Here is a 72,089-nt window from a genome sequence, read left to right on the forward strand (position 1 = left end):
CACTTGCATGACACATGGAATGACACTCGCATGTTACTCGCATCTCAAGATGGTTCATTAGCAAGAAAGAAATCATATTTCATACACAGATGTGAGTGAACCATAATGGTGATGATCTTCCTATGCATTCACAGCAGTACAAACTGCAAACCAGCAGCAGAAAGATATGTTTCAGCCTAGAATTTCAGCAATAGAGTTTCTTTTAAGGATTTTTCAATATTTTGTCAATTAGGGCTTAGTTCCACTTGTGATTAACATGAAGGAGTAAAATCCAATAGAACAGTGGATTGCGCTTGCATCAGTGTTAAATGATGAGGCATTGTCCATCTGCTATTTTTTCCTCAGATCTAACCGTGCTGAGGATAAAATTGCAGAATGCTGCATATGGCTACTAGAGATGAGCAATCCTGATCGGCAAAGATCAGAAAATGTTACCATCGTATGATCTTTGGCTGGATCGGGATCAGATATCTGATCATTTTCTGCAAAAGTGATTGGTAAATGATCAGATGACAAATACCATCATCTCTCTGCCCATCACAGCCATGTCAAGCAATGGCATGGCTGTGATTGGCCGCCCACTGTAAAAAAAGGAAGCAAAAGGGCTAAATCAGTACTTACCGAATACACAGCCATGATAAGCGCATAGCTGGGGGCTGCAGCCTCTAGCCATGGCTTCATCTGTGCTGGTATCAATACAAGGGGAACCCTATGCCAGTTGTTTTATTTATTTATCACCATTATAAGAACACAGACAGCGTGTGATACCAACCAATCACAGATGATGTCTCAGAAAGTGGGGCTGCGGTCTGACTGCAACCAATCAAAGCCACCGGTGGACGGAGAAAGCAGTGAATGGGTATTAGGGATAATTATCGGACCCCGAAGTAGCGCTGCAAATGCAGGATACTCGATAATCTTGCACTGCTTTAACCCTTTTTTATTTTCTTTCTTTTACAGCTGCCTACACCATTTTTCAACACATGACTTTTGCCTCCCATTGAATTTAATGAGTTCGGCTAGGATTGATGATCCAATCGGCGATCTCAGGCGGGATCGGCAATCCTAAACTGATCTGATCCTTTGCAGGATTGCTCATCTCTAATGACTATGTGGCTACATAGATCGCACCAGAGTTGCCAATGCTAGTCTATGGGTGCAAGAAAAATATCACACAACATTACATATGCATGTCACATGGATGTCATAAACATGTCAAATGGATGGCAGGAAAGAATAACCTGCACACTCGCATAGCACTAGCATGGCACTCGCATATCATATGAATGCTAGGCGAGAAAAAAAACAAGCATTCACATGACATACGCAAGACCATATGCATGACACTCATCCCACTTTTCAGGATGAGTATCAGAGCGATTATTTGTACATAAGTGGAACCGAGGCCTAAAGAACATTGATAAAACACTTTGATGGCCCTATGGTGTTTTAGTAATTAGCACTGCAGCCTTCCAACATTGGGGTCCTGGATTCAAATCATACCAAATGACAATATCTGTAAGGAATTTGTATGTTCTACCCATGTATGTATGGGTTTCCTCTGGGTGCTTTGGTTTCCTCCCACACTCCAAAGATATACTCCTAGGGAATTTAGATTGTGAGCCCCAATGAGGACAGCGATGATGTGTGTTAAGCACTATGGAAAGTAGTGTTTAAACTAATTAATTCGTATTTAGATCATAGCACTGTAATGAATCATAAATATTTTGTCCTTTAAAATATCATATATTCCTTTATTTGAAATAATACAGGGTCAGAATACTAAGTTTAGAAGAACTGAGAGGACTGACTGCAGTCACCTCCCCCAAGACATTCATATATGCTTATGTCACTAAAATACATTTACAGTGCCTATGCTTTAGGTTGAGTTTTTCTAAAACTGCATCACAAGCATTTATACATTTCAAGCTCCAAGATTTCTAATGGAGCAAAATTGTCTGGAGAACAAGTTCAGCTCACAGGCTCACAGTTAATAGAAATGCAAGAGCAAAAATCTGCATATCGCCACAAAGTATATGCCAGAACGTTCCAGTATGTCTCTGCAGAACTGCAGACATCACGATGCAGCTAAAATCCTACACCTTAAGATAACCAACCTGCTCATGCAATAATATATCATTATGATAATTTACCCAAGTAATAGCAGTACCCTCTGTTGTACCATCTGGGCTGATTACCCCGACCACTTATCTATTGCTGTTCTATTTGCAGTATCTAGGCTAAGACCAGAGGGAAAGAACCGAATCTCCAGATATAAATGAAGTCTTAGTAAAGAGACTTGTCTGAACGAGGTCACCGTGAAGTTGGTTAAAGGGCTCGCACGATTTCAGCATAATATTCACTTTTTCATGAAGTGCCTAATTATTTCATAAATTATAGTTGGTGGTAATGGAGGGAACATATGGGAAGTTACAATTAAACGTAATTGGCATTCTTTAATTAGCATTTAGTTCCTTTAAAAAGATGTACTTCCCCTAAATTCATGTAATTTACGGGGGAGGGGGATATTAATTAATTAGATATATTTAACTGAACTGACAATCTGTATGTGCAGCATATGTGCTGCGTGTGACCCGGTATACTGACATTACCGTAACTTTATTATGGCTGATTGATTAGGATCTCATTGCTTGGACTCGTGTTGGTTCTCAGACAAACCCTATAAAGAATACGCTTCCATTACATCATATATATATATATTGTCCGTTGTTTTCTCCTTAGCGGTATATATAAGCAGATCTGCTGTTCAAAAGACTTAGAAAATTGGCTAACAACCTGTATAAGATCAAAAGCGGTTGTGACAGAAAACAGAAGGAGGAAACAAATTTCCTAAAATGTCTGAATAGCATTTCAGAAGTTTGACAGAGTAAGGCAATTCAAGAACATTGAGGGCCCGAATCATCAGTTTTCAACTGAGTTTTGGCTAAAACAGTTTGAAAAGTTGAAAACTTTTTCCTGTGGCTCACAGCAGCTGAGCGGAATATCAGACTCATTAAATTCTACATAAATGTGCGCATTTTGTGCCAGTGCACCGCTCATTAAGACTGGATTGCAAAACACCGATCTTGATGATTCGGGCCAAAGTTGCAAAAAAATATCTGATTTAGGTGAATTTCAGAAATCATATCAGCCTTAAAGGGACTCTGTCAGCAGGTTTTTGCCATGTAATCTAAAGACAGCATGCTGTAAGAGTTCAACATTCAGATTACAGCCCTGTGTCTCTTATCTCAAAGTGTGTTTTTGTTTACCTGCAATATTAGCATAAGACTCCTGGCTTTATCATTAGTTTGACTGAGGAGCGACTCCTAAGGCTGGGTTCACACATAGCGACAGAGATAACGACGTCGCTGTTACGTCACCATTTTCTGTGACGTAACAGCGACCTAGTAAGTCGCTGTTATGATCACTGCTTAGCTGTCAAACACAGCGATGCAGCAGCGATCATAACGTCACTACATGTGCAGAGAGCAGGGAGCCGCGCACACTGCTTAGCGCTGGCTCCCTGCTCTCCTAGCTACAGTACACATCGGGTTAATTAACCCGATGTGTACTGTAGCTACATGTGCAGAGAGCAGCGCACACTGCTTAGCGCTGGCTCCCTGCTCTCCTAGCTACAGTACACATCGGGTTAATTAACCCAATGTGTACTGCAGCTACATGTGCAGAGAGCAGGAGCCGGCACTGGCAGCGAGAGCGGCGGAGGCTGGTAACGAAGGTAAATATCGGATAACCACCTTGGTTACCCGATGTTTACCCTGGTTACAGCTTACCGCAGCTGCCAGATGCCGGCTCCTGCTCTCTGCTCGCTTCATTTCGTCGCTCTCTCGCTGTCACACACAGCAATCTGTGCGTCACAGCGGGAGAGCAACAATAAAAAAAGGAACCAGGGCTGTGTGTAACGAGCAGCGATCTCACAGCAGGGGCCACTTCAGTGAGGTTTCCCTTACTTACATGCACATTGTATTTTTTAAGATCTGCTGCAGGTCTACCAGGTCTGTGAATGCTGAGCAATTTATAACCCTACCCACCCCACTGATTGGCTGCTTTCTGTGTACTCTGTGCATAGACAGAAAACTGACAATCATTGGTGGGGGCGGCCAATTACTGAGCTCATTATTGAGCACTACATGACAGCAGGTTTACTAGTCCTCCAATGATATTCTCCTTCTGATAAAAAAGTAAATTTATCAAAGCAGTAGTAAACAGATCAGTATGCTCACATCACTGGAATCAGGGTCTCTGTCTCTACAGTATGTTGCTATCAGATTATATGGCATAATACATAACGCTTTACTGCCTTTGTATTTTCAAAATGTAATGTTTGTTATGTAGCTACTACACAAGCTTCCAGTATGGAAATGCATGTTTGGATATCACAAAGATTTCATTTACACATATAGCACAGTGTGAGAATCTTCTATGACAATTAAAATGACGATTATTGTATTGATTATACGTATTCATGTGATTCTACAGTTAAGTCTAATTATATCTAGGGAACATCATGTAAATGTTATGGCAACAACAGAGTTAACAAAGGCACCTTGAGGATAAATCATCTAGAAACGGGCAATATTAATAGCCATAAGAAACTGATGAGAAGAGAAAAGCTTCCTGACATAATAGGCATTTTGGGTGGTGTGTCCGGTTCCCGCCTCCCATCTGCGACTATTGTTTGCAGGGACGTCAGCATGAAGCTAAATCATCATCTCAAGGAGGCAGCTGGAATGAAAATGTTCAGAGGGAGGACTGCAGCCAGGGGTGCAAGGAACACATGCGGAGGGGAGCCAGGCAAGACACTGAGGGGCTTGCATCACATTGACATGTTCTTTGGAATGATTCGGAAGCATGAGTTTTTCATTTTCATTAAATGGGTTTAGTGCTATATGTTTCTTTGTAGCCATGTAGATAATGATATCACTATGCAAAACATTGCAGTATAAACCATGCATTGCACACAAGATCTTATGGAACTGCACTAACAATAAATAAGTTACACATATATGAGACAGGAAAAACTAACTTCATTGAAATGTTAAATGCAGCATGTTAAAATTTAGAGGCAATGTTAGCTATTACTGCCACAATATCCTATCATCACACATGGAGAGTCACATATTCATAATACACTTTCTAATTCTTAGTTTCAAGATGCCAAACAACTTATATTGTTTCTGAAAGTAAAGGGGGTGTTACACGCAGCGATATCACTGGTGTAAGCACCCACCCCCGTCGTTTGTATGTCACGGGCAAATCACTGCCCGTGGCGCACAAAATCGTTAGGAGCCATCACACGGGACTTACCTGCCTAGCGACATCGCTGTTGCCGGCGAACCGCCTCCTTTCTAAGGGGGGCGGTCCGTGCGGCGTCACATCGACGTCACTACGCGGCCGCCCAATATAAGCAGAGGGGCGGAGATGAGCGGGACGAACATCCCGCCCACGTCCTTACTTCCGCATTGCCGGCAGCCGCAGGTAGGCTGTAGTTCGTCGTTCCCAAGGTGTCACACGTAGCAATGTGTGCTGCCTCGGGAACGACGAACAACCTGCGACCTTAACAATCAACGATTTTTTAAAAAGGAACGACATGTCAATGTCGCGGGCAGGGAGGAGGGTGTCAGCACACTACGCTCACCCCCTTCTGCTTGGGTCCGGCGGCCGCTGCCCAGTGGTGGCTCGAGCTGTAGGCCGGATCCCGTAGGTTCTCGAGCGGCACTCCTCGCCTGTGAGTGAAAGGGGTTGGTTGGGTGTGGGGATTGTTTATTGTCTGTGACGCCACCCATGGTTGTGGTGATTTCACCACCGCTGCTCAATATGGGGATCCTGGGGATGGTGATGCGGAGCAGCCAGGTGTTATGTTGCCCCTCCGTGGGTAGGGGTTGGTGATCCCGGGGCCCAGTGATGGGATGGGAGATGCAGGGCCTGGTGGGCGCAGGGACGCGGGGGCAGCGCTGTGCCTTGCGGCACGGAGGTACTCACTCAGCCTGAGACACTGACACAGTTCTTAGTAAAACACTCGGCTGGATGGACGGGTACCCTCAGACGGCTGCGGTTGTTGTTTCTCCCCTGACCCAGTTTGGTGGTGTAAGTCCTTTCTTCTACTTCCGTGCACCCTTCTCCTGCACTCCGGCTTCCAGCTGGCTCCCCGACTCTGTACCGGGGGGCCACTGCCCAGCCCCGGCTACCTGCGGTTCCACCAGCTGTCTCCCCGGCTCCCTGCAGACGGCACCTAGCGTCTGCCGGACTCTCTCTACGAGGCCCTAGGCTCCAACCTAGGCCCCTGGCTCTGTCTGCCTCTCTGCAGACCTTCACTCTTCCTCTCCTAGGACTAGACTGGGCTTGTTTCCTGTCTCAGGTCAGCTCACTCCAGGGTGGGCGTCCCCATCTCCTCACTCCGCCCACCTGGTGTGTCAGCCCGAGGCAGAAAGCAGGTCACTTTGGGGATGTCTGCTGTGAACTGCTGGGGGTGGGGGTGTGTGTGTGTTGTTACCTGTGTCCCCTGGCTTGTCCAGGGCGACACATCAACGATGGACGATAAGGTGAGTATTTTCCATCGTTAACAGTCGTTCCTTGCTGTCACACGCAGTGACATCGCTAACGATGCTGGATGTGAGTCACGGAATCCGTGACCCTGGCAATATATCGTTAACACATCGCTGCATGTAACGCCGGCTTAACATGCAATGCATAATAATAATAATAATTAATAATAATGATAATAAATATATTAGGAAGGTTGAACTAGATGGGCTTAGGTCTTTTTCAACCTATCTAACTATGTAACTATGTATTTAACCCATCAACCCCGTCACCACCTTGTGATTTTCTACTTTTGCACTTTAGTTTTTTTTCCTCCCCTTTTTCCAAGAGTTATAACTAGTTTACATTTTTATAAATATAGCCATATGAGGGCTCGTTTTTTTGTGGCACGAACTGTACCTTGGAATTCATTTTACTATATATTGTACAGGAAAACGTGAAAAAAGTGCACTGAAATTGCAAAAATAGTGCAATTTTGCAATTGTTTTAGGGTATATTTATTTACCATGTTCATGGTAAAAAATGACCTGGCATTATGATTAAAAAAACAACACCTATAACTAGTGACGGGCAGGCGGACCTGGGCTGTAAAAGTCAAGATCTGTGCGGTTTCTAAGGCACCCAGATGGACCCGAGCTTGCGATTCCGGGTATTAATCCAGATCCAGCACTGGGGAAATTAAAAAAAAAAGGAAATAAATGGAAAATAAAGAAAACAAGAATGAAGCAAGCTCTTCATACCTACAAAGGCTCCCACGCAGCTGTACACTGCTCCCATGGCCTCTCCTTTACTTCCTGGGCTGCTAATTATTGCTCATCCATATACACTGCTTTTCCCGCCCATTGGCCGTCCTGGCTTCTGTGATTGGTTGCAGTCAGATGCACCCCCAGCCTGTGTGACAGTGCTCTGACTGTAATCAGTCACACAAACTGTCTGCAGGTCAGTATCGTGGTATAAAAATAAATAAATAAAATATTTGGCTTAGGGTCCCTCCAAATTATGAACGCAAGCACAGATAAAGCCTATGGCTACAGGTTGCAGCCCGCAGCTGCGCACTTATCTTGGCTGTGAATCAAAATAAGAGAAACCACTTGTGGCTTTCATTTTTTAATAATTTAAATAAATCATTTTAAAAAATGACGTGCAGTCCCCCCCAATTTTGAAACCCAGCCATGATAAAGCCTAACAGCAAGAGGCTGGTATTCTCAGGCTGGGGAGACCCAGCCTAAAAATAGCAGCCTGTAGCCATGCAGAATTGTTGCATTAATTAGATGCGACAAGCCCGGCGCTTTACTCAGCCCTTCACAATTGCCCTGGTGCAGTGGCAATTGGGGAAATATAAGGGGATAATAACAGCCCACAGCTGTCACTAAGCACTGGGTTAGTAATGGCAGGCATCTATGAGACCCCCTATCACTAATCTGTAAGTGAAAGTAAATAAACACAAACACTACAAAAATCCTTTATTTGGAGTAAAAGACAAAAAATCACCACTTTATTAACCCCCAAAACATCCCTGCAGGCCCGACGCAATCCATACGAGATCCCACAATGCTTCCAGCACTGCTACATGTGAACTCATAGTATGCAGTCATAGATCAATGATCTTCTTCTGTGAGTTTCTGGCTGGCTGTGAGCTTCCGACAGAGCATGAGCCATGTGATCAGCATTGATGTCACTCAGGTGATTTGCGGTCCCATCACATCCTTTACCTGTGAGCGCAAATAAAGTGGCCTGAGTGACATCATTGCTGATTACTACTCTGTCTCTGCTTCTGCAGTTACAGCATGTGGTCATTGTTCTTTCGTTGTGTCCTATAATTTCAGTTATAGTAGAGCTGAATCGTCGTGGGACCTCATTTGCATTACGGAAGACCTGCAGGGGTGTTTTGGGGTTAATAAAATGGTGAAAATGGGTGTTTTTTTGTCTTTTATTCCAAATAAAGGATTTTTTGGGGTCTGTGTTTATTTACTTTCACTTGCAGATTAATGATGGGGGGTGTCTCATAGACCCTCCCCATTACTAATCTAGAGCTTAGTGGCAGCTGTGGGCTGCCATTAACCTTTTACATTACCCCGATTTCCACTACACCAGGGTAATCGGGAAGAGCTAGGTAAAGTGCCGAACTTGTCGCATCTATTGGATGCAACAATCTCAGGCAGATGAAGGCTGCTATTTTTAGGTTGGTTCTCCCCAGCCTGAGAATGGCATCCGAAAGCTTTAGGGCTTTACCTTGACAAGGTCACAAAATTGGGGGGACCGCACATCGTTTAAAATTATTTCTTTAAATGTTTGTTTTAAAAAAAAAACGCATGGGGTTCCTCCGATTTTGATACATAGCCAAGATAGTCGCACGGCTGGGGGCTGCAGCCTGTAGCCTTGGGCTTTATCTGTGCTGGTATCATAATATGGGGGGACCCTACGCCAAATGTTTTACTTATTTCTATACCACGATAGATGCAGAAAGCGCCTGTGATTGGAAGCATCAAACACGCTATCATTCAGGGTGTGGGCGCATCTGACTACAACCAATCACAGACACCAGTGGGTGGGGAAAGCAGTGCATATTCAATGACCCTAATGAGTGGCACCAGAAGTAAATGGATGGCCTGGGAGTAGTGTTCAGCCCTGCCGGAGCCTTGGTAAGTACAGCACTCTTGCTCCCATCCCCCTATGCCTTCTACCACCATTTTTAATTGCCGGATTCTGATCCCCATAGACTTACATGGGGACTGAAATCCATCCCAGAATCGGCTTTTAGAAACTGGATCATCCGGTCCCAGTTATCTGCGAGTCCGCTCATCACAACCTATAACCCCTTAAAATCAATTTTTATTAGAAAAATTATTAAAAACACTATCAACCACCTGTACAGTCACAGCAAAACAACAAAGTTACACAAAAGAGGGGAGGGGCCCGGGATAAAAACCCTAACACTTGCCCTTCCTAGCCGCAGAGGTTAACACCCCAATAAATGCGTAATGGAGGCCCCGCTCAACGGTGGCTTACCCTCTAAAGCCCTACACTAAGCATCTAGAAGTGCAGCTATGCTTGATGAGGGGGCATACTATAATTACACAATGTGAGCCATCACTAAATAAATTACGTCTATCAAAGGTCACTACCTGATTTTAAGAAAAATAAATTTTCTTTAGACTATATTACACAATGTCCCAAAATGAGAGCTATTTCTCAGGGAACATATGATACCCTAGGTTGAAATAGCTAATTAAAGATCACTCCGCATCAGCATATAGGGTTCATATAGTCAAGTGCTCGTATCTGAGAGAAATGTAGTTTATAAAAATATCAGCCCAAAGGGATAATTTGCATCAAACATCAAATCAAACTATCATCTCTATAATAGATCACTGTCTCTAACATATATAGTATGGCACAGTGGCTCAGTGGTTAACACTGCAGCCTTGCAGCACTGGGGTCCTGGGTTCAATTCCCACCAAAGGACACCATCTGCTAGGATTTTGTATGTTCTCCCCGTGTTTGCGTGGGTTTCCTCTGGGTTCTCTGGTTTTCTTCCCACACTCCAAAATCATTTTGATAGGGAATTTAGATTGTGAGCCCCAAAGGGGACTGTGTCGCCAATGTATGTAAAGCGCTGTGGAATTAATAGCGCTATATAAATATTATTATTATAGCACGTAGAGCTAATCAATCTGCCATTCATGTATTAGATCACATTCTATAGCATATAAAGCACCTATAGCACATAGAGTCTATCAGGCTCACTCTGAAATTATATGCTAGCTATGGGGTTTCTATGCCCGACGCGTTTATAGCTGGATCCTTTCTGCCCAGACATGTAGGTTTTTAACCCAGATAGAGGCATTTAAGTTAGGGTCCCGATATACTAGAAATCACCTTGCCATTGACTACCTGGCTCTCATGCATTGGCCAATACATAAGCATGTATGTATGTATCTCTTTTTTTTTTTTTTCAAATATTCCTATAGCAGTAATGCAATACAAGAGTTCCTTTATTCATTTTTAGCATTCTAAAGTGCAGCTGTTTGTATTTTGTAGTTATATTGTGTTTTCAGCTGCCACCTGTTCACACCTCTTGGATGTGCACTCAGACTTTTTTTATATATTTGTAGTGCATTTCTTTCTGACTGAGCACTCCGCCCTATAACCAGGCTGTGTCCATCCTCCTTTATAGATAGATCCTTTCTGCCCAGACATGTAGATTTTTAACCCAGATAGAAGCATTTAAGTTAAGCTACCAGTATATTAGAGATCACCTTGCCGCTGGGTACCGGGCTCACATGCACTGGCTAATACATAAGCTAAGTGTCTCTTTTTTAAAAATATTCCTATAGCAGTAATGCAATACCAGAGTTCCCTTATTCATTGTTAGCATTCGAGAGTGCAGCTGTATGTATTTTGAGGTTACATTATGTTTTCAGCTGGCAACTGTTCACACTTGTTAGATGTGCGGGTCAGTCTTTTTGACATATGTGTAGTGCATTTCTTTCTGACTAAGCACTCTGCCCTATAACAAGGATTTGTCCATTCCCTTCCTGCCCAGACATGTAGGTTTTAACCCAGATAGAGGTATTTAAGGTAGGGTCCTGTTATATTAGAGATCACTTCGCCGTTGGTTACGGAGCTCAGAGACATAAGCTAAGTATCTCTTTTTTCAAATATTCCTATAGCAGTAATGCAATACCAGAGCTCCCTTATTCATTGTTAGCATTCTAGAGTGCAGCTGTATGTGTTTTGTAATTACATTGTGTTTTCAGCTGGCACCTGTCCACACCTGTTGGATGCGTGGGGTCAGTCTTTTTATACTTGGGGTTATTGACACCTCAGAAATCTGACCACTACTATATCTGCAGCAGAGAAAACTGTGATTCTATAACAATTTCTGCACCCAGTAAACTAAGTAATACACTGCTGGAATCAGGGTCTCTACCCCTACATCATGCTCCGTAAGATTAATTAGCAAAGGCCTGCTGACAAATTCTCTTTAATGAAAGTAAAGATGGTAGTTTTTCCAAATCCCATCCAATCACTTTAAAGCTGTCCATAGATTTATGACAACTGCAATACAAAACATATCCTAATTGCCTATTAGCTCCTTTGGCCATGCCAATAACATGCAGATATTCGTAATGTCAATAGAAATTGTAGGGCTGAGTGGTAAAAGCTACTGGAAACACCTCTACTGAGCATAGAAGAGAAGGAGTCGATACAATGGAAATGTTTCATACTGTAAAGACACTATTTCTCGAGAATTGCTTCAAGGGTTGTTTTTTTTCCTGAATGTTTGCTGCAGCCACAAATCTATGTATTAAATGTTTCTGGCACCACTCATTTCAGGATGAAAATATTAGAATCGGAGCTTTCAGAGCAATCGTTCCCCAAGAACAGATACTCAAAGACAGATGACAGCCCCTGCAGACATTACACTATTGCTGACCTCTGCTGAAATGATGGGATCTGAAAAAGTTAATCTTCCCAAAGAAAAATGTTCCCTCTGCTGGGAATCATTTTCAGAGGAAAACACATCTCAGATGCTAGAGTGAATAAGCCCTACTGAAATTCCGCTCAATGCATTATGAATTAGGGCCACTATAGACCAATGTGTTTGCACAGTCACAATAGCTGTATGGGATTATTTGAGCCAAATCATTAATATTGCATCTTAGATATGTCTGAATTATTTTATAGTAATTTCATCTACAAGCTACTTCTGCATCAATACCAACAGTTATCAAGTCTGGAGTCCATGTTCTTTATAATCCTGAAGCAGGGTATATAGCAGTCAGACCAGTTAATGGGATTCCTAACCATTCCCTGCTGATCCGCAATGCCCTCTAATGACCAGCTATTGTTTATTTCATTAGATCTCTAATAATGGGCAAATGTAGCTGAATGGACAAGACATAGCCGATAAAAAAATTCTACACACCCCTGTTAATTAGACATGTGAAGGCCTGGAAAGGTTTGGTTCAGTTTGTGTTCACCAACTCTCCCTGTGTTTGCCAAACAGCTCGACAAACATCCAAACACCATTGATTTTAATGGACAGCAAAATGTATGCATTAGTAAGGGCTAGGGAGGCTGCAAAAGAAAGAAAATAAGGAATAAAGCAGGACATTTATACTTTTCAAGTGTCCCGCGTGGTTGCAACACTACTTCCGGGTCCACTTATTAACCCTTATATATATTCACTGCTTACCCCACCCACCAGCAATCCCAGCATCTCCGACTGGTTGCAGTCAGACCGCAATCCCAACCTGTGTGACAGCCTCTGTGATTGGTTGGAATCACATGACTCACCCACCCCAGGGCCTTAGGTGACTCGGTGTCGGGCCGGACTAGTCTGGGGTAGTTAGCGGTGACGGGGCCCGGCTCCGTGACCCTGATGGAGTCAGTTAATGTGGCGATATTGGGGGTAGATGATGATAATGTTTATATGAATATTCGTGATGCCACCTGTGCTAATTTGCGGCTATGGCGCTGCAGCTGTTGGGAGGGATCTCCAGGGCTGGTGTTATAGCAGCTGAGGTGTTTCTTGCTCTCCACAGGTAGAGCGGATACCCCAGGGCAACCTTTGGGTGCTTGGTAAAGTCTATGGTGTCTGTTAACGAGGTGCAGGATAAACCAGACGACACAGGGCTTGCAGTTAAGATGTTTTACTCACAGTTCAGTCTCAGTACTGCAGTTGACCGGTTACCCACGGAATGCCAGGATCCGCTGTCAGGGGCCACCGCCGATCCCGGATAGGTCAAGGGTCAGTCCCAGTGTACCCCTTTTGTGTGTGTCCTTTTCTGACTGGCTTCCTAGCCTTCGACTGTTTTAGCTGGTCTTGGGCCTCCACCACAGGGCCTGTATAAAGGGGGCTGACCGCAGTCATGTCTTGCTCCCTTCACCGGGGGTCTGTGGTGGGAAGTGGCCCTGGGCGCTTACAATGACCTCCCAGGCCTTCGGTTTTACTTTTGAGTAATTGTCTTTCTTCTCTCTGTCTAGGGACCGTCCCTGAATGCAGCCAGATCCCTCCACCCGATGTTGTCAGCGGAACAGCTCACGGGAAAATTGCCCTTCCGTGGCCCTGGAATCCTTTCTTCCTTTCTTTCGGTGTCACCTGGGCCTAACAAGACCCCAGGATCTCCACCAGGAACCTCCTTCTGTCTCTGTCCTTTCGGTCTGCTGTACTCTCTCCTGTGCTGTACTCTCTCCTGACAGCACACATCCTCACTCTCTCTGTGCCTGACAGACTGACTAGACTGCCTAACTTGAACTTGCTAGTTTCCTTTTTCTACTCACTCTTTCTGACTCCTCCCACACACCCACTGACTAGGCCCTTCCCACACCATTGGGACCAATGAATGGGACTTATGGCCCCATGAGCTAAACATCTATGGGGGTTACTGCCAGTATCCCTGACCCAGTGTATGCCTACCAATTGGTGTGTGCAAGTTTTATCTGTGAACCGGAAGTTGACCCCATTCTTACCCGGGATGGGATACCACACCTCTGGCTGAGGTGCAATATCTCTGTGGCGACGGAAGCCTCAGGGGCGCCACACACACACATGTTGTCTGGGTCCCCTAATAGAGTGTAAAAATAAATAAATTTTAAGAAAAAAATGGATTAGGGTCTCTCGTATATTGATGCCCAGCACAGATAAAGCAGATGGCTACAAGCTAAAGGCCCCAGCTTATATTGGCTGTGTATCAAAATATGAGAGATCGTATGCGGCTTTTTTTTAATTATTTAAAAAGATAAGTTGAAAAAATGACATGCGGTCCCCACCAGTTTTGATAACAAGCCAAAATAAAGTTGACAGTTGGGAGCTGGTATTCTCAAGTAGAGGGAGCCCATGGTTATTTGGCCCCCCATCCTGAAAGTAGCAACCCACAGCTGACCATAATTGTTGCATCCATTAGATGCAACAATCCCAGCACATTATTCAGCTTGAGACTTGATTGCCCTGGTGCGGTGGAAATCAGGGTAATACAAGTGGTTAATAATGACAGCTCAGAGTACTCACTAAGCCCTAGGTTAATAATGAGAGGCATCTATGAGATCCCCCCATTACTTATCTGTAATTGAAAAGAAATAAACAAAAACACCAAAACATCTTTTATTTGAAATAAAATACAAAAAAACCCACCTTCTTTCACTACTTTATTAACCCCCAAAACACCCAGGTCTGATGTAATCCACACGAGCTCCCATGAAGATTCTGACTCTACTACACCCTTTTACCAGGAGTTATAAATTTGATGCTGAAATGTCTGCACCAGATTTCTGCACAAAATTTGCATCTTCTGGTGGAAAACTGCACCAAAGTAATATAAAGTAAAATCGTTTTTCTGCAGATTTGATGCTGAAATTTATATACCAAATTCCTGCACCAAATTTGCATCTCCTGGCAAAATATCACATCAATACTGCATCACATTTTGATGCTTTTTTTTTTTTTTTGCCAGGAGGTGCAGTATTGGTGCAGGAATTTGGTGTCTAAATTTCAGCACCATATGTGCAGCTCTTTGGCAAAAAAAACCCCTGAATTTTATGCCAGGAGATGCAGATATCATTAAACTAAATGAGTTCACCTGAGGTGAGGTCACTGAGTTCAATGAGTTCACCTGAAGTCAGTTTACCTGGTCTCAGGTGGAATGCCATGGGAACTTCCAGCTATGACTGAAGCTAAACTGAGTAACATCACTGCTCACAGCTGTGGCTCAATCAGTTTGTGCCTGAAGTGACAGCATGTGGTCAAGTTTTCTAAGGTGCCCACGCGATGTGACTTCAGTATGTAGCAGAGGCGGGATCATCATGGGACCTTGTGTGGATTATGTCGAAGCAGGGTGTTTAGGGTTAATAAATTGGAGAAAGAGGGTTTTTTTGTATTTCATTTCAAATAAAAGATTTTTTCTTTATTTGTTTACTTTCACTTATAGATTAGTAATGGGCGTTTCATAGATGCCTGCCATTACTAATTTAGGGCTTAGTGGCAGCTGTGAGGTGTCCTTAACCCCCGAATGCCACCACACCAGGGCAATCAGGATGAGCTGTGTAAAGTGCCGGGATTATTATTATCTGGGCAGCTACAGGCTGTTACTTTTAAGTTGTGTGGGCCCAATAGCCATGCGACTCTGCAGCCTGAGAATACCAGCCCCAGCTGCCGGCTTTATCATGGCTGGGTCTCAAAATTGGGGGAATGCATACTGTTTTCTAAAATTATTTATTTTAATAATTAAAAAAGCTGCATAGGGTCCCTCTTATTTTTACACACAGCCAAGATAAGCATACAGCTTTGAGCTGCAGCCTTTAGCTGTCTGCTTTATCTGCACTCGGTATTATAATATGAAGAGACCCTACACCAATGAATTTATTTATTTTTACACTAGAAGTACGCAGACAGCGTCTGTGATTGGATGGAATCACACTCTGCCACACAAGGTGGGGGTGCAGTCTGACTGCAACTAATCACTGTGACTCCGGTGGACGGGGGAGCGTTAATGAGAGGACCCGGGAGTAGTGTTACAGCCACATGGAGACTGGTAAGTATTTCCTGCTTTAACCATTTTGCTTCCTTTTTTTTCAGAGTAATTTCCCTGACCAATTACAGCCATGTTAATACTTGACATGGCTGTGATGGGGTCGGAAGTGGATGGTTTCTGCAATAGCGTAAGTTACCAAACAAAACTAAACTTTGCTGATTTTTGAGAAAAGTGTTTATGAATCCGATCCTGACCCGAACAAGCCATGACTCATGTCAAATTTGAGATTGGTGAACCTTTTTTTGTCGTATGCATTACACAACTATTGTTTCTCATAAATTCCTGTAGATCCTTTAATATTGCTGTTGGCCTCTTGGCAGTCTCTCAGACTAACTTTCTTTTTGTCTTTTCATCAATTTTATGTCTAGTTATAGTAAAAGTAATGTCAAAGTGCCAAATTTAAACCACTTCTTGATAACCATTGTCACAGTATTCCTTGTTATATCTAATGACTTGGAATTTTTTTGTATCCTTCTCCTGCTTGATAACGTTCAACAATGAGACCTCATTGCTGTATACGGACCATGGCTTTCGCTGTAAAAGGCAATTAAGAAAATGTCAGAAAAATCCTAAATGGACAACTAATCTTTATATGGGGTATTTAAGAGTCACTCTAAATGATGGCAGCTGTGTACTGACTCCTATGTAACATGAGTTTAAATGTGATTTCTGAACACAACATGAACAATTATAATGAGGTGTTCACACAATTTCAGATTAGGTCTCAGTGGATTTGTACACATTATGAGTAACATTAAGGCTGGTTCACACACTTGTATGGCATCTGATGCGAGTGCATCGGTTGTGACATGCTAATCACCCTCAGCTCCTGCTGGGCTGCGAGCCTGAGCTGAGTGTCATGCAACTGTGATCCAATCCTGCAATCAGATCACAGCTGTGGATGAGAGGGTGGGAGCTGTGAAGGAGGGGGAGGGATTAATCTCCCCTTTTCTTCTATAGTCAGCTGATGCGATTATCGCACTGCACTCAGATATCATCAGAGTGCAGTTCGATGTTTCTCTCGTACCCGTAGAATTGTATGGGTGCGAGTGACACATCTCTCACTGATAATCGCAGCATGCTGGGACTTTTCGCTCATCCAAAATCTGGATGAGAAAAAAGCTAACCATCTGCACTCCATCATTAAATAACACTGGTCCCAGTGCAATGTGAGATTTTCTCGCATTGCACTTGTCCAAGTCCATACTCTCATGTGAGTGTACCGTAAGGCTATGTGCGCACGCTGCGGATTTACCGCAGATTTACCGCAGATTTTACAGCGGATTTGCTGCAGAAAATGTGTAACATTTCTGCAGTCATAGCCCAGCAATTCCTATGGGTAAAAAAAATGCTGTGCGCACACTGCGTTTTTTTATACCTGCGGATTTACCTGCAGAATTTCCGCTGCAGAATTAATGTGCATGTCACTTCTTTTCTGCAGGTCCCTGTGATTTTACCGTTAATTATTGGTAAAAACCCGCAGGGGCCAACCTGCAGAAAGACCGCAGAAATTCCACACCAAATCCATACCAAAACCACACCAAACCGCAGTAAAACTGCATGCGGATTTTATTACGGTTTTGGTGTGTTTTTTTACTGCAGGTGCGGGATTCTTTCAGAGGGTCCAGTCTTTCCTTAAGAAAAAGTGAGTTTCTAGTGCGCACATGGCGTAAGGGTGGAAAAAGTTCTGAAATGACTATTCTTGGAATGATTTCTTTTACATGCAAAAAATCCACCCATTTTTATAGGGATATGTAGACTTTTTATATGTAATGTACATGTCTGCGTTCCACTTCACTAAGAAAAATACAATAAAAACATTAAATTACAAGTGCAGTTTTTGAGCGCTAGCTACTTAGCTGTCATTTTGATTGTACAGCATTGCAGTGAAACTAATCACTCTCGCTTACATATAGCGGATACACATGCCATTCTTCTACCAGAGACGTGTCCTAATGTTCGCCTCATGCCTCTGCATCACATACTTTACACTTGAGCACTGCTTGCTCATAATGGCAGCTATATTATCACAAGCCTACTGCAATACCCGGTACAATGTCAGTGCGTGAGTCACTACTTATCTATTTTGATTGAAATGTAATATACTAATGACATAACATATAATCTGATTAAACAGAACAGTGATTCAGCAAAACATCCAAAAAAGATTTTACTATTTGTAATTTTACAGTGTTATCATTGATATTTAAACATAGGCATTGCAGATAGAGATTGTAGGCTGAAAACAAGTTACCCCCTACAGTATGTATAGGATAGGTGATAACCTCATGATGAGTGGGGATCTCACCACTCGGACCCTCCTTGATTAAAAAATAAAATGGGGTAACTTTTATTCATATTAGAATAGAGCATCAATGCACATATTTGACCATTGTTCCATTCATACCCTGTGGGGCTACAGAGTGCTGAGCTCTGCTTTTTTCTGCAACCCCATAGAGGATGAATAGAGTAGCGATCGGGCGTTGGACTTGCCAGAACATTTTGTAACAGGGATAAAAGTTCCTTAATGGGGATTAAAATCTCCTTATCTGCCAGTTCATGTGGGTCCCAGCTGTGAGAAACCCACTGATTATCAAGGTAGCCCCCCATCATTAGTTTTCTCTGGACAACCCCTTTAACACCCAACTATAGACATCGTGAAACATTGCCATTGCTGTGAAGATCTGTTAGAATTGGACAAATAAAAGGTCTGAGCTGAATTAATGTTAATAGAAAAAATTGGTTTGCTGCATTGCTAACTTATTTTCTGCTATTATTTTCTGCTTCTATGTACTATGTACTATATGTTTGCTCTGACTGCACACAGTGCACAAAGCAAGTGTCAGCTCCTATTGTGTTGAAGATGAAGCCAATGTTTAAATGAATCATAAAGAGTCCATTGTGCTTATCAGTGTATATGCAACATAATGAAAAACTGACCTCTATATTCATAGAAGAGTAGAAGACAAACGCTATGGTATCCGCATCTACTGTACTAGAGTTAAACCCATACAGTGCATGATTCATTTGTATTTATAAACTGGATACTTGTCACTAATGGACCAAACAAAGAAAAGGACAGGTACATGGAAATGCTTGTTTGCAGATCCATTATTATTATTGTTACAAACAATTAAAAAATAAAAAAAATGGACATGATATATCTTCTGTAGAACTACATCATGAAAAAGGCAATCCAAAAACAGAAATCTGATGTACTATGCAAAAACATTTTTATACCAAAAATTAGCAGCTGATAATCAGATAAAGATACTCAAATAATAAAAAAAATCAAAATATAAAAAGCAAATAAGTATAAAGAGATATTACTTCCCTTCTAGCATGCTGATTGATGGATTTCCCATTCACATCACTGTTCATATGTTTCATTGCTCCATCCAATCTGGTGTGTATACAATACATATGTGGTAGGGGAAATAAGTATTGAACACGTCACCAATTTTCCAAGTAAATTTATTTCTAAAGGTGTGCTACTGACAAAAAGTTCTTACAAAATGTTGGTAACAATCCTTTGATTGCACCCAATCAAAGAATTCGAGCCATAGATGTCCTTACATTGTTATATGTAATAATTAGTGATGAGCAAGCACTAAAATTGTTGAGTGCTCGGTACTCGAATCGATTAGGTCAGAAACTCAGATGGGCTCGATTAAAGTAACGAGTATAAGGGAAGTTAATGGGAAACTCAAGCATTTTTCTGGAAGACCCTATCAGGAGGGCTGAAAAATCGCTGAAATAAATGGAAACACCACTGAAATTGAATGGGAACAGCCCGGAGAAGATGCCTCATGTATTTCTGACTCCAATGTTGTTGCTGGGAACAATGTTGTTACACTAGTACGCAAATTTTATGGACTGTTAATAAAACATACAAATTTGAAGATAAAATTAATTTTACAAGAAAAAATGTTAAAAAATAATCTTTATTCTATAATGACTTGTATTTAGGCAAAATTAAAAAGTGACAAAAAAACCCCTGCTGCCTCCACTAGTTTTTTATACATTTTGTACTTTCTTGTTGCTTTCAATGTTGAAAAAATTGGATCATCTCTTACCATATTTCATCATGACTAAAGTAGATGACATAGTACAGGGGGAAATAAAACTATACCCACCCGGTAGTCACCAGAAAATGTATTTTAACATTTTGCTACCTTACTTAGGCATGGGATGGATACGTGTGTTATGGGGGGACTGGCAGATCAGGATAAGGTGGTAAATATCCAAATCGCTAGTCGGGGCCCACCGTGCTCCAGATGACAAAAGAGCTGCTGGTAATCTGATGGTTAGGCAAGGAATACAGATCTAAGTGGCTCAGTGGAGACCTGGGAACTGGTCACGTATGTATGGACACGTCAGACCGGACGACAACCCAGTTAGAGTTTTGGTGTACCTGGTGCTAAACCGACCACATGTGCAGGGAACACGTCAAGCCGGGTGGTGACCAGGTAGCGTTGACCAGAAGACCGCCGCGAAAGCACCCTGTCGGCCACGTGTGTAGGACATGTCAGGCCGAGCGGTCCTCCGATTAGCGTTTCTGCTCACCTCTTGACTGGCCACATGTGTGAAGGACATGTCAGACCAGGAGGTCACACCAGTAGCATTGACTGGGAAGCTGAAGAGGATAACAGGGTCCACACACCGAGCCCAGGAACTCCCTGTTAACGCCACAGGGGTCCTGGAGTATACTGTCTGTGCACGTAGGAGGCAAAACTGGAAAGGTGGCGCAGCAGCCGCAGCCCAGTTAACACCACTGGGCTGCTGCAGCAAGACTGGAACAGCAGGAGGGAAGCACGGCGCTTGACCCTGATGTGTTGAGCCACGAATCTTGGCGTGACAGGCACCGTTCGCCTAACCCTACTTACCGCTTCCAGAACTAGTGGTTATGGCCGTAAAGAGACTCAGTGCATGGAGGTGTGCACAAAGCAATGACATAAGAAGAGTGCGCACCTCCATGTTGTCTCCAGCCCCTTTTATAACCTGGGTCTACCCCAAACCCAGGGTGGACCACAATGGCACTTCCTAGGGCCAATTGAGGAGTGCCACATCATCAGAGACGTCACCAGTAGTATATCCGGAACCGCCACATCACTGATAACCTCATGGCATCCACGCCCCAAACACCTCACCATTCATCATCTGACGACCAATGGTAAGGTACCAGGTCATAGGGCGGGCCTCCGCGAGCCAGTCCGGAGTGGCCACGTCATCAGGACACCTGATGCCCTCTGCCCGATCAGGGCCTGCCACCTCACAGACATGCCCAGTGAGGTCCTTACCAGACCTAGCCTCTGATGTACTAAGTGCCTGAGCATGCTCAGTAGCCCGAACAACAGTCTCAGAAATCAGACTATCTGCCTGAGCATGCTCAGTGGGCACAACACAGGACTTAGACATGGCACGAAGTCCAAGTACCTGTGCAAAGAGGCTTTTCGCACTAAGTGTAGGAGCATGCTCCGTAGCCTGAACCGAAGACTTAGCTTCAGAAATGGCACTATCAGGCTGAGCATGCTCACTAGGCGAGACACTCGACTTAGGATCTGGCTGGGGTAAATAGGCACACGCATGCGCACTAGCCGCCTCTCCACACTTAGACGTGGAGGAGCAAGCAGCCAGCTGGATGAACTGAGGCACGGCCAAAAACGGTGGCCAGTGCCTGGGCAGAACTGGAACCGCAGCAGGCAGCTTGCGGCTATGGCAGCGCCGATTCGTAACAGTGTGTGACATGGTCAGGCACATCCTGTTTAATTTATGAAGAAGGGACTGTGAAACTCACAGAGCTTATGCAAATAATGCAAGAACTGTAAAAAAATGAGAAATAACAGCATCTCCAATACACCCTGTATTAGACATAAAGGAGGGCATTGTACACATTCTATTAAATTTGTTAGGTAGTGGGACTCCTAGACACTTAATCCCTTAACGACGGCGGGCAGAAATCTTATGTCCTAGCGGTCATAGTGTTAATCTTCCCCTTTTTCTGCTCAACTGATTTCTACATCTGACTTGTATGCCTGCTAGGCATGAACGAATCACTTTCCGCCTGTGCCTTTTAACTCCTTAAATAGCGCTGTCAATATGTGACAGCGCCATTATAATAGCGAATGCGGTAGAAGTTTACTCACAAGGCCTCTGTTACGGCCCCTGGGTCTGTTGCTCCACGTTCCCCTTCTTCCCCCTCTGCTTCTCGTTTGCGTCGTTCCAGTCATTTGGGAACTTCTTAGCTTCCTGAGTTCAAGTCCCAATTTTGAGCTACTGAGCATGCTCATGGACTTGGTCATTTCTGAGGCTAAGTGTGTACTCTGTTCTGAGCATGTCTGCGATGTGGCATTACATGATTGGCCGTGGGTGATGTCACAGATGATGCAGGGATCACGTGGTCCTCGGCATGTGACGTGGCATTACATGATTGGCTGTGGGTGATGTCACAGATGATGTAGGGATCACATGGTCCTCGGCATGTGACGTGGCATTACATGATTGGCCGAGGGTGACGTCACTTCTGTCGTTGCTCGTTACTATTGGCCCAGGGTCGTTCCTGTTAATTATCCTCTAGCTTGTGGGTGGAGCCAAGTTTATAAAGGGCCCTGGAGCCCGCCTCTCAGCGCTCAGTCGTTACATGCGCTTGTGTGGGAGTAGACGCTCCATGCAAGTCTGCATAATATCCCCGCTACCAATCTCTATAGTGGTACCGGGTTAGGCAGGGACCAAGTACCGATTTGGGCGTCATTATACCTGCTTCCCATGCTTTAGGGGAATTGGGCTAGGTAGGAACTTCTCCCCTTTCGCTCCTGTTTACTCTCTGCGGATAGCACAGAGAGTTCCCTGGCTCCTTATAGTGCGGCTAGCACACGGGGCTTGGACAGGGACTTGCACTTGAGCCTTTTCAGAGAAAACTATTGCTCTCTGTTATCAGTTGTCATATTACACTTCCTCTATGAGCCTAATAGAGGTTAGTTCTTAGGTTTGCCTGTGACCATTAACAGGAGACCTGTGTATTCTCTCCTTACCTAGGAGAATTGTTTATGCTTTGTTAATTTACTAGCTTACTTCTGTGAAGTAACAGAGGTATTTCCTATTCGTATGGGGTTGTCGCCCTAACTTATTTATTTGCTACCACATATTAGTTTATACTAATACGGTACTCGCTGTGAGTTAAACAGGGTGTGTCGTACTAGTCCTTGTGTTGCTGTGAAGTAACAGGAACAAGTACTACTTCTGTGGTACAGACACCCTTTTCTGCTGTCACTAACAGCAGTTGCACGGTGTGCCCTGACTGCCTGTTACTCGTAATTAGTTATAATACCAGGCAGCCCAGTAACATTATGACTGAGCCAAGGGCCTGGCTGTGATGGCAGAGTTACAGCATCTACAGCGCTATATTCAACAGCTTGAGGTTAGACTCAAGTCTGTTGAGGAAAAACCTGTTACTGCCGTACTGACTTCCTCTCATGAACCCCATCTTGCTCTCCTAAATAAGTACTCGAGTAATAGCAAGACATGTCGGGGGTTTGTAAGCCAATGCCAAATACACCTGGCACTTAATGCTTCTCACTTTCCCAATGAAAAGGCAAAAGTGGGGTTTATTATCTCACTTCTCCAAGATAAGGCCTTAGAGTGGGCTACGCCTCACTGGGAACATGAGGATGTAGTTTTATATTCTGCTACATCTTCTTAGGTTCGCAAGTCACACATGATGCGGCCTTAAGGCTTCTAGACTTGTCTCAGGGGACTTCCTCTACTAGCCTGTATGCTATTAACTTCTGAACTCTGGTCTCTGAGCTGGATTGGCCAGAGAGAGTTCTGATTCCTATTTTTGGCGAGGTCTGGCTGGCTAAGTTAAAGACGCTCTTGCCACTAGAGAAGTTCCTCCAACATTGGAGGAGCTTTTCACTGTGGCAAGAGGATAGACGTACGCCATAAAGAGCGTAAGCTCGAGTTAGGTACCTGTCGTCCTAAAGTCAGTCCAGTACCTGACCTTCTGGTCTCGCCAACTTTGCGGTCTACCTCGGAGAATTCCCCAGTCCCTATGGAATTAGGCAGTTTGTCTCCTACACCCCACAAAGCTACTCCCCCAGTTTGCTTTGTATGTCACCGGGTAGGACACTATGCCAATAAGTGTTCCTCACGTAAGGGATCCTCTCAGGGAAACTCCCAGGTCTAGTGATTACTAGAGGGGAGTTGCTAGATAAGTCACCTTTCCCCCTCTAAATGCTTTTTTAAGGGCCATTTGTGTTTTGCTTCTTCCCAACCATTGCCCATTCAGGCATTTGTGGATTCTGGAGCGGATGGCAACTTTGTCTCCTCTGCCTTTATTTCCAGACATAACATCCCATCCACTATCTTACCTAGTGCTATTCCGGTACGAGTGGTCAATGGTACTATACTAAGGACTGTACCCTTACAACTTACCTTACTGCATGGTCACTCTGAGGTGATCTCGTTTCTCGTGTTACCTGAGAGTACTGACGACGTGCTCTTAGGCTTACCCTGGTTGCATCTGCACTCGCCTTTGATAGATTGGCGGTCTGATGGTATTATCAGATGGGATGCAGGGTGTCCGTTTCATTGTCTATCCAAAACCTCCAAGACAGTGTCTACTATCAAGACATTTGACGTCTCCTCTCTACCTACTCCTTACCTGGAGTATGCAGACGTTTTCTCCAAGCAGGGTGCCGAGAAACTTCCTCCTCACAGACCCTACGATTGCGCCATAGACCTCATTCCGGGTGCCATTCCACTTAAGGGCATAGTTTACCCCCTTTCTATACCCGAGTCTGAGGCTATGGCTGCTTATATCAAAGAAAGCCTAGAGAAGGGGTTTATTCGCAAATCCGTTTCCCCCGCAGGAGCAGGGTTCTTTTTTGTGCAAAAAAAGAGCGTGATTTGCGACCATGTATAGATTACAGGGGGCTCAATGCTATTACTGTGATAAATAAGTATCCCCTACCTCTTATTGCAGAGCTCTTTGATAGACTCCGAGGTGCTAACATCTTTACCAAGTTAGATCTGCGTGGGGCTTATAACCTGGTACGTATCCGTGAGGGCGATGAATGGAAGACCGCATTTAATGCGAGAGACGGTCACTATGAGTACCTGGTTATGCCCTTTTATTTATGCAACTGCCCCAGCAGTCTTCCAAGACTTGGTAAATGATGTGTTTCAAGACCTTCTACTGTCATCTGTTGTCGTCTATCTGGATGACATATTCATTTTTTCTCCCGATCTCGATACGCACCGGCAGGATGTGATTCGAGTGCTTTCTCGGCTAAGGGAGCATTCGTTATTTGTAAAGCTCGAGAAGTGCGTCTTCGAGCAAAGGTCGGTCTCCTTCTTGGGATATATTATCTCCCATGAGGGCTTGGCGATGGATCCCATTAAGGTGTCTGCAGTGCAGGAATGGTCTGAACCGAGGTCTCTCAAGGCGGTACAGAGATTCCTAGGGTTCATTAACTATTACCATCAATTTATTCCTCACTTCTCCACCCTAGTCGCTCCTTTGGTGGCCCTGACCAAAAAGGGAGAAAATCCCAAGGTTTGGTCGGCTGAGACTACACAGGCGTTTGTCTCTGTCAAGTCTTATTTCTGTAGTGTGCCTGTTCTCCAGTGACCTGATGAGAACAAACCTTTTATCATGGAGGTGGAAGCATCCTCTGTGGGAGTCGGGGCTGTGCTGTTTCAAAAAGATACCAACGGGAGGTAAAGACCCTGTTTCTTTTTCGCCAAGACTTTCTCTCCAGCAGAGAGAAATTATGCCATCCGGGACCGTGAACTTCTAGCCATGAAATTGGCTTTTGAAGAGCGGCGTCATCTGCTTGAGGGTGCTAGACATGCTGTCCAGGTTTTTACTGACCTTAAAAATCTTACTTACCTCCAGATGGCACAACGTCTAAATCCTCGACAGGCACGTTGGGCCTTGTTCTTTTCTTGGTTTCATTTCACGGTACATTTTCTCTCCGGAGACAAGAACAATAAGGCAGATGCACTCTCGCGGTCCATGGAGTCTACTCATGAGGAGGATGATGTCCCTCGCCTTATCTTACCATCTCAGGCGTTTCACACCCTTTCTCCAGTGACTCTTGATCAAATACCACCTGGGAGGACCTTTGTACCTCCACCAAGAAAGAATGATATTCTGTCTTGGGCTCATACTTCTTAGCTTGGTGAGCATTCCGGTGTCAGGCGGATGCAAGAGCTAATCGAGAGATTGTACTGGTGGCCTAATCTGGCTAAACAAGTCAGGAGGTACATTCATTCTTGCTATTCCTGTGCACGAAACTGTCCTTCACGTCAGAGACCGGCTGGTCTTCTACACCCACTGCCCGAACCCGATAGACCTTGGGAGGTTGTGGGAATGGATTTTTTAGGAGAACTCCCATCCTCACAAGGCCACTGTTTCATCTGGGTTACTCTCTGATCACTTTTCATGAATGGTACATCTGGTTCCTCTGCGTGGCCTTCCCTCATCTAGGGTCTTGGCCAGACTCTTTCTCCAGCACGTCTTCAGATTGCATGGGATGCCTGATCACATAGTATGTGACAGGGGTCCTCAGTTTGCATCTCAGTTTTGACGTGACTTTTGCAGCCTCTTGCAGATTGAGTTAAACATCTTTTCGGCCTATCATCCCCAGACCAATGGGTTGGTGGAACGTACGAACCAAACATTAATTACGTACCTTCGTCATTTTGTTTCCGCACACCATAATGATTGGTCTTCACTCCTTCCTTGGGCAGAGTTCGCCCTTAACAACTCGGTGGCTGAGGTTACGGGTCAAGCCCCTTTTGTCCTTAACAATGGACAGCATACCAGGGTCCCTATGCCTTTTCCTGCCACTACTCCCACTCCTCTGGTTTCTGATTAGGCGACTAAGGCCAGAGATGTATGGGATCATGCCCAAGCGGCTATTCAAGCGGCCAAGGATTGCATGAGACCGAGGGCTGATTGTCTCCGTCGCCCGGCACCGGTGTATTCCCCAGGCGACTTTGTTTGGCTCTCCGCCAGGAACATCAAAGTCAGAACTGGGTCAGCCAAATTTGCTCCACGTTACCTAGGTCCCTATTAGAGTTGAGCGCGGTTCGTGGTTCGAGGTTCTCCAGTTCGCGGCTCGAGTGATTTTGGGGGCTGTTCTAGATAGAACTAGAACTCGAGCTTTTTGCTAAAGCTCGATAGTTCTAGATACGTTCGAGAACGGTTCTAGCAGCAAAAAGACCAGCTAATTACTAGCTGGCTTTCCGCTGTAATAGTGTAAGTCACTCTGTGACTAACACTATTATGACATTTCAGCGTATAGTGTGCAGGAACAGCGCATTCAGATCACTGGTGTTTGGAAAATGGCGATCGCCATTTTTTTTTTTCCTTGTCTTCCTTCCCTAAGCGCGCGCTTGTAGTGGGGCGGGCCAGCATGTCAGCCAATCCCAGACACACACACAGCTAAGTGGACTTTTAGCCAGAGAAGCAACGGCATGTGTGATAGGATGTCCATGTCACATGTCCCTGCATTATAAAACCGGACATTTTCCTCCAGCACGCCATTATCTGCCTTCTGCGTCCTTGGTGTCAGTCATCACTGGCGCAGCTCTTATCGCCGATACTGCTGTGTACGCTCCATACACAGCGCTGTACAGCATAGGGATAGCACTTTCTATCAGTCCTTTTAAGGGCTCATACCGGCAGGGTCAGAGCCATAGGTGACAGGTCCGTGAAAACAGAGTTTAACAGCTACACAAGATGACAGCGTCTGTGTAGCTAAGGTCAGGGATTTCCTCACTGCATTTCCCCATTAGGAGGGATAGAAAGGCAGGCTTCCTTTCCTCTACCCAGAGACCCACAACCCTGCCAGTGTACCCTCTTGCCCTTTGCACACTCAAACTAAGCCATTATACTAGCAAACACTGAGTGAACTTAGTGGCATCCTAAACGTGGCTGTTGGACTTCTGTATCATCCCACAAGTGCAAAGATATTTGCAGCACATCTGCCTGCATTGCACACTCAAACTCATTGTTACTAAGCCATTATACTAGCAAACACTGAGTGAACTTAGTGGCATCCTAAACGTGGCTGTTGGACTTCTGTATCGTCCCACAAGTGCAAAGATATTTGCAGCACCTCTGCCTGCATTGCCCACTCAAACTCATTGTTACTAAGCCATTATACTAGCAAACACTGAGTGAACTTAGTGGCATCCTAAACGTGGCTGTTGTACTTATGTATCGTCCCACAAGTGCAAAGATATTTGCAGCACCTCTGCCTGCATTACACATTCAAACTCAGTGTTACTAAGCCATTATACTAGCAAACACTGAGTGAACTTATTGGCATCCTAAACGTGGCTGTTGGACTTCTCTATCGTCCCACAAGTGCAAAGATATTTGCAGCACCTCTGCCTGTATTGCACACTCAAACTCATTGTTACTAAGCCATTATACTAGCAAACACTGAGTGAACTTAGTGGCATCCTAAACGTGGCTGTTGGACTTCTGTATCGTCCCACAAGTGCAAAGATATTTGCAGCACCTCTGCCTGCATTGCACACTCAAACTCATTGTTACTAAGCCATTATACTAGCAAACACTGAGTGAACTTAGTGGCATCCTAAACGTGGCTGTTGTACTTATGTATCGTCCCACAAGTGCAAAGATATTTGCAGCACCTCTGCCTGCATTACACATTCAAACTCAGTGTTACTAAGCCATTATACTAGCAAACACTGAGTGAACTTATTGGCATCCTAAACGTGGCTGTTGGACTTCTCTATCGTCCCACAAGTGCAAAGATATTTGCAGCACCTCTGCCTGTATTGCACACTCAAACTCATTGTTACTAAGCCATTATACTAGCAAACACTGAGTGAACTTAGTGGCATCCTAAACGTGGCTGTTGGACTTCTGTATCGTCCCACAAGTGCAAAGATATTTGCAGCACCTCTGCCTGCATTGCACACTCAAACTCATTGTTACTAAGCCATTATACTAGCAAACACTGAGTGAACTTAGTGGCATCCTAAACGTGGCTGTTGGACTTCTGTATCATCCCACAAGTGCAAAGATATTTGCAACACCTCTGCCTGCATTGCACACTCAAACTCATTTTTACTAAGCCATTATACTAGCAAACACTGAGTGAACTTAGTGGCATCCTAAACGTGGCTGTTGGACTTCTGTATCGTCCCTCAAATGCAAAGATATTTTCAGCACCTCTGCCTGCATTGCACACTAAAACTCATTGTTACTAAGCCATTATACTAGCAAACACTAAGTGAACTTAGTGGCATCCTAAACGTGGCTGTTGGACTTCTGTATCGTCCCACAAGTGCAAAGATATTTACAGCACCTCTGCTTGCATTGCACACTCAAACTCATTGTTACTAAGCCATTATACTAGCAAACACTAAGTGAACTTAGTGGCATCCTAAACGTGGCTGTTTGACTTCTGTATCGTCCCATAAGTGCAAAGATATTTGCAGCACCTCTGCCTGCATTGCACACTCAAACTCATTGTTACTAAGCCATTATACTAGCAAACACTGAGTGAACTTAGTGGCATCTTAAACGTGGCTGATGGACTTCTGTATCGTCCCACAAGTGCAAAGATATTTGCAGCACCTCTGCCTGCATTGCACACTCAAACTCATTGTTACTAAGCCATTATACTAGCAAACACTGAGTGAACTTAGTGGCATCCTAAACGTGGCTGTTGGACTTCTGTATCGTCCCACAAGTGCAAAGATATTTGCAGCACGTCTGCCTGCATTGCACACTCAAACTCATTGTTACTAAGCCATTATACTAGCAAACACTGAGTGAACATAGTGGCATCCTAAACGTGGCTGTTGGACATCTGTATCGTCCCACAAGTGCAAAGATAGTTGCAGCACGTCTGCCTGCATTGCACACTCAAACTCATTGTTACTAAGCCATTATACTAGCAAACACTGAGTGAACATAGTGGCATCCTAAACGTGGCTGTTGGACTTCTGTATCGTCCCACAAGTGCAAAGATATTTGCAGCACCTCTGCCTGCATTGCACACTCAATCTCATTGTTACTAAGCCATTATACTAGCAAACACTGAGTGAACTTAGTGGCATCCTAAACAAGGCTGTTGGACTTCTGTATCGTCCTACAAGTGCAAAGATATTTGCAGCACCTCTGCCTGCATTGCACACTCAAACTCATTGTTACTAAGCCATTATACTAGAAAACACTGAGTGAACTTAGTGGCATCCTAACCGTGGCTGTTGGACTTCTGTATCGTCCCACAAGTGCAAAGATATTTGCAGCACCTCTGCCTGCATTGCACACTCAAACTCATTGTTACTAAGCAATTATACTAGCAAACACTGAGTGAACATAGTGGCATCCTAAACGTGGCTGTTGGACTTCTGTATCGTCCCACAAGTGCAAAGATATTTGCAGCACGTCTGCCTGCATTGCACACTCAAACTCATTGTTACTAAGCCATTATACTAGCAAACACTGATTGAACTTAGTGGCATCCTAAACGTGGCTGTTGGACTTCTGTATCGTCCCACAAGTGCAAAGATATTTGCAGCACCTCTGCCTGCATTGCACTCTCAAACTCATTGTTACTAAGCCATTATACTAGCAAACACTGAGTGAACTTAGTGGCATCCTAAACGTGGCTGTTGGACTTCTGTATCGTCCCACAAGTGCAAAGATATTTGCAGCCCCTCTGCCTGCATTGCACACTCAAACTCATTGTTACTAAGCCATTATACTAGCAAACACTGAGTGAACTTAGTGGCATCCTAAACGTGGCTGTTGGACTTCTGTATCGTCCCACAAGTGCAAAGATATTTGCAGCACCTCTGCCTGCATTGCACACTCAAACTCAATGTTACTAAGCCATTATACTAGCAAATACTGAGTGAACTTAGTGGCATCCTAAACGTGGCTGTTGGACTTCTGAATCGTCCCACAAGTGCAAAAATATTTGCAGCACATCTGCCTGCATTGCACACTCAAACTCATTGTTACTAAGCCATTATACTAGCAAACACTGAGTGAACATGGTGACATCCTAAACGTGGCTGTTGGACTTCTGTATCGTCCCACAAGTGCAAAGATATTTGCAGCACGTCTGCTTGCATTGCACACTCAAACTCATTGTTACTAAGCCATTATACTAGCAAACACTGAGTGAACTTAGTGGCATCCTAAACGTGGCTGTTGGACTTCTGTATCGTCCCACAAGTGCAAAGATATTCGCAGCACCTCTGCCGGCATTGCACACTCAAACTCATTGTTACTAAGCCATTATACTAGCAAACACTGAGTGTACTTAGTGGCATCCTAAACGTGGCTGTTGGACTTCTGTATCGTCCCACAAGTGCAAAGATATTTGCAGCACCTCTGCCTGCATTGCACTCTCAAACTCATTGTTACTAAGCCATTATACTAGCAAACACTGAGTGAATTTAGTGGCATCATAAACGTGGCTGATGGACTTCTGTATCGTCCCACAAGTGCAAAGATATTTGCAGCACCTCTGCCTGCATTGCACACTCAAACTCAATGTTACTAAGTCATTATACTAGCAAATACTGAGTGAACTTAGTGGCATCCTAAACGTGGCTGTTGGACTTCTGTATCGTCCCACAAGTGCAAAAATATTTGCAGCATGTCTGCCTGCATTGCACACTCAAACTCATTGTTACTAAGCCATTATACTAGCAAACACTGAGTTAACATAGTGGCATCCTAAACGTGACTGTTGGACTTCTGTATCGTCCCACAAGTGCAAAGATATTTGCAGCACCTCTGCCGGCATTGCACACTCAAACTCATTGTTACTAAGCCATTATACTAGCAAACACTGAGTGAACATAGTGGCATCCTAAATGTGGCTGTTGGACTTCTGTATCGTCCCACAAGTGCAAAGATATTTGCAGCACCTCTGCCGGCATTGCACACTCAAACTCATTGTTACTAAGCCATTATACTAGCAAACACTGAGTGAACTTAGTGGCATCCTAAATGTGGCTGTTGGACTTCTGTATCGTCCCACAAGTGCAAAGATATTTGCAGCACCTCTGCCTGCATTGCACACTCAAACTCATTGTTACTAAGCCATTATACTAGCAAACACTGAGTGAACTTAGTGGCATCCTAAACGTGGCTGTTGGACTTCTGTATCGTCCCACAAGTGCAAAGATATTTGTAGCACCTCTGCCTGCATTGCACACTCAAACTCATTGTTACTAAGCCATTATACTAGCAAACACTGAGTGAACTTAGTGGCATCCTAAACGTGGCTGTTGGACTTCTGTATCGTCCCACAAGTGCAAAGATATTTGCAGCACGTCTGCCTGCATTGCACACTCAAACTCATTGTTACTAAGCCATTATACTAGCAAACACTGAGTGAACATAGTGGCATCCTAAACGTGGCTGTTGGACTTCTGTATCGTCCCACAAGTGCCAAGATATTTGCAGCACCTTTGCCTGCATTGCACACTCAAACTCATTGTTACTAAGCCATTATACTAGCAAACACTGAGTGAACTTAGTAGCATCCTAAACGTGGCTGTTGGACTTCTGTATCGTCCCACAAGTGCAAAGATATTTGCAGCACCTCTGCCTGCATTGCACACTCAAACTCATTGTTACTAAGCCATTATACTAGCAAACACTGAGTGAACTTAGTGGCATCCTAAACGTGGCTGTTGGACTTCTGTATCGTCCCACAAGTGCAAAGATATTTGCAGCACCTCTGCCGGCATTGCACACTCAAACTCATTGTTACTAAACCATTATACTAGCAAACACTGAGCGAACTTAGTGGCATCCTAAATGTGGCTGTTGGACTTCTGTATCGTCCCACAAGTGCAAAGATATTTGCAGCACCTCTGCCTGCATTGCACTCTCAAACTCATTGTTACTAAGCCATTATACTAGCAAACACTGAGTGAACTTAGTGGTATCCTAAACGTGGCTGTTGGACATCTGTATTGTCCCACAAGTGCAAAGATATTTGCAGCACATCTGCCTGCATTGCACACTCAAACTCATTGTTACTAAGCCATTATACTAGCAAACACTGATTGAACTTACTGGCATCCTAAACATGGCTGTTGGACTTCTGTATCGTCCCACAAGTGCAAAGATATTTCCAGCACCTCTGCCTGCATTGCACACTCAAACTCATTGTTACTAAGCCATTATACTAGCAAACACTGAGTGAACTTAGTGGCATCCTAAACGTGGCTGTTGGACTTCTGTATCGTCCCACAAGTGCAAAGATATTTGCAGCACCTCTGCCTGCATTGCACACTCAAACTCATTGTTACTAAGCCATTATACTAGCAAACACTGAGTGAACATAGTGGCATCCTAAACGTGGCTGTTGTACTTCTGTATCGTCCCACAAGTGCAAAGATATTTGCAGCACCTCTGCCTGCATTGCACACTCAAACTCATTGTTAGTAAGCCATTATACTAGCAAACACTGAGTGAACTTAGTGGCATCCTAAACGTGGCTGTTGGACTTCTGTATCGTCCCACAAGTGCAAAGATATTTGCAGCACCTCTGCCTGCATTGCACACTCAAACTCATTGTTACTAAGCCATTATACATGCAAACACTGAGTGAACTTAGTGGCATTCTAAACTTGGCTGTTGGACTGATGTATTGTCCCACAAGTGCAAAGATATTTGCAGCACCTCTGCCTGCACTGCACACTCAAACTCATTGTTACTAAGTCATTATACTAGCAAACACTGAGTAAACTTAGTGGCATCCTAAACATGGCTGTTGGACTTCTGTATCGTCCCACAAGTGCAAAGATATTTGCAGCACCTCTGCCTGCATTGCACACTCAAACTCATTGTTAGTAAGCCATTATACTAGCAAACACTGAGTGAACTTAGTGGCATCCTAAACGTGGCTGTTGTACTTATGTATCGTCCCACAAGTGCAAAGATATTTGCAGCACCTCTGCCTGCATTGTACACTCAAACTCATTGTTACTAAGCCATTTTACTAGCAAACACTGAGTGAACTTAGTAGCATACTAAACGTGGCTGTTGGACTTCTGTATCATCCCACAAGTACAAAGATATTTGCAGCACCTCTGCCTGCATTGCATACTCAAACTCATTGTTACTAAGCCATTATACTAGCAAACACTGCTGCCAGTTAATGGGCCGTAGTTGCATTGTCAGTGATAATTAATGTTGTTTATTCTGCTGTTAATAAAGATAGACCACCGCTGCAATCTACACCACCTCTCAACTTTTACTACCACATTTTAAGTGCACAATCTTGTCGCAATCAAAATGAGTGGCAAAATGACAGATGCTGGTGGAAAGGGTAAGAGGCGTGTTGGAAAAGGAAAAAAAGGGTTTGTCCGTGGGGAAGGTGGCAAAGCTCCATTAACATCTGCTGAAGATAGACCATCTTCCAGCAAAAGTAAGATGTCTACTACTTACCGTGGACAATCCGATGTGCTCCCTTTTTTACGGACACGGACAACTGGAACAAAGGTAGATGATGGCCAAAAAAGGAAAATGCTTGAATGGATCTCAAGTGGTCCAACAAGTGCCCTCTCCGCCACTTCAACTACCGCATCCAAAAAACACCAGTCCTCTGAGTTGTCATCCCAATCAAACTTGCTTTCTCCCAGCTCTGAAGTCTCCATCCGCCCTGCACAGTATGTTGGAACTGAGATGGCTGAGTCTGCAGAGCTGTTCAGTCACACTATAGCCTGTGAATCAGAGGTCTGCTTCCAAGCTACAGTGAGTACAGACCAGGAAATGGTCTGCAGTGATGCCCAGAACCTTTGTGACTCTGATTCAGGCCGTGAGGACCAAGTTTCTGAGCATAATGTTGACCCTTTTTCACCAACTGTAACACCTGTTGTTATAGACAATGAGGAACATACTGATGACGATGAGACGCAGATACTAGATTGGGATGACAACTTAAATATTCGGTCAGGGCAAGAAGAGGCTCGGTCTGAGGGTGAGGGGAGTGCAAACACAACAATTGATGAGGAAGTTCTAGATCCCATCTACTGTCAACCCACAGTCAGGCACTCGAGGAGGTCAACAGAGGTGGTGGAGGAGGATGCAACTGATAACGAAGTTACCTTGCGCCTTCCTGGACAGAGTCGGAGTACTGGTAGCACGTCTACAACTGCATCCTCAGCCACCACTCTGCCTCTGAGCACTAGTCGGGGTGGATCAACAGGTCGCATGCCCTCTAAGCCTTGCCTAGCCTGGTCCTTTTTTGACATAGCAAAAGATCGCCCAAATTATGTGATCTGTAAAATTTGTCATGATTCTGTTAGTAGAGGTCAAAACCTCAGCAGTTTGACAACTTCTTCCATGAATCGTCACATGAATAAATATCATATGTCCCGGTGGGAAGCTCACCGTACTGCAATGCGGCTTAGCGGAGCGAACCATCCACCGCCTGCCCCTTCTAGTGCATCCGTGCGCTCTTCATCTTCTAGGACTGTGGGAACAGCTGTCACACCTGGTTTTCCACGCACAACTTCCACCACTGTAACCGCAACAGGCAGTTTGCTTGGTAGGTCGTCAGTTGGTTTGGAAGGGGAAACAAGTGCGTGTGTACAGCTCTCTCAGACATCGATAGCACCAACGTTGGATGAAGGCAACATCATGTCTATGCCTGCACTTTCCTCACAAAGCTGCATTTTTCCAGGGACACCCTACTCAACACCGTCTACACAAAGCGGCCAGATCTCTGTCCCTCAGATGTGGACAAATAAAAGGCCATTTCCTGCGACCCATGACAAAGCTAAGAGGTTGACTTTATCCCTCTGTAAGCTCTTGGCTACCGAAATGCTGCCTTTCCCCCATGTGGACACACAAGATTTTAGAGACCTTATGTCTGTCGCTGTGCCCCAGTACCAGATGCCCAGTCGCCACTACTTCTCTAAGAAAGGTGTGCCTGCGCTACACCAGCATGTCGCACACAACATCACCGCTTCCTTGAGAAACTCTGTGTGTCAACGGGTGCATTTCACCACCGATACTTGGACAAGTAAGCATGGACAGGGACGTTACATGTCGCTGACTGGGCACTGGGTAACTATGGTGATAGATGGTGAAGGGTCTGCTGCACAAGTCTTGCCGTCCCCACGACTTGTGTGTCAATCCTCTGTCTGTCCAAGTTCCGCCACTGCTTCTGCCTCCTCCACCTCATCTGGGTCCTCCACCTCCGCCCCAAGCCTGCCTGGTCAGGCCACCAGCGTTCTCACTGCGCAGAAGGAATCACGCACCCCTCATTACTATGCTGGCAGCAGAGCGCAACGGCATCAGGCGGTCTTTAGCTTGACATGTCTTGGGAATAAGAGTCACACAGCTGAGGAGTTGTGGTCAGCTCTGCGGTCCGAGTTTAATAAATGGTTGTCTCCACTCAACCTGCAGCCTGGTAAGGCCATGTGCGACAATGCTGCAAACCTGGGCAAGGTGACACACGTGCCTTGTATGGCTCACGTGTTGAACCTTGTTGTCCATCAATGTTTAACACACTATCCCGGCCTAGATGGCCTTCTGACCAGGGCACAAAAACTGTCTGCTCACTTCCGCCGTTCAACCGCCGCAGCTGAGCGACTTGCATCGCTCCAGAAGTCTTTCGGCCTTCCGGTTCATCGCCTGAAATGCGATGTGGCGACACGCTGGAATTCGACTCTCCACATGTTACAGCGACTGTGGCAGCATCGCCGAGCCCTGGTGCAATACGTCATGACGTATAGCCTGGGCCAACGAGATGCAGAGGTGGGGCAGATCACCCTGATGGAGTGGTCTCAGATCAAGGACTTATGCACCCTTCTGCACAGTTTCGACATGGCGACGAATATGTTTAGCGCTGACAATGCCATTATCAGCATGACAATTCCAGTCATTTACATGCTGGAGCACACGCTAAACACTATTCGGAGTCAGGGGGTGGGACAACAGGAAGGGGAGGAACTATAGGAGGATTCATATGCGCAAGGGACAACAACATCACCAAGGTCCAGACGTTCATCATCACCAACGCGGCAGGCATAGGACCATGGGGGACAGGGATCAACAAGGGCGCATTCTTACATCTCGTGGCTCTCCTGAGGCAAGGACTGAGGCAGTCTCCCATTCCTTGCCTGCCACGAGCACTCCTGCTCAGCAGCGCCGAAGGTCTGTCAGACTGCACAGTGTGCAGGAGATACCTTCTCAGAGAGGCAGCAGAAGGGTGACACCTAGTGGTTCTCCTGTTACAAGGAGTGAAGCGGTCTCCCATTCCTGGCCTGCCGCAGACTCTCCTGCTCAGCGGCCCCGAAGGTCTGCGAGGCTGCGCAATGTACAGAGGTTTACTGCTCAGGGAAGCAGTGAGATTCCCGTTATCTCTCCACATTGTGAGACCGAGGCTCCCGCCTCTATTTCCCAGAGGCAGGAGGCTAAGCATGTGCAATGCGTGGTGGGTCCTGATTCGCTCACTGACGTCACACGGCTTGATGACAAGGCTGGTGACGTGGTGAATCCTGACTGGCCAGGCTGGGACGTCGTGGATCCTGATTGGGTCAAGTCCGTCATCTCTGCATCGCGCCCGCCCTCGGGTGGAGCTGCACCTCCTTAAAAGCTCCCCCTGCCATCATGGCGGCGCGCGACCGTCCTTCTATGTTTGGATGTCTGGCAGCGTGCTGCCACGCCACTGCTCAGGCATTACTGTCTCTTGTGGGCTTGGCCCTTGCTGCTCCGGCAGTACCTCGTTTGCAGGCCGTGTTCCTGCCTTGCTGCTCCGGCAGTACCCCCGTCAACAGGCCGTGTTCCTGTCCCAGGTGAGCTCCTCAAGTCTCCATTGGACTCACCTGGTTATTGAAAGCACACGTGCGTGGGCACCTCTGTGCTACCCTCGTGCCATATTCTTGTGACTTCCACTGGCACACGTGCGTGGGCACCTCTGTGCTTCCCCATGCAACAGGTACACCGAGCCGTGAGATCTGTGCCATACAACCCTCACGGGTTAGGGCAGATCGGTGTACATAGATCGTCTGTGACATTCCAGACGATCGCTAGCAGCAACCCGCTCACTCTTCACCCACCATAGCGGCGGTCCCTTACACCGCACAGTGGACCTTGACCGGCGGAAGCAGTCCATTTCCCATCTTGGCACGCTTCCCCGGGTCCCCCTCGTAACATTACGGTCGCGCCAAAGGTCTGGCTATGGCTGAAGAGCAGCAGCAGTTGCTGCGTTATGTGCAGCAGTTGGAGTCACGATTGGCAGCAGTGGAGCAGTCTTCCTCCGATAAGACTACTCTGACGACAGTCGCCACCCAGGCGGCTACCCAGGCTGTGCTATTGGGCGGAAGGTCTCCTCGCCTTGCGCTTCCAGAGGGCTTTAGCGGCAACAGCTCTGAGTGCCGTGGTTTTATAAACCAGGTTACCACCTACTTAGAGCTGTCCGCGACTCTTTACGCTACCGAGAAGGCGAAGGTAGCCTTCGTCCAGTCCCTGCTCACAGGGAGAGCGCTGAAGTGGTCCACGCCGTTGTGGGAGCGCGGAGATCGTGTGGTGAATAACTTAGCAGCTTATCTTGGGGCCATGAGAATGGTGTTCCTCGGGCCTCAAGTCACCCACGATTCCGCGCTGCGCCTCCTACGACTTCGGCAAGGGTCTGCTTCAGTCGGGGACTTTGCTGTACACTTTAGGACACTGGCCGCAGAGCTGGACTGGCCGGATAAGGTCCTTGTCCCTGTGTTTTGGGAGGGCCTGGCAGGGTTTGTCAAAGACGCACTGGCCACACGTGAGGTGCCTGCCACTTTAGAGTCCTTGATTCAGGTTGCCTCTCGCATAGACATCCGCCAGGCGGAGCGAAGGCTCGAGGTCTCTTCAGCACCCACGTCTTCTCGGCCTAAAAAGCGTCTGACTCCCGTCTTCCATCAGACAGGGCCCCCAGCCAGTCCTGTAGGCGACTCCGTGGAGTCAATGGAGGTGTCCAAGGTGGTCTCCTCTGCCCCAGGTTCTCGGTCTTGTGTCATCTGCTTTTCCTGTGGGCAGAGGGGACACATAGCTACCCTATGTCCCAAACCGTCGGGAAAAGACAGCGTCTAGTTTCTATCAGAGGGGGGACTCTAGACGCTACTTCTCCCTCTAGGTTGACTATCAGCGCCCAGTTGCAGTTCGGCACTACTCTCTTCTCTGCCCTGGCTTGCTTGGACTCAGGCGCTGAAGGCAATTTCATCTCGACCTCCCTGGCAACCCGATACTCAGTTCCCCTGGTTCTGTTGCCCAAGCCACTCAGGGTCCGGGTAGTCGACGGGTCCATACTACTCGATCCTATCACCCAGATCACCATCCCTCTCAGGATGGATGTACCACCGGGACACCATGAGCAGGTGTCCTTCCTGGTGCTTCCAGGGGGGACGGATGAGATCCTACTGGGCCTTCCCTGGTTGAGACAGCATGCTCCTATACTCAACTGGGCAACAGGGGAGATCTCATCCTGGGCAGGATCCTGTAGAGAGCACCTCGTGACTACCGAACCACCCGCTACCATTAGGTCGGTTAGGTCCTCAGGGAATACTGAGGGGCCGGGTTTACCGACACCTTATGAGGCCTACAGGGATGTCTTTTCCAAAAGGGCCGCAGATACTCTTCCTCCCCACCGGCCATATGATTGCCGAATAGACCTGAAGCCAGGCTCCGAGCCCCCTAGGGGCAGAGTGTATCCACTCTCTGCTCCAGAGACGGAGGCTATGTCCAAATATATTCAGGACAGCCTGGCGAAGGGGTTCATTCGCAAGTCTATTTCACCGGCTGGTGCAGGGTTCTTTTTTGTGCAGAAGAAGGAAGGGGATCTGCGCCCCTGTATCGATTACAGGGGATTAAATGCAATCACAATCAAGAACAAATACCCTTTGCCCCTCATTACTGAGCTATTTGATCGATTCCGCGGGGCAAAGGTCTTCACAAAGCTGGATCTACGCGGGGCGTATAATCTAGTGCGAGTTCGAAAGGGCGATGAGTGGAAGACCGCCTTTAACACCAGGGACGGTCACTACGAGTATCTAGTAATGCCCTTCGGACTCTGCAATGCCCCCGCCGTATTTCAAGACTTTGTGAATGACATTTTCCGGGATTTGTATCTTTCCGTGGTTGCATACCTGGATGACATTCTTATCTTCTCCCCCGATCTTACCACCCATCGGAGGGATGTCATCCGAGTACTTAAGAGGCTCCGCACCCATTCGTTATATGCTAAGCTGGAAAAGTGCGTTTTTGAACAGGAATCCTTGCCGTTCCTGGGGTACATAGTGTCCAGTCAGGGGTTAGCAATGGATCCGGGGAAGTTGGAGACAGTGATGAACTGGCCTGAGCCCCGCTCGCTGAAGGCGATCCAGCGATTCTTGGGGTTTATCAATTATTATCGCCAGTTCATTCCCAACTTCTCGACGGTGGCAGCACCCATCATTGCCCTTACCCGCAAGGGCGCTAATCCCAAAGCATGGACACGGGAAACGGTAGAGGCATTTCACACTCTCAAAACTCTCTTCTCCAGAGCTCCCATCCTTCATCGTCCAGACATCTCCAAACCCTTCCTACTGGAGGTAGACGCCTCTTCGGTCGGTGCAGGTGCAGTCCTGTACCAGAAAAACGAACGAGGAAGGAAACATCCGTGTTTCTTTTTCTCCAAGACCTTTTCTCCGGTCGAGAGGAACTACTCCATAGGGGATAGGGAGTTACTGGCGATGAAACTAGGCGGCATCTCCTGGAGGGTGCGAAGCATCCATTTGAGGTTTTTTCTGACCACAAAAACCTCACATACCTCCAGACAGCACAACGCCTGAACCCAAGGCAGGCCCGTTGGTCTTTATTCTTCTCCCGGTTCCGCTTTATTATCCGCCACCTGGCCGGTGAGAAGAACGTACGGGCCGATGCCTTGTCACGTTGTATGGTTGTGTTGGAGGAGGACGAGGAGGAGCCTCGTCTTATACTAGCCCCGGACAGCTTGAGGATGGTCACTCCCACTTCTTTGGACCAGGTGCCACCTGGCAAAACCCTCGTTCCCCCTGAACTACGGAACGAGGTGCTATCGTGGGCCCATGCCTCCAAGGTCGGGGGTCACTTCGGGGTCAAAAGGACCAGAGACCTGGTGACCAGGCATTATTGGTGGCCGAGACTACCCCAGGACATACAGGAATATGTGGGAGCCTGTATGTCGTGTGCTCGGAATAAGCCATCCCGGCAGAGACCGGCAGGTCTTCTTCACCCACTGCCAGTGCCGGATCGTCCCTGGGAAGTGGTAGGGATGGACTTCCTGGGAGATCTGCCCAAGTCAGCAGGGCACAGTGTCGTATGGGTCATCACGGACCACTTCTCTAAAATGGTCCACTTGGTGCCTCTCCCACGACTCCCGACGTCACGTGCTCTCGCCACCTTGTTCATTCGGCATGTATTTAGGTTGCATGGCATGCCTGACAAGGTGGTGAGCGACCGGGGTCCCCAGTTCGCGTCTCGCTTCTGGAGAGAGCTCTGTAAGCTCCTGCAGATAGAGCTGAACATCTCCTCCGCATACCATCCCGAGACCAATGGACTAGTGGAGAGGACTAATCAGACCTTGGTAACTTACCTCCGCCATTTTATATCCGCGCACCACGACAACTGGGCTAACCTCCTTCCTTGGGCCGAATTTGCCATTAACAATTCGGTCCATGAATCCTCTGGCCAGACTCCGTTCCTACTCAATAACGGACAACATCCCAGAATCCCGGTTCCGATGCCCATTACGTCACCCGATATTAGAGTGGAGGATTGGGCGACCAAGGCCCGGGAGATCTGGGATGACCCCCAAGAGGCTCTTAAAAGGGCTAAAGACCAGATGGTAACAACGGCTGATGTTCGCCGCCGCCCTGCACCATCCTTCGCCCCTGGTGACCTAGTATGGCTGTCCTCTAAGAATGTTAACCTACGGGTACAGGCAGCCAAATTCGCCCCTAGGTATCTGGGTCCGTTTAAAGTACTACAGCAGGTAAACCCAGTGGCATATTGACTCCAGCTCCCTCCACGCTGGGCTATAGCCAACACCTTTCACGTGTCCCTCCTGAAACCCGTACGACTTAATACATTCTCGGGGTCCCTGCCGGCTCAAACCGACTCCCCGTCCGACGACCCTGAGGTGGCAAAACTTGTGGAGACAAAAGTCATACAGGGCAAGAGGTACTACCTCGTGGAGTGGGCCGGCCGTGGTCCGGAGCATAGATCCTGGGAGTTGGAGGTTCATATCCGCGCCCCGGGTTTGATAGCGGCCTTCGAGCACGGACAGGGGGGGGGGCCTAGACGGGGGGGTAATGTTACATCTCGTGGCTCTCCTGAGGCAAGGACTGAGGCAGTCTCCCATTCCTTGCCTGCCACGAGCACTCCTGCTCAGCAGCGCCGAAGGTCTGCCAGACTGCGCAGTGTGCAGGAGATACCTTCTCAGAGAGGCAGCAGAAGGGTGACACCTAGTGGTTCTCCTGTTACAAGGAGTGAAGCGGTCTCCCATTCCTGGCCTGCCGCAGACTCTCCTGCTCAGCGGCCCCAAAGGTCTGCGAGGCTGCGCAATGTACAGAGGTTTACTGCTCAGGGAAGCAGTGAGATTCCCGTTATCTCTCCACATTGTGAGACCGAGGATCCCGCCTCTATTTCCCAGAGGCAGGAGGCTAAGCATGTGCAATGCGTGGTGGGTCCTGATTCGCTCACTGACGTCACACGGCTTGATGACAAGGCTGGTGACGTGGTGAATCCTGACTGGCCAGGCTGGGACGTCGTGGATCCTGATTGGGTCAAGTCCGTCATCTCTGCATCGCGCCCGCCCTCGGGTGGAGCTGCACCTCCTTAAAAGCTCCCCCTGCCATCATGGCGGCCCGCGACCGTCCTTCTATGTTTGGATGTCTGGCAGCGTGCTGCCACGCCACTGCTCAGGCATTACTGTCTCTTGTGGGCTTGGCCCTTGCTGCTCCGGCAGTACCTCGTTTGCAGGCCGTGTTCCTGCCTTGCTGCTCCGGCAGTACCCCCATCAACAGGCCGTGTTCCTGTCCCAGGTGAGCTCCTCAAGTCTCCATTGGACTCACCTGGTTATTGAAAGCACACGTGCGTGGGCACCTCTGTGCTACCCTCGTGCCATATTCTCGTGACTTCCACTGGCACACGTGCGTGGGCACCTCTGTGCTTCCCCGTGCAACAGGTACACCGAGCCGTGAGATCTGTGCCATACAACCCTCACGGGTTAGGGCAGATCGGTGTACATAGATCGTCTGTGACATTCCAGACGATCGCTAGCAGCAACCCGCTCACTCTTCACCCACCATAGCGGCGGTCCCTTACACCGCACAGTGGACCTTGACCGGCGGAAGCAGTCCATTTCCCATCTTGGCACGCTTCCCCGGGTCCCCCTCGTAACAGCGCATGGTAGCAGGCGAAATGTTGAGGAAGGTGCAGGAGAACATGAAGAAATGGATGACGAACTGTCCATGGACATGAAAGACTCAGCGGATGAGGGAGACCTTGGTCAAATTTCAGTTGAAAGAGGTTGGGGGGAGATGTCAGAGGAAGAAAGAACGGTTAGCAACTCTATGCCACAAACACAGCGTGGACTTGGTCCGCATGGCTGCGCAAGACACATGAGCGCCTTCTTGCTGCACTACCTCCAACATAACCCTCGTATTGTCAAAATTAGAAGTGATGATGACTACTGGCTTGCCACACTATTAGATCCCCGATACAAGTCCAAATTTTGTGACATAATTCCAGCCATAGAAAGGGACGCACGTATGCAGGAGTATCAGCAGAAGCTGTTACTCGATCTTAGCTCGGCTTTTCCACCAAACAACCGTGCAGGTGCAGGAAGTGAATCTCCCAGTTGTAACTTGACAAACATGGGACGGTCTCGTCATCTTCAACAGTCTACCCGTACCAGTAGCACCATATCTGGTGCTGGTAACAGCAATTTTATGGAATCTTTTCATAATTTTTTTAGACCGTCCTTTGCAAGGCCACCAGAGACAACAAGTCTGACACATAGTCAACGGCTGGAGAGGATGATACAGGAGTATCTCCAAATGAACATTGATGCCATGACTTTGCAAATGGAGCCTTGCTCATTTTGGGCTTCAAATCTTGAAAAATGGCCAGAGCTCTCCACTTACGCCTTGGAGATTTTGTCGTGTCCAGCTGCCAGCGTTGTCTCTGAACGTGTCTTCAGTGCTGCTGGGTGTGTGCTGACAGATAAAGGCACGCGTCTGTCCAGTGACAATGTGGACAGACTAACGTTCATCAAAATGAACAAGTCATGGATCCACAAGGAATTTACTACCCCTGTGTCATCCTGGGGAGAGTAAATGCTTGTGGATTTGGAATGTGCTTGATGCAAATCAAAACATCCTGTTTGCAACTAGGGCACAAGTGCTGCCACTGAAGGGGTGGGTGTGTGTGGGGCCCAATTTTTGGAAAAAAGGGAGACTCCGCTTGGAGTAAGCCTTGCTTGCTGTGTTTTTTAAAAGCAGCCAAGATGAACAAGTCATGGTTCAGCAAAGACTTTGCTACCTACCCCGGGGTCATCCTGGGGACGGTTAAGGATGGCGTATTTTTGAATGTGCTTGATGCAAATCTACCTGTGAAGTGTACAACTGGGGCACAAGTGCTGCTACTGAAGGCGTGGGTGTGTGTGGGGCCCAATTTTTGGAAAAAAGTGAGACTCCGCTTGGAGTAACCCTTGCTTACAGTGATTTTAAAAAGGAGCCAAGATGAACAGAGCTGGGATCAGCAAAGACTTTGCTACCTACCCCGGTGTCATCCTGGGGACGGTTAAGAATGGCGTATTTTTGAATGTGCTTGATGCAAATCTACCTGTGAAGTGTACAACTGGGGCACAACTGCTGCCACTGAAGGGGTGGGTGTGTGTGGGGCCCAATTTTTGGAAAAAAGGGAGACTCCGCTTGGAGTAACCGTTGCTTACAGTGTTTTTAAAAAGGAGCCAAGATGAACAGAGCTGGGATCAGCAAAGACTTTGCTACCTACCCCGGTGTCATCCTGGGGACGGTTAAGAATGGCGTATTTTTGAATGTGCTTGATGCAAATCTAGCTGTGAAGTGTACAACTGGGGCACAAGTGCTGCCACTGAAGGGGTGGGTGTGTGTGGGGCCCAATTTTTGGAAAAAAGGGAGACTCCGCTTGGAGTAACCCTTGCTTACAGTGTTTTTTAAAAGGAACCAAGATGAACAAGTCATGGTTCAGCAAAGACTTTGCTACCTACCCCGGGGTCATCCTGGGGACGGTTAAGGATGGCGTATTTTTGAATGTGCTTGATGCAAATCTACCTGTGAAGTGTACAACTGGGGCACAAGTGCTGCCACTGAAGGGGTGGGGGTGTGTGTGGCCCAATTTTTGGAAAAAAGGGAGACTCCGCTTGGAGTAACCGTTGCTTACAGTGTTTTTAAAAAGGAGCCAAGATGAACAGAGCTGGGATCAGCAAAGACTTTGCTACCTACCCCGGTGTCATCCTGGGGACGGTTAAGAATGGCGTATTTTTGAATGTGCTTGATGCAAATCTAGCTGTGAAGTGTACAACTGGGGCACAAGTGCTGCCACTGAAGGGGTGGGTGTGTGTGTGGCCCAATTTTTGGAAAAAAGGGAGACTCTGCTTGGAGTCACCTTGCGGTGTTTTACATGATTTTAGAAGGGCGTGCCATGCCTATATCTGTGTGTCCTCCTCTTTTTCCTTGTCCAGCTCTTTTGTTTTCGCATGAGTATATGTTCTTGTCACTTTCCCATGTGTTTGTGTTGTGTTGTGAGTTGTTTGTCACCTTTTGGACACCTTTGAGGGTGTTTTGTAGGTGTTTTTATGTGTTTGTGAATGCCTGCCATTGTTTCCTATGCGGTTCGAGGTCGGATCGTCGAACGTTCGACGAACCGAACTCGAACGGGACCTCCGTTCGACGAACCGAACTCGAGCCGAACCACGACCGGTTCGCTCATCTCTAGTCCCTATGAGGTTCTCCGGCAAATAAATCTGGTAGTGTACCAGTTGAAGTTACCGTCCCATCTCCGAATCCATGACAAGTTTCATGTCTCCCTATTGAAACCTGCTATTCTCCCTCATGCTAGGGATAAACCTTCTCCATCTGCTGACTCGTCCCGAACCAACTCCCCTGTATGGGCTATTGTTGGTGTTAAATGGGTACGAGGTCGTAGGTTTTTCTTAGTTTATTGGGAGGGTTATGGTCCGGAACACCGGTCTTGGGAGCCGGAGGAGGCTATTAATGCTCCTGACCTCATAGCTGCTCACCTGCGCCGCCGGGGGGAAGGGGGGGCTCTAGAGGGGGGGGGTACTGATACGGCCCTTGGGCTGTTGCTCCATGTTCCCCTCCTTCCCCTTTGCTTCTCGTTTGCGTCGTTCCAGTCGTTTGGGAACTTCTTAGACTCAGGAAGCTAAGTCCCAATTTTGAGCTACTGAGCATGCTCACGGACTTAGTCATTTCTTAGGCTAAGTGTGTACTCTGTTCTGAGCATGTCTGCGATGTGGCATTACATGATTGGCCGTGGGTGATGTCACAGATGATGCAGGGATCACATGGTCCTCGGCATGGGATGTGGCATTACATGATTGGCCGTGGGTGATGTCACAGATGATGCGGGGATCACATGGTCCTCGGCATGTGACGTGGCATTACATGATTGCCCGAGGGTGACGTCACTTCTGTCGTTGCTCGTTACTATTGGCCCAGGGTCGTTCCTGTTAATTATCCTCCATCTTGTGGGCGCAGCCAAGTTTATAAAGGGCACTGGAGCGCGCCTCTCGGCGCTCAGTCGTTGCATGCTCTTGTGTGGGAGTAGACGCTCCATGCGAGTCTGCATAATATCCCTGCTACCAATCTCTATAGTGCTACCAGGTTAGGCAGGGACCTAGTACCGATTCGAGTGTCATTATACCCACTTCCCATGCTTTAGGGGAGTCGGGCTAGGTAGGAACTTCTCCCCCTTCGCTCCTGTTTACTCTCTGCGGATAGCATAGAGAGTTCCCTGGCTCCTTATAGTGCGGTTAGCACATGGGGCTTGGACAGGGACTTGCACTTGAGCCTTTTCAGAGAAAGCTATTGCTCTCTGTTATCAGTTGTCATATTACACTTCTTCTATGAGCATAATAGAGGTTAGTTCTTAGGTTTGCCTGTGACCATTAACAGGAGACCTGTGCATTCTCTCCTTACCTAGGAGCATTGTTTATGCTTTGTTAATTTACTAGCTTACTTCTGTGAAGTAACAGAGGTATTTCCTATTCGTATGGGGTAGTCGCCCTAACTTATTTATTTGCTACCACATATTAGTTTATGCTAATACGGTTCTCACTGTGAGTTAAACAGGGTGTGTCGTACTAGTCCTTGTGTTGCTGTGAAGTAACAGGAACAAGTACTACTTCTGTGGTACAGACACCCTTTTCCACTGTCAATAGCAGCAGTTGCACGGTGGGCCCTGACTGCCTGTTACTCGTAATTAGTTATAATACCAGGCAGCCCCGTAACAGCCTCCACCGGAAGTCATGTGACGTGATCACGTGGATCTGGTGGTTGTCATATAATGACTCCTGTAGCTCATATTACTCACTCACTGTTTCACCCGGCCAAGAGCTGGGTGAGACAGGAAATGAGCATATCTGGTGTACACAGCTGTGTAACTGTAATCAGCAGATATGGAAGAGCGATCAGACAGCTGATCCATATAGTCCCCTAAGGGGCTAGCAAACTAAAAAAAAAAAAGTTTAAAAAAAGTAAAAAAAAAAATAAAAAAAATAAAAGTTCAAATCACCCCCCTTTCACCCCACTGAAAATTAAAGAGTTAAAAAAATATACACACATTTGGTATTGCCACATTCAGAAATGCCCAATCTATCAAAATAAAAAATTCAATGAATCTTACTGGTAAACGGTGTAGCCGCAAAAAAATTCCAAACGCGAAAATTACGTTTTTTTGGTCTCCACAAATTACGCCTCTAAATGTGCGAAGCTCTGATTAGAGAGACCAGCCTTGTGACCAATCTCTCCAATCACCTTGGATCTGGGGCCGGTGACCTGTAGGTGACCACTCCCCTCAGCTTCACTCCATTCGTGGATGCTGAGGAGAGCGATTACTGCGTGTGCCATTTGGTAAGTGCCCCCAATCCACTGCTGCCCCAATCAGCCGCCACCGCAGCAGCAGTCACCGCCCCCCCTCCATCCACCACCGCAGCAGCAGTCACCATCCCCCCTCCATTCGCCACCGCTGTCCCCATCAGCCGCTGCCCTCCTCCCCGATCTGCTGCCCCCTCACCCACCTCTCACCCTCCTTGATCTGCCTTGTAAAGCTGCAGCATCTTCTGCCCCCTCTCACCCTCGCTGATCTACTGCATCTGCTGCCCCCTCCCCCACCTCTCACACTCCTCGAACTGCTGCCCCCTGTCCTACCTCTCACCCTCCTCCATCTGCTGCCCCCTCTCCCACCTCTCACCCTCCCTGATCTGCTGCATCGGCTCACTTCTCACCCTCCTCCATCTGCTGCATCTGCCGCCCCCTCTCCAACCTCTCACCCTCCTTGATCTGTTCCATCTGCTGCCCCCTCTCCCCCCTCCTCCATCTTCTGCCCCCTCTCCCACCATTCACTCTCCTCCATCTGCTGCATAGATCCATCCTGTAAGGTAGCTACCCCCCCTTTCACCCCCATCCTTCGCCACTCTTCCATCCGCTGCGCCCTCTCCCATATGCCGCTCCTCCATTCGCCGCGCCCCCTCCCATCCGCTGCACCTTCTCCCATCCACCTTGCCCTCTCCCATATAAACCTTGCCCTCTCCTATATCTTTCTTATAATTTTTTTTTACCAAAATTGTGCTGATGTAAAGTAGACATGTGGGAAATGTTATTTATTAATTATTTTGTGTTGTATGTGTCGCACCCAGGGATATGGGGTACTTGGTCCCGGGCAGTGTCTTTCTTGGGAATGTCACGGTGGTGGCCGTTACCCGGTTCCGTGCACTGGGCCCTTTTTGTAATGCTTCCTGAGCAGTATGATGGCTGCACATTCCCATCTTGTTTGTACTTGTGTATAATTGTTTGTACAGATGAATGAGGCACCTTCAGGTATCTGGAAATTGCACCCAAGGATGAACCAGACTTGTGCAAGTCCACAATTCTCTTCCTAAGATCTCGGCTGATTTTTATTGACTTTCCCATGATGCTACACAAAGAAGCAATGTGTTTTAGGTGTGCATTAAAATACATCCACAGGTGTCTCTAACGCAGGTGTTGCCAATTAACTTATCAAAACTTTCAAAGACATGACATCATCATATGGGTTGTCCCATATTGTTTAAAGGCAAAGTACTCTTAGTGTAAAGGGGGCTTTACACACTACGACATCGCTAATGTGAACTCGTTGGGGTCACGGAATTGGTGACGCACATCCGGCCGCATTAGCGATGCCATTGCGTGTGACACCTATGAGCGATTTGCATCGTTGCAAAAACGTGCAAAATTGCTCATCGGTGACATGGGGATCCATTCTCAAAAATCGTTACTGCAGCAGTACCGAGGTTGTTCCTCGTTCCTGCGGCAGCACACATCGCTCCGTGTGACACCGCAGGAACGAGGAAGCTCTCCTTACCTGCCTCCCGGCCACAATGCGGAAGGAAGGAGGTGGGCGGGATGTTACGTCCCGCTCATCTCCGCCCCTCCGCTTCTATTGGGCGGCCGCTCAGTGACGTCACTGTGACGCTGCACGGACCGCCCCCTTAGAAAGGAGGCGGTTCGCCGGTCACAGCGACGTCGCCGGGCAGGTAAGTATGTGTGACGGGTCTGGGCGATGTTGTGCGGCACAGGCAGCGATTTTCCCGTGTCGCACAACAGATGGGGGCGAGTACCCACGCTGGCGATATCGGGACCGATATCGCAGTGTGTAAAGCCCGCTTAAGTAAACTTTTGACTTACATAAATAATGATACAAACTTTTTTTTTTTTTTCTATGCCTCCACCTGTTTTTTCTTATGCTTACTATTGTTTTTGCCTGATTGAGCAGTTGCAACTTTTTAAAAATTCACAAAATCTGTCACAAATTTACTCCAATTCAGCACTCCTCTTCACTCCTGAGGAGTCTTTTTTGTACACCAGTTGCCTTGGTGCAATGTTTGTGCTATTTTCCAAAATGTGCGGGGTTTTTTTGCACTAAAAAAGTCACAAAAAAAGCTTACAGACACATATTAAGACCATATTTGAATTTGCATGCACTTCATGAACTGTATACGCTAATTTGGGAGAAAAGAACACTTTAACTCATGCATAATGAAGTCTGTCCAAACATACACTATTAATACAATATTAATATCATTCTTGTTTGCCTCCAATTGATATCATGTTGGTCCAAACATGATGGTGATAAATATTTTTTTTATTTCCTACATGTTCTTACTGTGTTTGTACTTTACCTAAAGCCGCTCTGCATTATTGTTATTTTTCTAAATCATAGTGTCCCTTCAGGCAGAGATAAACGCTCCACAATATACCAGTTCCACCCTTAATTCCCTCCCAGACACAAAATCTGTTTGGAGATGAACAATATTCTCACAAAGCACAGCTGTGATACATCTTTCCATAACAGTCTGCAAAGGAATGCAAATAAGAAAAGCAAGTATAGTAGAATCTAAATTATACAAGGAAGTGATAGATTTGTGTAAAGTCTATAATTACCAGTCAGTGGGATGTTAAGAGGGAATCTGTCATGTCCCCACACACACTATATGGTTAAAAAGAATCTTTCTAAAGGTTTTTGCTATATAAGGTGAAAACAGAATGCTGCAAGGGTTAAAATATAGAATTCACAAATGCCTGTCTTGTGAAATCCCCATCTGCTGTTTATTTGGTACATTTGCTTAAAGGGACTCTAACAGCAGGTTTTCGCATTGTAACTTGAAGACAGCATGCCGCAAGAGTTAAAACACAGAATTCAACCCTGCCTTTATCTCACTGTCTTTTTTTTGTTTATCTGCAATGCTATTTTATGCCTTTTATCTTTATCATTAGTAGGTCTCAGCAGCAAGTGAGTTGTAGTCCAACTCCACCCCCTTCTGTGATTAAAAGCTTCTGTCTATGGAAATGTACACAGAAAGCCTGGTGTGGGTGGGGAAAGCACTCCCAGCACTGCTACATACAAAATTTAAAATCTTTTGCTATGTCAGAAGGGCTGCACCCAGTAATATAAATGATACATCCTTGAACTTGGGGCCTCTTTGACTATACCATGCTGCTCTTAGATAAGGTAGCAAACACCTGCTGACAGATTCAATTTAAGCAGCAGGATACAGCAGGATTTTCATTGTTCAGGCTACATTGTCAAATGTGCGGCAGTTCAGCACTCCCCCTCCTGTGATTGACACCTGCCTGTCAATTTACAATCTCTATTGTAAATTGTACGGGCAAGCTCTTTTAGTTCTGCTACATGGCTGAATCTAAAAATTCTGATTGTGTCAGAATGGCTGCATCCAGTAATCTCAGTGATATATTGTTGGATTCAGGATCTCTTTGACTACATCATGCTCCTCTCAGATTAGGTAACAAAAAAACAAAAACCTGCTGACAAATTCCCTTTAATCAGCAGGTTAATAATATTATAATGTTGCTTGATTGTCTTTGGCCTCATTCAGACATCCATGTTTTACAAACGTGATTTATCAGTGACTTAAACGAATAGAAGAATCACCTATTACAGTCTTCTGTGGCTGATTATGTGTCTATATTTTGTGCAGACCATGTGTGCAGTCAAAAATCATGGAGACATGTCCATTTTTACCAAAGTCAGAGATGAAAAGTACCAATATAAATCTATGGCTCCATGTGGTAACCTTGATTAACATTGTAACAAATAGGAGAAGTTCTGTAATTGTATTTATTTATCCATATATAAAATGCCATGATGAAACACAGAAGATAAAAACTGATACACTGACTAAACACTGATGAAAATCTGATCCAAAACAATGATGAAACTTATATCCAAAAGACTAATTACTTTAAATAAAAAAATGAACAAACATGGATGTGTGAATAAGGCCTTACTGAGGACAAGGGGCAGGAAAGCAAAGCGTATTAACTCCTTTCACAAAGAACATTAAGATGCTGGCATTGGCCAGTGTCAGATGAAATCCAGGATAGCATACACTGCAGCGGCATTCAGTAGTGAATAGTATTGTGATGGCAGTCACTACTTACGGATAGTGTAGACGGAATGGGTAGTCAGGCAAGCTGGGGTCAGGAAACAGGAGGGCACGACAGGACACTGGGAGTAAGCAGAAACGCAGTCAAATCACAGGCCAAGGGTCAGAATTCCAGGAGAGTGCGTATTAGATTCAGGGAGGAGACAGAGACGTGGTCAGGTAATAGCCTGAGGTCAGAAGCCAGGAGATAACAACAAGAACAGGGAGCGGGCAGAGAGGAGTCAATGAATGGTCTGGGGTCAAGACACTTAGATCAGAACATAAGCACAAAACATGCCAAATGCACAACTGCAGAACCAGGGAGTACGACTGGCGAGGCTCTGGAAGAGCATGCTCAGTAATGAAACATAGTAATCACCAGGAAGGTAAAATACCGGAGTAAAAACATATCCCAGAACCTGCATGAAATCCTGTGCTGTCAAACAACTTGTCAACTAGTGTTTAAAGAAACACAGCAGAGCATTTCCAAATGCAAAATGCTCTGCACAAAAGAAACATGTCACTGTCGGCTCTGAAGTTCAGGAAGGCACAGCAGAGCATACCTGTGTGCAAGAAACCCTGCAGAGGAATCATGACAAGTATGTATATGAGTGCATGCTCTACAGAAAAATTACAGGGCTGGTGGCCAAGCACTGCGGCCCACTGAGGGTCTGCCTGAGGGCCAGACTTGACCATATTGGGCTAAATGTTTCCTACTCCTTATAAAGATAGCTGTAGATGGACACATATGTTAATGTTCAGACAGATGTAATTAAATGTATGGCACGTGCTTGCATATGTTTTACATAGTCATCTTACATATACATTTGCAGATTTACAAATGTGAATCTAGACTTAGTGAGCAATTTTGGCATAACATTTGAGTGTATGGACGGCTTTAACATTCCAAACAAGGGTTCAGAATCCTACTGGCCTTATGTGTACTGTTTATTTCTGGATTATTGCTAATGTTATCCATTATCCAGCTTTCTGTCATTTCACATGATTTAACTAGAGGTAAAAAAAATCCTTTAAAACAGAGACCTCTAAGGGTACCTTCACACTTTAGCGATGCAGCAGCGATCCGACCAGCGATCTGACCTGGTCGGGATCGCTGCTGCATCGCTACATGGTCGCTGGTGAGCTGTCTAACAGGCAGATCTCACCAGTGACCAGCCCCCAGCCAGCAGCGACGTGCAAGTGACGCTGCGCTTGCACGGAGCCGGCGTCTGGAAGCTGCGGACACTGGTAACTAAGGTAAACATTGGGTATGATTACCCGATGTTTACCTTAGTTACCAGCTCACACCGCTTAGCTTAGCGTGTGCAGGGAGCAGGAGCTGGCACTGGCAGCGTGAGAGCTGCGGAGGCTGGTAACGAAGTTAGAAGGTAAATATCGGGTAACCACCTTGGTTACCCGATGTTTACCTTGGTTACAGCTTACCGCAGGCTGTCAGACGCCGGCTCCTGCTCCCTGCACATTCAGGATTGTTGCTCTCTCGCTGTCACACACAGCGATATGCGCTTATCAGCGGGAGAGCAACAATAAAAAAACGAACCAGCACTGTGTGTAACGAGCAGCGATCTCACAGCAGGGGCCAGATCGCTGCTCAGTGTCACACACAGTTAAATTTCTTTTCAAACTTACTCTGATATATTCAAGGGGTCACTTTTATCTCAAAATATTATTAACCCCAAATTTATAAAAAAATTTCTTTATTGTACATAAAGCTAATCAAACTCATAGACATAAAAACATATATAATGTGTCTCAGCTGGATTCAATCAATAAGGGGATAGATGCATAGCAATACATAAGTCATCCCTCTTTCACAATCTAATACATATTTCTCATCATTCCTCAAAGGGAGAAAAAAGGGGGGTTATATACATTTCATATTGTTATTCACATCATATAAATATATATATATGTATTGAACCTATTTGTACTCACTGTCACACAATGGTTTAAGGAGCTTTATACAGAGACAAAAAATATATTTCGTCTCTATACCTAGCTCCAACCCCTATCCAGTTTAGGAGACAGTAACATCACATTAATGCATAAGTCATCCCTGATCACTCTGTTTTGATACTTATATGACCACCACTCAACATCCCAATCACATCCTTAACTGGTCACTTTTACAGAGGAAAAAACAGGGATAGCTTTAAAACTGAGCGCATCCTGGAATACCCAAAGTTATTCCCAACAGAACCAACACCCAATATATAGTGTAACTCATCTAATGAACTGTTATTATGAATATCATGCACCCTATAAAATGCCAAAAAAGGTCATTCACCACAGAACAGAGAACCATTAACGGCCCAAAGCCATCATCTGGACTGTAAGAAAAAAGATTTTTTCAGTGAAGCAACAAACACATATATGCAAAAGATGATACAAGATAAAAAAGTCCAATAACCATAATTTGATCCCTAATAGGATTCTTGATAGATGAAATATTTCTCACATATCCACTTGAGATCATATAAGATAATATCCTTCTTCATAGAGACAAATAATTTCAGACATATGTCATGTCACTAGTTCCTTATGGTAATGGTTAGACACTCTGTGCTTGATAGCTCCACACTCTTGGGATACAATTTACACCTCACACCTCGACGCGTTTCCCCCTTTGTATAATAGAGCCAAAGGGTTCATCAGGAGGTTTTATTGATCCATGAGTTTAGTAACAATATTCGATATGGATCTAAGAAAAGAAGAGAGAAATATATATAGTCTCTCAGTATAGGTAAAAAACACTCCCCACCCATGTGGAGACTACATCATAAAGATCCTACTTAAATTGTGGCTAAAGATAATCTCCTTTGGTACTCAAACGCCCCATTCCATATATATATTCCCCACATAGATGCAAATATACTCCCCATAAATAAAAGGGGAGAACACTAAAATGTATGCAGATAAAGATAAGCCAACCCTAAAACAGTCATATGGACCAAGTCAGTCTACCAATTTTAACAATACAATAGATATATTCAATGTCACTTACCCCAAAAACACCTCAGATAAAGAATGGTATGCAAAACCGGACCACTACAGCAATCGTTAAAGGGTCCAAATAAGATGTGACTGTATATATCGGCAAGACGCCATGATAACCTCCGTCACAAAAATCCCCAAATGAGGACACCAGCACGCCAAACAATCACCATGCGGCAGCCTTTTAAATGAGAGCGGGAGCCATTACGTTTCCGGTCCCAACCGCCTCCCATCATCCATCGCGACCGTGCACATGCGCAATCACGTCTTACACCCCGCTTAATACATACACACCTGATGTTAACTTCCGTATAAATCATCAGAGCCAACACGCTTGCGCAAACCTGCGCCAACAGCGCAGCTGCCCATATTCACAAAGCGGCATCGCGGAGTTCCCATAGCGCCGCACCGCGCATGCGCCCCAGGATTATACTTCATTTCAGCCATCGCGCTTGCGCATACATGCGCTACCAACACGGCCGCCCATATTCTCAAAACGGCACCAAGAAAATCCCTTAGCGCAGCGCCACGCATGCGCCCACGGCACACAACATCCAAGGGCTGATCTCGGCATATAAAACTTATACATCAAGAAAAGGCCACACAAAAAATAGGGTAATATTTACTACCTGACCTTATTTCCTTATTTCTTTATAGATATTTTAGTAGACCTAACTGCATACATATTTTATAGTGATATTAAAGTTTAATCAGGGCCCATTCAAAAAATGGGGACATTCAGTCCCTGAAACACAAAAAGTAGGACCTACACCTACACCTACACTCTCTTAACCAATTATTGACCTTTAGCTTACTATTAATAACGATAGAAACCCTACCCAATGAAAAGGGGGGTTAAACTTATGGAGGTTATCATTCAAGCAAACCTCCTCTAGTCTTTTCAATATCACTAGGCCATACACTAAGGGAAGTAAAGAAGAAAACATTCCCCCCCCACACCAAAATCACCCCAAGTAATCCTCAGATATATCACATCCAAATATAGATCAATCCAAAAAACACCCACATGTTAAATTTTCATTAAGACCCATCGGTTGTACCGACCCCAAACGAAAAATCCATTCCGTTTCTTTCCTAAGAATCTTATTGTCCCAATTCCCTCCTCTTTCATTTTGTGTGATTACTTCTAGGACCTCAAATTTAAGTACGCCTGAATTGCCTCCATGATTTTCCCAAACATGGCGGGATATGGGGGTATCCTGTTTGTGCCGGATATCCCCCAAATGATCCCCTATACGCCTTTGAAATTCACGTCGCGTTTTCCCAACATAGTTTTTTGGGCATGTACATGTTACCACATATACTACCCCCTTTGTCAGGCAATTTGCAAAGTCCCTCAAAAAATACTTAATTCCTGTAGCTACACTGACCGAATATTTAGAAACATTAATCCAACCACAGAAGTGGCATCTACCACATCTGAACGTTCCGCAAACCCGACGGTTCACCCATGTCCCCTCCGGTAATGGCTTTTTATAGTGGCTATGTACCAGTCGGTCTGCTAATGACCTGCCTCTCCTAAAAGTTATCCTAGGGTCCTCTGAGATATTTTCTCCAATAGATTCATCCGCCTTCAAAATACCCCAATGTCTCCTCAAAATTCCAAAAATTCGTTCCACCTGCACATTATAAGTACCAATAACCCTGATCTCATCTGGGTTAGTTCTCTGTATATTTGGAACTAATAGGGAACTCCTTTGTTTATGAAGAGCATGCTGGAAGGCTCCATTCAGGGCCATCTCAGGATACCCTCTGTCTCTAAATCTTTCCCTCAGGTTGGAAGCCTCCAACCTGAAAGAATTAATCTCAGAACAGTTGCGCCTTGCTCTCAGGTATTGTCCCTTTGGAATACCCTTCCGAAGGGGTAATGGGAAGGGTATTCCAAAGGGACAATACCTGAGAGCAAGGCGCAACTGTTCTGAGATTAATTCTTTCAGGTTGGAGGCTTCCAACCTGAGGGAAAGATTTAGAGACAGAGTGTATCCTGAGATGGCCCTGAATGGAGCCTTCCAGCATGCTCTTCATAAACAAAGGAGTTCCCTATTAGTTCCAAATATACAGAGAACTAACCCAGATGAGATCAGGGTTATTGGTACTTCTAATGTGCAGGTGGAACGAATTTTTGGAATTTTGAGGAGACATTGGGGTATTTTGAAGGCGGATGAATCAATTGGAGAAAATATCTCAGAGGACCCTAGGATAACTTTTAGGAGAGGCAGGTCATTAGCAGACCGACTGGTACATAGCCACTATAAAAAGCCATTACCGGAGGGGACATGTCTGAACCGTCGGGTTTGCGGAACGTTCAGATGTGGTAGATGCCACTTCTGTGGTTGGATTAATGTTTCTAAATATTCGGTCAGTGTAGTTACAGGAATTAAGTATTTTTTGAGGGACTTTGCAAATTGCCTGACAAAGGGGGTAGTATATGTGGTAACATGTACATGCCCAAAGAACTATGTTGGGAAAACGCGACGTGAATTTCAAAGGCGTATAGGGGATTATTTGGGGGATATCCGGCACAAACGGGATACCCCCATATCCCTCCATGTTTGGGAAAATCATGGAGGCGATTCAGGCGTACTTAAATTTGAGGTCCTAGAAGTAATCACACAAAATGAAAGAGGAGGGAATTGGGACAATAAGATTCTTAGGAAAGAAACGGAATGGATTTTTTGTTTGGGGTCGGTACAACCGATGGGTCTTAATGAAAATTTAACATATGGGTGTTTTTTGGATTGATCTATATTTGGATGTGATATATCTGAGGATTACTTGGGGTGGTTTTGGTGTGGGAGGGGAATGTTTTCTTCTTTACTTCCCTTAGTGTATGGCCTAGTGATATTGAAAAGACTAGAGGAGGTTTGCTTGAATGATAACCTCCATAAGTTTAACCCCCCTTTTCATTGGGTAGGGTTTCTATCATTATTAATAGTAAGCTAAAGGTCAATAATTGGTTAAGAGAGTGTAGGTGTAGGTGTAGGTCCTACTTTTTGTGTTTCAGGGACTGAATGTCCCCATTTTTTGAATGGGCCCTGATTAAACTTTAATATCACTATAAAATATGTATGCAGTTAGGTCTACTAAAATATCTATAAAGAAATAAGGAAATAAGGTCAGGTAGTAAATATTACCCTATTTTTTGTGTGGCCTTTTCTTGATGTATAAGTTTTATATGCCGAGATCAGCCCTTGGATGTTGTGTGCCGTGGGCGCATGCGTGGCGCTGCGCTAAGGGATTTTCTTGGTGCCGTTTTGAGAATATGGGCGGCCGTGTTGGTAGCGCATGTATGCGCAAGCGCGGTGGCTGAAATGAAGTATAATCCTGGGGCGCATGCGCGGTGCGGCGCTATGGGAACTCCGCGATGCCGCTTTGTGAATATGGGCAGCTGCGCTGTTGGCGCAGGTTTGCGCAAGCGTGTTGGCTCTGATGATTTATACGGAAGTTAACATCAGGTGTGTATGTATTAAGCGGGGTGTAAGATGTGATTGCGCATGTTCACGGTCGCGATGGATGATGGGAGGCGGTTGGGACCGGAAACGTAATGGCTCCCGCTCTCATTTAAAAGGCTGCCGCATGGTGATTGTTTGGCGTGCTGGTGTCCTCATTTGGGGATTTTTGTGACGGAGGTTATCATGGCGTCTTGCCGATATATACAGTCACATCTTATTTGGACCCTTTAACGATTGCTGTAGTGGTCCGGTTTTGCATACCATTCTTTATCTGAGGTGTTTTTGGGGCAAGTGACATTGAATATATCTATTGTATTGTTAAAATTGGTAGACTGACTTGGTCCATATGACTGTTTTAGGGTTGGCTTATCTTTATCTGCATACATTTTAGTGTTCTCCCCTTTTATTTATGGGGAGTATATTTGCATCTATGTGGGGAATATATATATGGAATGGGGCGTTTGAGTACCAAAGGAGATTATCTTTAGCCACAATTTAAGTAGGATCTTTATGATGTAGTCTCCACATGGGTGGGGAGTGTTTTTTACCTATACTGAGAGACTATATATATTTCTCTCTTCTTTTCTTAGATCCATATCGAATATTGTTACTAAACTCATGGATCAATAAAACCTCCTGATGAACCCTTTGACTCTATTATACAAAGGGGGAAACGCGTCGAGGTGTGAGGTGTAAATTGTATCCCAAGAGTGTGGAGCTATCAAGCACAGAGTGTCTAACCATTACCATAAGGAACTAGTGACATGACATATGTCTGAAATTATTTGTCTCTATGAAGAAGGATATTATCTTATATGATCTCAAGTGGATATGTGAGAAATATTTCATCTATCAAGAATCCTATTAGGGATCAAATTATGGTTATTGGACTTTTTTATCTTGTATCATCTTTTGCATATATGTGTTTGTTGCTTCACTGAAAAAATCTTTTTTCTTACAGTCCAGATGATGGCTTTGGGCCATTATTGGTTCTCTGTTCTGTGGTGAATGACCCTTTTTGGCATTTTATAGGGTGCATGATATTCATAATAACAGTTCATTAGATGAGTTACACTATATATTGGGTGTTGGTTCTGTTAGGAATAACTTTGGGTATTCCAGGATGCGCTCAGTTTTAAAGCTATCCCTGTTTTTTCCTCTGTAAAAGTGACCAGTTAAGGATGTGATTGGGATGTTGAGTGGTGGTCATATAAGTATCAAAACAGAGTGATCAGGGATGACTTATGCATTAATGTGATGTTACTGTCTCCTAAACTGGATAGGGGTTGGAGCTAGGTATGGAGACGAAATATATTTTTTGTCTCTGTATAAAGCTCCTTAAACCATTGTGTGACAGTGAGTACAAATAGGTTCAATACATATATATATATATATATGATGTGAATAACAATATGAAATGTATATAACCCCCCTTTTTTCTCCCTTTGAGGAATGATGAGAAATATGTATTAGATTGTGAAAGAGGGATGACTTATGTATTGCTATGCATCTATCCCCTTATTGATTGAATCCAGCTGAGACACATTATATATGTTTTTATGTCTATGAGTTTGTTTAGCTTTTTGTACAATAAAGAACATTTTTTATAAATTTGGGGTTAATAATATTTTGAGATCAGTGTCACACACAGCGAGATCGCTAATGAGGTCACAAAAAACGTGACTCAGCAGCGATCTCAGTAGCGATCTCGCTGTGTGTGAAGTACCCCTAACACTGCCAGGATGACTGATCTCTCACATGTACAGCCCTTTAACTGATCCGTCTATTGACTATAGATAAGCAATAAGTAATTAATTTATACTTTGTCTCTAGCCTCTTGTACATAGATACATTACAGATTGTAGCCTGGTCACCTTTGCTCCTTTTTTTGTCTACATCTAAGATTACTGGATGCCTTCTAGAGTTTTTGGAATAAAGGCTATTTATAATTTCCGTACTTGGGTTTTTCTAATATGTGGAAAATGTCGTAGTTATGAAATATTTCATAGATTTGCAGTTAGTGAGAGATTATTTTGCCTTAACTTCATAAAAAATGGTTGTTGTGTTTTATTGTCAATTCGTCAAGTCAAAGAAAAGTTTTCCTTGATAAACAGAGAGATAAAAACACACCGTCTGCAATAAACCACTCAGCAGTTTCAGGGCACGCAGTCTGCCTTAAGATATGTTTCTTTCAATTGTTCATTAGTTTGTTCTCACAACTTACACAGAATCTACAAATTGCTTTGCAAGCCCCGTTGGGTGCTGAAGAGGTTGGCTGAAGCTATTAGGCATGCATGCAATCTGCGCCTCACCTCTTAGGAAAGGTTTGAGCACTCAATCTGATGAACAATCATTCATTTACTTGCAGCACTAGGTAGAAAAAGACACTTCATAAATGTGTGAAAACATTAACAATGCATTACACAAGTTAGCCACGTTCAAGGTTTATCTAGCCTTGGAACCGCTGTTTATCTCCAGCAGTGATTCTTGTTATGTTCACATGTCCAGCAGTTATTTCCATTTTAGGATTAGTTTTTGGATGATGAAGTTGGCAATCAGGGCCAGCGTCAGCACCCAGTGCACCTTGGCAAGTGCCGGGGCCCTGGACAGCCGAGGATGGGAGCTCATTCAGAGTCGGCAGGGGCAAGTCACCATCTTTACTGTGGTCCTCGGTAGAGTTGAGCGCGGTTCGTGGTTCGAGGTTCTCCAGTTCGGGGCTCAAGTGATTTTGGGGGCTGTTCGAGATCAAACTAGAACTCGAGCTTTTTGCAAAAGCTCGATAGTTCTAGATACGTTCGAAAACGGTTCTAGCAGCAAAAAGCAGGGCTTTTTACAGCTACAGTGTGCAGGAGCCATCGCTGGCAGCCTGCCACAAGCTGGTAACCAAGATAAACATCGGGTATCCAAGCAAAGCGCTTTGGTTAGTAACCCGATGTTTATCTTAGTTACGTGCAGGAAGCCCACACTTCCCCGCTCAGCTCGCTCCGCCCCCTCCTGCCCGCAGCATGTACACATACATACACACATACACACACACACACACACACACACCCCGCTCGGCTTACCTGCGGTGATGAAGTCCCGCCATCCCGACCTCAGCGCTGTCACTGTCCTCCATGGCCGCCGCTTGTCACATCACCTCTCGCTTCCGACCCGAGACTGACTAGCGGTGACGTCACGGACCTCTCGCGATACTTGGTGTGAAGCCGGTCATTGAACTCAGTGACAGGGGCTGTCAGTGTGCTGGAGATCAGCGCAGGTAATGTACCTCGCTGACAGCAGCACTTGTCATGCCCTGCAGTGACCTGGGCTGACCCATTGATGTTAGCTCAGGTCACTGCATTGCTCTCCCAGCCAATGGGGAACATCCTGCTCTTCATTGACTGGGACAGTGTGGATCATCATGGCAACCCCTTGGATTACACCAGACCTGGATTTGTTTTTCTTTCTAATAAATTGGTTAAAGAGGGAATGTTTTGGGGAGTGTTTTTTCAAATAAAAATGTGTTTGTCGTCTATTTTTTTTTATTACTGACTGGGTTGGTGATGTCAGGTATCTGATAGACGCCTGACCTCACCAACCCCAGGGCTTGATGCCAGGTGACATTACACATCTGGTATTAACCCCATATATTACCCCGTTTGCCACCGCACCAGGGCGCGGGATGAGCTGGGGCGAAGCACCAGGATTGGCGAATCTATTGTATGCGCCACTTCTGGGGCGGCTGCGGCCTGCTATTTTTAGGCTGGGGAGAGTCCAATAACCATGGACCTCCCTAGTCTGAGAATATCAGGCCCCAGCTGTCTGCTTTACCTTGGCTGGTGATCCAATTTTGGGGGACCCCTACGTGTTTTTTTTTTTAAATTATTTATTTAATTTAAAATAACAGCGTGGGGTGCCCTCAGTTTTGGATTACCAGCCAAGGTGAGGTTGCCAGCTGTGGTCTGCAGGCTGCAGCCGTCTGCTTTACCCTAGCTGGCTACAAAACTAGGGGGAACCCTACGTCATTTTTTTTTCATTTTTTTGGCTAAATACAAAGCTAAGCACCACTTAGTGCCACATGAAAGGCACCAAAGGGTGCTCCACTTTTTCTCCATTTTTTCTCCACTTTTCCTCCATTTTTTCTCCACTTTTTCTCCACTTTTTCTCCACTTTTTCTCCACTTTTTCTCCACTTTTTCTCCACTTATTCTCCACTTTTTCTCCATTTTTTTCTCCACTTTTTCTCCACTTTTTCTCCACTTTTTCTCCACTTTTTCTCCACTTATTCTCCACTTTTTCTCCACTTTTTCTCCACTTTTTCTCCATTTTTTTTCCACTTTTTCTCCACTTTTTCTCCACTTTTTCTCCACTTTTTCTCCACTTATTCTCCACTTTTTCTCCACTTTTTCTCCACTTTTTCTCCATTTTTTTTCCACTTTTTCTCCACTTTTTCTCCACTTATTCTCCAATTTTTCTCCACTTTTTCTCCACTTTTTCTCCACTTTTTCTCCACTTATTTTCCACTTTTTCTCCACTTTTTCTCCACTTTTTTCTCCATTTTTTCTCCACTTTTTCTCCACTTTTTCTCCACTTTTTCTCCACTTATTCTCCACTTTTTCTCCACTTTTTCTCCACTTTTTCTCCACTTTTTTCTCCACTTTTTCTCCACTTATTCTCCACTTTTTCTCCATTTTTTCTCCACTTTTTCTCCACTTTTTCTTCACTTTTTCTCCACTTTTTTCTCCATTTTTCTCCACTTTTTCTCCACTTTTTCTCCACTTTTTCTCCATTTTTTCTCCACTTTTTCTCCACTTTTTCTTCACTTTTTCTCCACTTTTTTCTCCATTTTTCTCCACTTTTTCTCCACTTTTTCTCCACTTTTTCTCCACTTTTTCTCCACTTATTCTCCAATTTTTCTCCACTTTTTCTCCACTTTTTCTCCACTTTTTCTCCACTTATTCTCCACTTTTTCTCCATTTTTTTCTCCACTTTTTCTCCACTTTTTCTCCACTTTTTCTCCACTTATTCTCCACTTTTTCTCCATTTTTTTCTCCACTTTTTCTCCACTTTTTCTCCACTTTTTCTCCACTTTTTCTCCACTTATTCTCCACTTTTTCTCCACTTTTTCTCCACTTTTTCTCCATTTTTTTTCCACTTTTTCTCCACTTTTTCTCCACTTTTTCTCCATTTTTTTCTCCACTTTTTCTCCACTTTTTCTCCACTTTTTCTCCACTTATTCTCCACTTTTTCTCCATTTTTTTCTCCACTTTTTCTCCACTTTTTCTCCACTTTTTCTCCACTTATTCTCCACTTTTTCTTCACTTTTTTTCCACTTTTTCTCCATTTTTTTCTCCACTTGTTCTCCACTTTTTCTCCACTTTTTCTCCACTTTTTCTCCACTTTTTCTCCACTTATTCTCCACTTTTTCTCCACTTTTTCTCCACTTTTTCTCCACTTTTTTCTCCATTTTTTCTCCACTTTTTCTCCACTTTTTTCTCCATTTTTCCTCCACTTTTTCTCCACTTTTTCTCCACTTTTTCTCCACTTTTTCTCCACTTTTTCTCCACTTATTCTCCACTTCTTCTCCACTTTTTCTCCACTTTTTCTCCATTTTTTTTCCACTTTTTCTCCACTTTTTCTCCACTTTTTCTCCACTTTTTCTCCACTTATTCTCCACTTTTTCTCCACTTTTTCTCCATTTTTTTCTCCACTTTTTCTCCACTTTTTCTCCACTTTTTCTCCACTTTTTCTCCACTTTCTCTCCACTTTCTCTCCACTTTTTCTCCACTTTTTCTCCACTTATTCTCCACTTTTTCTCCACTTTTTCTCCACTTTTTCTCCACTTATTCTCCACTTTTTCTCCACTTTTTCTCCACTTTTTCTCCACTTTTTCTCCACTTTTTTCTCCATTTTTTCTCCACTTTTTCTCCACTTTTTCTCCACTTTTTCTCCACTTTTTCTCCGTTCTTTTTCTATGGTCAGTCTACCCATTAGCTCTGCCATGCACACTGTAGCTCTACACCTACTGCACATGTTACTTTATGATTGACATCTCTTTCGTACCAGAGCTGTCTCAGTCTACTCTGACCCCATATTTGTCATTACTATATTGTCCTTGTACTGTATTATGACATTTGTATCATGTGTTTCATTTCTTGCTGTGTTGCAATTTTTTTGCTGCATCCCAATTGTACCTCTACATTGTTCGAGTTTATGTTATTGTTCTCTCACTCTTATGTGATACTGATTATTGTCATTTTTCATAATTACATGCAGATAAGTCCAATCTGACGAAGGCTCAGGCCGAAACGTCATTTGTAACTTGTTTTGGACAAAAACATATATGCTTATGAAAAAAAAATTTTTCTTAATACGGACCAATAAAGAGTGATTTTGCATTACTATCCGTTTTGACTTACTGACTTAGTCTGGGAGATTTAGAGTGCCGAGGTTACTCACTAATTTTATCTATTATTACCTCTGAGCACCTATATACCAGTGAGCAGAGCTTCCTCTACTTTAGTTCTCCTAAATTAGGCATGCCCTTACCTCATGAGCAGGGCATTGCAGCTTTGGTAGCAACCATTACGACATGGACTCTGCTGCTGTGGACCCGAGAAGAGTGAGTGCAGATTCATTGCACCCACACTCCTCACATGAAGGGTCCGCACTCCTAGAAAATGGGGGATACGTTCCCTGAGTGTCTCCCCCCCATATTCTAGACGGTCCAGAGTCGTCGTGGGACCCCTTTATTTTTTTTCTGACAATAAATTGGTGAAAGAGGAAATCTTTTGGGGACTGTTTTTTCAAATAAATTTCTTTTGTCTTTTTTTTTTTTTTGTTAGTACTGACAGTTTATGATGTTGAGTATCTAATAGACGCCATGACATCACAAACTGCTGGGCTTGATCTCAGGTTACTTTACAGCTAGTATCAACCCAATTTATTACCCCGTTTGCCACTGCACCAGGGCACGGGATGAGCTGGGGTGAAGCGCCAGGATTGGCGCATCTACTGGATGCGCCACGTCTGGGGTGCCTGCGGCCTGCTATTTTTAGGCTGTGAAGGCCCAATAACTATGGACCTTCCCACCCTGAGAATACCAGACCACAGCTGTCCGCTTTACCTTGGCTGGTGATCCAATTTGGGGGGGACCCTACTTTTATTGTGTAATTATTAATATTTATACAATAATTATAAAAAAGAGCCTGAGGGGACCTCCACATTGGATCCCCAACCACGGTAAAGCTGCCAGCTGTGGTTTTCAAGCTACAGCCGTCTGCTTTACCCTAGCTGGCTATCAAAAATGGGGGGACCCAACGTCATTTTTTTTTTTAACTATTTTTTAAATAGAAAAAATTAATGGGCTTCCCTGTATTTTGATTGCCAACCAAGGTAACGGCAGGCAGATGGGGGTGGCAACCCATAGCTGTCTGCTTTATCTGCGCTGAGAATCAAAAATACCGCGGAGCGCTACGTCATTTTTTTAAAGATTTATTTTTACAGCACTGTGATGTCCAGCAATCAAAATACAGGGAAGCCCATTTTATTTTTAGTTATTTAAATAAATAATTAAAAAAAATATATATGGGCTCCCGCTGCATTTTTTGTATTGCTAGCTTAGGGTAATCCAAGCAGCTACTGGCTGCTAACCCCCACTGCTTGGTGTTACCTTCACTGGCAATGGAAAATCCAGGGAAGCATTTTTTATTTTTTTTGCCAAAAAACTACAAAAAAAGGATGTGAGCTTCGCCATATTTTTGTATGCTAGCCAGGTATAGCAGGCAGGTGCTGGAAGAGTTGGATACAGCACCAGAATATGGCGCTTCTATGAAAATGCCATTTTTTGAGGCGGCTGCAGACTGCAATTCGCAGCAGTGGGGCCCAGAAAGTTCAGGCCAACCTGTGCTTCGGATTCCAATCCCCAGCTGCCTAGTTGTACCTGGCTGGACACAAAAATGGGGCGAAGCCTACGTCATTTGTTTTCTAATTATTTCATGAAATTCATGAAATAATAAAAAAAGGTCTTCCCTTTATTTTTGGTTCCCAGCCGGGTACAAATAGGCAACTGGGGGTTGGGGGCAGCCGTACCTGCCTGCTGTACCTGTCTAGCATACAAAAATATGGCGAAGCCCACATAATTTTTTCAGGGGGCAAAAAACTTCTGCATACAGTCCTGGATGGAGTATGCTGAGCCTTGTAGTTCTGCAGCTGCTGTCTATCTGTATGGAGAAGAGCAGACAGCAGCTGCAGAACTACAAGGCTCAGCATACTCCATCCAGGACTGTATGCAGAATTTTTTTGCCCACCAAAAAAATGACGTGGGCTTCGCCATATTTTTGTATGCTAGCCAGGTACAGCAGGCAGCCACGGGCTGCCTCCAACCCCCAGTTGCCTATTTGTACCCGGCTGGGAACCAAAAATATAGGGAAGCCCGTTTTTTTTAATTATTTCACTTATTTCATGAAATAATTAAAAAACAAATGACGTGGGCTTCGCCCCATTTTTGTGTCCAGCCGGGTACAACTAGGCAGCTGGGGATTGGAATCCGCAGCACAGGTTAGCCCGAGGTTTGTGGGCGCCTCTGCTGCGGATTTCAGTCCGCAGCCATCCCAGAAAATGGCGCTCTCATAGAAGCGCCATCATCTGGCGCTGTATCCAACTCTTCCAACAGCCCTGGAGCCGGGTGGCTTGTTGGGTAATCATGAGTTAATACTGGCTTTGTTTTACTAGCCAGTATTAAGCCAGAGATTCTTAATGTCAGGCACGTTTGACCCGGCCATTAAGAATCTCCAATAAAGGGTTAAAAAAAAGACACCACACAGAGAAAAAATACTTTAATAGAAATAAATACACATTAGAGACTCCATCTTTATTACCCCCTGTCACCCCTCCACGATCCTGCTCTTCTGTCTTCTTTCTTTCTAGTGTAGTAGTAGTGACGATTGTAGTGAGGATGAGGTTCACCAGCTCATCACTTGGGGCTGGGGCATCTCATCCTCACTACAATCCTCACTAGTGTAGTAGTAGTGACGATTGTAGTGAGGAAGGATGAGGTTCACCAGCTCATCACTTGGGGCTGGGGCATCCCATCCTCACTACAATCCTCACTAGTGTAGTAGTAGTGACGATTGTAGTGAGGAAGGATGAGGTTCACCAGCTCATCACTTGGGGCTGGGGAACCTCATCCTCACTACAATCCTCACTAGTGTAGTAGTAGTGACGATTGTAGTGAGGAAGGATGAGGTTCACCAGCTCATCACTTGGGGCTGGGGAACCTCATCCTCACTACAATCCTCACTAGTGTAGTAGTAGTGACGATTGTAGTGAGGAAGGATGAGATTCACCAGCTCATCACTTGGGGCTGGGGAACCTCATCCTCACTACAATCCTCACTACAATCGTGCAGCAGCGTGCAGCCTTCACTCCGTGAGTGATCAGTGCTGGCTGTCAGCGGTAACAGCGGTAACACTGACAGACGCGTTACCATAGCAACGGTGCTCTTGGAGCCGCGGTTAGCGGTGACGTCACCGCTAACTGCGTTGCTATGGCAACGGTGATCTCCGTTAATGACCGGCTGTGTCAGCCGGTCCCTAACGGAATGGGGAGTCGACTGTGTGCTAGAGCATGTTGCCGGTACACGGCGATACACATATGTGCACCGTGTACCGGAGAGATGCACTCGCAGGTCCTACATGACGTGTCATAGTCATGTGACCAGTCTGTAGCCAATGAGATAATAGCCACGTGACTGGTCACATGGCTATTTTGACGTCACGATAGGTCCTGCATCTCTGCTGGCAGTGCAGGTCACCGGGAGGATTAAGCGATCATCGGATGGAATAGCGGCAGGAGACAGAGTGCAGAAGGGATCGCGGGGACCGGTAAGTGTTATGGCAATGTTTATTAACTGTTTGTGTACATTTATAATGCATTTTTATGTGTTTGTGATTGCCTCCCATTGTAGCCTATACGTTCGAGTTCGGTTCGTCGAACGTTCGACGAGCCGAACTCAAACGGGACCCCCGTTCGGCGAACCGGCCTCGAGCCGAACCGGGACCGGTTCGCTCATCTCTAGTCCTCGGGCAGATTTCAGGGGACTGCACTACTCTGGGCGGCAGCTGCACTTTGCTGACTGTTCACTCTTTAAACATTGCTCTGTAGGATGAGGCTTAATCTGTGGGCAGAGTTATCATGTAATGCACTTTAGTCCCATAGATGAAGAGAAGCGTTTGCCAGCCCCCAGGGTCCTCCAGTGCTGAAGGCCCTCCCTGTGTCCTAAGTAAGTTTATGCCCTCAGCAATTTCTAGTGCTGAAGGTCTTCCCAGCATCCTCCAGTGCTGCAGGTCCTCCCAGCTTCCCATGTAAGTGTATGACACCCAGTATCCTCCAGTGCTCCAGGTCCTCCCAGCAGCTCATGTAAGTGTATGCCCCCAGAAATGTCAAGTGCTGCAGGTGTGCCGCCCCCATGCCAGCAGCCGGCGCTGCTCGGATCCAGGGCCTACAGTACGGCTCGAGGGGTTCCCCGGATCTGGGGGTTGCGCGGACACTCCGAATAAAAGGGGGACGTATTTATACGGGATTGATTGTAGAATGTCTTTGACGCAACCCACAGTGTGTGGTGAGGTGGGACTAGGGAGGATTTGGTGAGTGACAGCAGAGCCTTGCACGCCCAGGTGAACCAGGGGATGGTTGGTTACTCACAATTGAATGAATCACACGAGTCTTTTGGTAAACCAAGGTGCTGGTGGCCAGCCGCCGTGGCCGGTTATACTCTGGTCCTCTCACCTCTCGTGGCTGGTGGTCTCTGTCCTTTCCTCTGCACTGTTTTGTGTATTTTGGGCTGCCAGGTTTGGAACTCAGAAGTCCGCTCCCGGCTTTCTGTGTGTCTAAGGAGCCGTGCCCGCTGACGCTGACCCATGGGATCTATGGGCCCTGGCGGTTGCCCTATCCCTCTTTGTGGGTGGTTGTCTGCTTTAGGGACTTTGGTTGGGACAGGACCTGTAATTCTGCCCTCAATCGGTTAATTAGCTAGGTCGCTGGTTTCGGTCCTGGCTTCAGGGTCCGAGTACCCCCTCTGTGCACGGTTTCCGGTCGGGTCTCCGGTGTCGGTACCGGCGGGCTCCAACCCTTCTCCAGTCCTTCTCGGATCTGCCGAGCCATCTTCCCGTCTCCTGCTGACGGAGACCACCATCTGCCACCTAGCCAAGGTACCAGTGCTCCGACCCTGACACCGTTCAACTTGAACTTACTCTGTTGGAGGTACACCTAGCTCCAGCCCACACTCCTCTCAACTTGAACTCAGAGCTAATCTGTTTATTTTCTAGACCCCTAGGTGGGCGTTTTCTTACCGCCTGGTGCCGCCCACATTTGTGCCTGTCTTGCCCTAAGGGGGGGTGACTAGGGTTTCAGGTCGGCTGTACGTCACCTAGGTGAGGGAAGGTGTTATGCGGGGGCCTATATGTGACTACCTGGTTTTGCCAGGGCATCACACAGGTCCTTCCAGCGTCCCATGTAAGTGTATACCCCCAGCATGTGTAAACAGGTTCTCCTATGGTCCCAAGTATATGTATGCTCCCAGTATCCCCCATTATGTGTATGCCCCCAAGGTCCCAATGCTGTAGGTCCTCCCAGCATTTTCAGTATATTTATTCCCCCAGCATCCTCAAGTGCTGCAGGTCCTCTCAGCATCCCCAGTATGTGTATGCTCCCAATATTTGTATGCCCCCCTAGGGTTTCTCAGTGTTGTAGTTCCTCTCAGCGTCCTAAGTTTGTGTATGCTTTCAGTATCCCCCAGTATGTGTATGCCCTCCTCAGGGTCCTCAGTATGCGAATGACTCCAAGGTCCCCCCATATGTGTTTCCCCCCCAGTATCCCCCAGTGCTGGAGGTACTCCCAGCATCCCCCAGTATATGTATGCCCCCAGCTTCCCCCAGTATGTGTATGTCCCACACAGCGCATCACACAGTGTACTCTGCACAATCACATGCACTCAAGGAGCTCTACGGAAGACAAGCGGGGGAGGTGAGTGAGGCTGCTGCCAGGTTCCCCATATTGCAAATACCTCTAACGTGTCTGTATGTATGATGTGTATCTATGTATGTCAGTGAATATGACTGGGTATAGATTTGTTTACATGTATTTTTGTGAATTTGCCTTCAAATATGTATACAGTGTGTCCACCCAGATCCTGTCCACCGCCATTAACTTGAAAATGGCGGCAGCTATAGGCATAGAAGTGGTGTCTAGGTATAGTAAAGTATCCATGCACTACGCAATGAAACAAACTATAGCGCAACCTGGTGGAAAACAACGGAGTTAGCATTTTTATCTTGAAAATGGAACGAGATGGAGAAAAAAAGTGAATTAAAAAATTGTAGGGCATCATCAATTCAATACAAATCGACACCTTGCATATGATATGAAACCCATGATTCCCCCCCAAAACAATGAATGCTGGTCACGGATATGGTGCTCATTTAACTTTGATGCTCAAAGTGGCCATCGTCAGCTGCAATGCACATCTGGGCTCTGGACAGCATACTGTATCTTGCTGCACGTTGTGCAATATGGTAGGTGACACGTTTGCACAAGCAGTTGTGATACGTTGTCGTAGGTCCTGCAATGATAATGGAGGGGTCGCATACACCTGCTCTTTAATGTGACTTCACAGAAAGAATTCCAATGGGGTCAGGTCAGGTGAGCGTGGAGGCCACTCCACGCAGCCACCATACCCAATGACTTGTAGGAAGGTCTCCATGAGGTATCGTTTCACGTCCGCAGCCTTGTGAGTTTTACACGTTCTAATCAAAGCATTTCTGTATGCAAGGTCGATTTGTATTGAATTGATGATGCCTTCAACTTTGTAATTCACTTTTTACTTTATCTCGTTCCGTTTTTGAGATAAAAATGCTAACTCCGTTGTTTTCCACCAGGTGGTGCAATAGGTGGTTTCATTGCGTAGCGCATGGCTACTTTACTATACCTAGACACCACTTCTATCCCTATAACTGCCGCCATTCTCATGTTAATGGCGGTGGGCAGGAAATGGGTGGACACACTGTATGTGCATAGGCCTGTATGTGTACGTATCTGTGTATGTGTGTGCATGGGGCCCACTGAGACAATTTTGCCCAGGACTCATAAAAACCTGGAGCTGGCCCTGTTGTCAACAAAATGATCCAGTGCAGGGCGCAATCAATTGAATGGGGATGAAAATGTCTCAACATGTCTTCCATCTGACTGCAATGCAACTAAAATCTGTTTTTCAGCCGAATCAAAAACAGCTGTTTT

Source organism: Anomaloglossus baeobatrachus, chromosome 4 (genome assembly GCF_048569485.1).
Source record: "Anomaloglossus baeobatrachus isolate aAnoBae1 chromosome 4, aAnoBae1.hap1, whole genome shotgun sequence".
NCBI lineage: Eukaryota > Metazoa > Chordata > Amphibia > Anura > Aromobatidae > Anomaloglossus > Anomaloglossus baeobatrachus.